Here is a 72,089-nt window from a genome sequence, read left to right as displayed (position 1 = left end):
CAGGTAAATCTCAGGACAATAACACTTTTTCTTTGATGTTGTTGTTAAATAATAATTAAATCCCTAGCGATGAGATTAGCTAACAACATGAAAACTTCCTAGAAGAAGCTTGCCTAAAACGGACTTGGAAACATTCAAGGTGCTTCCCTGGATGCTATTAAGAAGTCAAATTGAAATGTATTAAAAAAGAAAACAATCAGTTTGTCAGGTAGGTTATTAAATTACACTTACACTATGTAGTATGATTCTGCAATGACAAATTCAACAATCTCTAAGGTATTGATGCTGTAGGGGGAACTGGTGATTTCTAGATCAAGAAGATTTTTAGTTCTTTATGCCTGTTATTAAACTTTTTAATTTTGTATTGGAGTATAGCAGACTAACAAGTTGTGATAGTTTCAGGTGAGCAGCAAAGGGGTTCAGCCATGCACACACTGCTATGTTTAAACTTAATAACCAACAAGGGCATACTCTACAGCACAGGGAAGCTTGCTCAGTGATATGTGGCCGTCTGGGCGGGAGGGGAGCTTGGAGGAGAATGCGCACGTGTATATGTAGATCAATAAGATAGTTTAGACAAAGGAATTTGAATCATCATTAACCACCCCAAAGTATTAAAAAAACTGAAAGCTAAAAGGATCTCAGAAAAATAGATAAATGGTAAATAATTATAAGATTATAAAATCACCACATGTTTCTCTGATAAGTCAAATCAAGTCACGTCATTAGAATCAGGATAGATTTTTTGAAACTTTCTTGATTTATTCTTTACAATGATTCCTTTCAGCATGTGTTTACCATATAAATTGACTTTTCACCTTGGATTTTGGTTGGAAATTAATGAGTCAGAAACTAAGGGAAGAGAAAAAACCTAAGATTTAGTAGCTTGAGTGACATCTTTCACAGTATTCCCGGACTTTATTGACATGAAACAGTTGTATTTTTTGTCTTCCTGTTTGGCTAACTCTATGTGATCAGCATTTAGGAGATGCAATAAAATTTTTTTGGATCTACAAACTTATCATGCTAGAGAAATCAAATTTTAACATTAGGACCCAACAACCTTAGATTGAAGAATAATTTTTAAAGATCTGTTCACAGTGTATTTTTTTTGGATGCATATTACCTTAAGGTATAGATTATAGATTGCTAAAGTACTTAAACTATTGTACAGTCATTTAGTTTTATTGATATTGTTGTTACATAACAGAAGCTTGTCTTACAAGAATATCTATTAATAAAAAAAGCTAGCAACTGTACACATTAAGATATCTATATATATATGTGTGTATATAATGCAGGTACAAATTGGTACAGAGAGACAAATGGTTGGAAAGGTAATTTTTCTTTCTTTTTAGAGTGTTTATTTAAAATTCACTTAGTAGTCAAGCCACATAAGAGACTTTGATTTGAAGAGGTTTCCTTTTGAAGGTGACAAGCTAGCTTTCACTAAAACATTAATCCTCTGGCTATTTATCAGAAATGAGAGACTGTAAGGACTTTGGAGACTAGAAATATTATGCTCAGAGAATAAAGAAAATCCTAGCACTTCTTGACCTTAAGGGTTTTATCACAATATACAAAGTCACTTAGAAAGTATATATTTGGAATTAAAATGGAAGCATGAGCCTTCAACAGATTATAGAAAACTATCATTTAATGGATTTGCTCTTTAAATGTTTTTTAAAGTGCAAGAAACTGCACACACACGTATACATACACATACATACACATAAAATTAAGTGCAAAGAATGATTTTAATAGCCATGGCAAAAGAAAAGATGATTTCAAAGGTTTTAGTCATTATTTCTTTTTAATATCACTAAGTCCCTGAGACAAAATAAAGAGAATAAGCGTAGTACACACAAAAGAGATGCTCTTTTGGAAAGGCTGGTCAAAGACATTAAAAATAGATGAAAGTATGGAAGTCATCAGATACCTTTCACAAACCTTGATTCCTCGCTATGTACGTGCCCAGAATATGAGCGGTTTCAAGAGAACACACAAAATGTCATATCAGGAAGTTAACATATTTATGAGGAAATAAAAAAAAATCATCCCAATGAAACAGAATTTTCAAAATTGTTACTTTTAGACTTTTGAAAGTAAAGACCATCAAATTCAACTGTATTATCTACTATGTCTGCTGATGAGAATGCAGAAATCCAGAATAGTGCATTATGCAAGATAACATAGGATGCAAGTAGAAGTGACTGCTATGTTGTGGAAGAGGTATTGGCCCAACAATAAAGGGAACTGAATATTAATTCACTAAATTAACCTTATTAAATAAAATACTTTTCTCACCTTTTCCCACATATTTATTTGTAAAATTAGATTGGTTGGGCTAAAAGATAACAATTGAAAAGAATAAATGAAACATAGCAACCTATCAAGGTCAATTCTTGAGACAAAGATTTTTGAAACAGCACACACAGTTTGATAATATTTATATACATTTAAAATACTCAACACACTGTTGTATATTGTTTCTGGATATATATATATATGAATGTAAAAGTTAAAAAAATGAATATATGGACATACATCAAACTCATGCTAGTGGTTGCTTCTGAGATAAAGATAAGAGCAACATGGAGCATGTGGTCAAGAGAAACTTCACCAATATCTGGCACTTGGTTTTAACTATAAAATGTGTATAATGACAGTATGCACCTCGTAAGCTTTCTGTGAGTCTTAAATAAGCCAACACAGGAAGGTGTTGACTATATGTTTTCTCAATAGCCAAGTATTTTCCAATAAAGTATATATTATTATGCTACCTTGAAATGAAATTCTCCACTTAATTGATAACGAATACATGAATGACATTTATTTGAAATATGATTTTCAAATTCACAATTTTGCTCTTCCATATTCTCATATTTTAACTCTATTTGCTCAGTTTTATAACAGTTATATTGATGAAAAGTAGATGAAAATATATACTCCGAAGAAGCTTATTTCAATGTTGTAATAATTTAAAATCCTAGTCTTTCAGTAAATATGTGAAAATATTATTTGCATTTCCTCATTATAATGTAGATATGTGTTTAATCAAATCAAAGCCTTTTAAGGATAATTTTTAAGATTAAATTTAAGACTAATGAAGCAATGGTATCTTGATTTCTCAACAAATGATAATATGGACTCCAGAGCAATTATTTCAGTGTGGCTCATAAATTAGCAGCAGTTTAAATAATATATGCATAATTTCACATAGTGAAAAAGCAATAATATTATTTTATAACTCCAAGGCATTGAATTTAATGATCACTAAACTTTTAAACAACTCTTAAGTCTCATAATAAAAGATCAAGTATTTTTCCTACTATTGATTTTGAGCAATAGTAAAGGCTTTCTGGTTTTAGTGAAATTTTCTATCCTAGAATAGTGGTTATGAATCTCCTAGCTTTTTGTGCAAATTTAGGACCCTAACAAATACCTAAAATCTCCTATAATCTTCACAGCCACGAAACTTCCCTGTGAGTTGAAAACGTGTGGTCCCCGTAGGCAGAGGAAACTTATCCTTGTATCCTCAGTACAGCCGTGTGTCCTGGAACACTGGAAACACTAAACGAAGCCTGCTATATTTTAATTAGTGAAGAAGTTAATTGATTCATATCTGTGTGGATTTGATCTGTATCTCGGAATTGCTCTTGCTTTACATGGAGAATATAAAAGGAGAGAGAAAGCATCTCTCTAAAAAGGAGGCAAAAATAATGATGGAATTGGACATTCAGATCCATCTGTGATCCAATTGTGCTCTACAGTTCTCTGCATAAATTCTAAACTTTTCTTTATATCTGGTAGCATATGAAACATAATGGTGACAGAGAAGTGAAAGATGGTATTGTTTCAAGAGTTTGCTATCTTTAAAGTAAACAATTACTTTTTATTAAACTATCTCTCCATCTATTTCTCTATATATAGCTGTAATCTGAATGTCTCCAATTTGGACACTTAAACTTATCAGTTTGAAATTATTTACTTTGTGTTTTACTTGAGTTCTATTAGAAATATGTATGATGTCATTTTATAATGCAGTTTAATATGATCTGCTTTTATTTTAGATATTCATGTTTGTGGGAAGTTAATATTTTATTGCTTATAGAATAAAAACCAAGCTATTCAAATTATGCCAAAACTCACAGTAATTAACATCATGGACCTCCCTATCTTTTAAAAAAGAAAAACACATTCTTTGACTATTTTTAGCACCATGCTTGCTGTATATTCATGGTGGGCTTGGTCAGTGTTTTACCAGAGAGAATGTAGACTGCATTACTCCACAAATCAGCAGATTATATGGTTACTTTATGGCTTGATATATGTATACCTAGATACGTATAACTGAATCACTTTGTTGTACACTTGAAATTAACACATTTTAACTATATTTTAATTTAAGCATGTTTAAGAACAAAAAGAATATAGAAAAAGTACATACCATGTTTAGCACCAATAAAAACAGCTAAAGGGGGTATATTAAGAGACAAGGTAGAATTTAAAGTAAGAAATATTACTGGGATGAAGAAAATTTTGTAATGGTAAAGCAGTCAATTTGCTGTCACCATAATTATTCTATCAAGAGAGCTATTATAATAATAAAACTAACAAGATAACTTCAAAATATATGAAGCTAATGATGAATAAAGCTAAAAGGAAAAATAGACAAGATTATAGTTAGATTTCAACACCACTTCTCTCAAAAAATGTTAAAATAATTAACACAAAGAAACTTAAAAAGAACACTGTGAACTTATTGACATTTATAGAAAAGTCAACCTGAAAGTAAGTTCTCTTTAAGTACACATGGATATATACCAATGTTGCACATTATTCTCGGACAAAAACAAAACTCTACTATGACTCAATAGATTTAAATGAAACAAAATACTTATGAATTAAGAAGGAATAAATAAAACTCTCTTAGAGGTTTCATGATCAACTATACAGAGAACTCTGTGGAACCTATGCCAGCAAGAAAAATATTATAAGAACTAATAATTGAATATACTTTAACAATATATTAATACAAGAAAACTATTTTCCATATATTAGCATTGAACAATTAGAAGTAAAATAAGTGCAATATTAGTTAAACACCATCAAAATATAAAATAAGGGGTAAATTGAATAATAAATGTATAAAGTATACAGTGAAAAGCACAAAATTAAATAAAATGAAGAAAGAATACCAAATCAACATATCCAAGAATTAAAATATGAGTAAATGTAGAGAACGTAATGGCAACCCACTCCAGTACTCTCGCCTGGAAAATCCCATGGACGGAGGAGCCTGGTGGGCTGCAGTCCATGGGGTTGCTGAGAGTCAGACACGACTGAGTGACTTCATTTTCACTTTTCACTTTCCTGCATTGGAGAAGGAAATGGCAACCCACTCCAGTATTTTATTCCCTCCATAGCTAAAAAATATCCTATTATATGGGCATATTACAATTCTATTTATCCTCACTTACCAGCTAATGGATATTTGACTTGCTTTTACTTTATGATATTCTATGAATATTGCTTTGCATATTTGTATACAAATTTTGTTATGAACATATATTTTCAATTCTTGTAGGTATATGTCTAGGAAAGGGATTTCTGCATATGATAACTATGCTCAACATTCAGTCAATTTACTTGGTATAGGAATGCTCTGCTTGTTACTGTTCTGTTCTTCTTGTCTCTTCTTAGATTGGGTTTGGTAGTATGTATCTTTAAAGTAATTCTTCCATTTTATCTAGATATTTAATTCTTTGCCATGTGATTATTGCTAGTATTCTCTTATAATTTATTTTATTTTCGAAAGGTCTGCATTCCCTCTTGCATTTCTGAGTTTGGTAATTTAAGTCTTGTGTTATTTTCTTGTGCAATCCAGCTAACAAAGTGTCAGTTTTCAAAGAACAGAATTTTTGTTGATTTTCTCTATTGTTTTTATCATTTATTTCTGCTCCAATGTTTTAAAATTATTTAAGCTTGATTTTTGTTAAGCTTTCTCTTGTTTCCTAGTTTCTTTGGTTGAAGAGTTGGGTTGCTGATTTGATCTTTCTTCTAATTTTACTAAGGCATTTTCAGATACACAACTCCCTCTAAGTGCTACACTGCTTTAGTTTCATTCCATAAGTTTTGGTATGCTTTATTAATCTCAAAGCATTTTTAAATTCTGCTGTGATTTTTTTCTGTGTCATTTCTAAATTCATGTGCTTGCTGTTTAATTTCCACATATTTGTAAATTTCCCAAATTACCTTCTGTTAATTCCTGATTAACAGGCTTATGATTTGATTCCATTTTCATCAGAGGAGATATCTTGTATTACTTCATCATTTAAAATGCTTGAAATTTATTTTGCTAATGACTGCCCTGTGGATTACAATTAACATCTCAATTTATAACAATCAGGTTAATACCAACTTAATTCCAATAATATACAAAATATTTCCCCTATATAGCTCTGCTTGCAACCTTCTTTGTACTATTATTATAAAAATTGCATCATTATACTTTGTATGTCCTAAAATGTAGAATTAAATATACTCTTTAAGCAATTTTCTCTTAAATAACATAAGAGATAGAGTATTACAAACCAGAATGCATTTGTAACTTCTTTAGTCAGTGCATCTTTATGATCCTTTTTCTTTCTTCATGTAGATTCAAGTTCTGTGTTCACTAAACTGTAGTGAATTTAGGACTTGCTGCTTCGCGTTCTTTCATTTCAACCTGAAGGACAGTGCATGCTGAGGAAGCCCTTTTGCCATGATGGGGGCACGCCCTCCGCCTCTCCAAGTCCGTGGCCATCTGTGTCTCAGCCCTCGCCCCCTGCACGTGGGAGCCTCGGGGTTGGCCAGGGGGAGAGTTTCGGCGAGGACCTGCTCAGCCCGTTGTTGAGCATATACACCAGGCAGCCCCGCCTGCCGGTGGGTGGCCGTCCAGGCTCCCTGGGACACGTCCGGTTTCCCCAAAGCGTCCTGCCTCATTGTCTAGGTTTTCATTTGAAGATTTTCACTTGGCCCATGTTCTGTTCGTTTGTGTTGCTTCTTCTGCTATCCAGCCTCTCGAGGAACTACAAAACGAAACACTCCAGTTGTCTTAAACAGCTCCCAAAGCGAAAATGCTTTTTCCTCTCACACCTTCTTTTTCAGAACTCCTTTATTCCTCTGCGAAACCTTCTTGACTTTCAGGTATTCGCTGCTCAAGGGACCCCTGGTGTAAACAAAACTCCTATAGGTGCGGTCTGCCCTCCACACGAAGCACCAGGCTTATACCTGTCAATGTTGGCAACTTCACTCCTCTCCAGATCTAGGACCTCAAAGATTTAGTACCAGAAATGACTACTCTGCCAGAAATGGCAAGGCATTTGGGTGTTCCCCAAATTGCATCCTACTTCGTTTTCAGCAACCCCTCTTCATTTCTTATGTCCCAGTCAAGAATGGATTTTTCTCTGGAAAATTTTAAATGCCACTTGGATGCTCTCATTCCGGGTCACTTATTCATTAAAGGATTGACTTTAGAAAGAGGCAAACGAGAGTTCCAAAGAAATTCAAAGTAAACTTTTTATTTAGTGTTGCCAAAATTGATATATGTTCTATTTGAGAGGAAAACATTCTCGGAATTCCCAAACTGAAGTCAATTTTAGTGGCCAGTGTACTTACATTCTCTGCATTCAATTCTTTGCCGTTATTAAGTAATGTAAATTAAAGGGCAAAGTCTCCCTTTGTAACTAAAACATGGTTTTGGTTTTCCTGTGTCTTCATCTTTCAAATAATCTTTGGAAATAAGACACATTACTGAACAAACACTGTAGCATCTCTTTTTCAAGCAGGCATATCTTAAGCACCTACTACATATTAAACACCTATCTAGATACTAGATAAAAAAACAAACAGTAGTTTTTGAGAAGCAAATGCTACGGTTTGAATTTTAAAATACACGTTGAGACTTCAGAATTGGGGGAATTAAAAAGGCTGGAGCAGTATGGAAAAACAACAGAAGTGAGTAAAGAAGGAAGTGAACTGAGCATTAAAGAATGAGTTGTTGTTTAGCAGCCAAGTTATGTCAAGTCATGTCCAGCTGTTTTGTGACCCTATTGACTGTAGCCCACTAAGCTCCTCTGTCCATGGGATTTCTCAGGCAAGAATGCTGGAGCGGGTTGCCATTTACTTCTCCAGGGGAATCTTCCTGACTCAGGAATCGAACCCATGTCTCCTGCATTGGCAGGCTGATTCTTTACCACTGAGCCAGCAGGGAAGCCTCAAAGAATGAGTATGATTTAAGAAGACAGAGGGAATTCAGAAGCACAGCCAAGCCCCAGGATCAGATCATGAAATCTGTCAACTAAATCCCAAACTTTCAAGTTCTGACAGACCCAGCGTTTCTTTCTAAAGTAAACATTGAACATGTGTAATGGTCTCTCCAGCCTGGATTTGAGGCTTTGTCAATTGGTATTCTATCATCTCTCTGAAATGGATGGGAGGTTGCCCAACACAAAAGTCTTTTCTTGATCAAAAAGAAAAATAAAATCCTTCCCTCTTTCTCATAAACATATTCTTCTCTCCATAGCTGCCTAGATGAGCTTTTCTAGGTGCTTTATAGAAACTTATCCTCTTCCCTCCCTCTAAGTTTCCAAAGACTCCAGAAAATATTTCATTAACTGGAGCACTTTGAGTAAAAAGACTGCTACCAAACCCAAAAAGATTTTTAAAAAGGAAACCTCAGTCCTGCTCTGGCCCATGAGATAATAGTGGATGTGACTCAAGACGAAGCATGAGATGCTTGCAAAGAGGCTGGTTCTTATCTTGCTCCTCCCTTTTCCAGGAGAACCTGCTCCGTGGAACCTGTTGGAAGACAAGAGACATGAAACATCTGACTTGCCCCGATCAACCTAGCTGAGACCACCTTCAATGAGCAGATCACCCGTCACGCCCCAGCTATGTGGACCCTGTCTATATTAGCAGAACCAACTGGGAAGACTCCTCAAAGAGTAAGTGCGGCTTGAGCAATAACAGCTTAAGCCTGGTGGAGAGCAGTGAGAACTGTAAGACCTGCCAGACGCCAGCATTTATTGTCGTGTGCCTCTGGTGGTGGGTGCTATGTCAGGCAACGCTACTGCGTCAACAGATAACATATACTCAGCTCATGACCCAAAGTGCAACCTTTTTACATTCACAAAATGAAATGCCGCTAAATCACTTCCTCAGGGTAGCTTGCTTAAGTGAACACAAAATCTTTCTGCCTGTGTGAAGCTGCGGCTTCCCTGTGAGCCTCTAACAGAAGTGTTTCTCTCACCTGACCACAGGGATGTCTCCAGGGCTCTTGGAAATTAGCAGGCAGCCAGAAGATACAGCAAGTTTTCTTCAGCAGGAATGGATTACAACTGGATTGCTGAGGCTTTGATGATATGTTTGTATGTGTTATTGTGGTCATTTCCTCCTTTTCAAGTAGCAATAGAAGGGGAAAATAAAATTGCAGCCATCCCCCTGTCTAATTTGAAGTAATAGAGTCGCTGTACTAAATCCCGGCATAAAATGTGTCCTCTCCTTAAATCTGGCAAAATTTACTCTTTCATGGTATTTGGCTGGATCTTAATGTCACCTGAACTTATATTCCTGGAAACTGTCACCAAATGAACATCATGTGTAACCACATGTGACATCACTTACATTTGCATGATGGGTACAGTGGCAGAACAATTGTCTGGCTTTTTCCACGTCTACAAATTTGGAATCAGATGCCTTGTGTGTCTGCGCACAGGTACTAGTCACGATCAGTGTTACAAATTAGTAGAAAGTACACCTCTGCCAAGAGGAAGGAGGTAGAGAAAAGATTCCTTACACTTAGGTAAAGATATTCTAAGCAGTGTGTTCATCTGATGTCTTTCCTGTTACTCTTTTCCCTCTTCTAAATCTCCCTCCGTCCTTCTTCATGTTTTTGTCTTTTTCTCCACCAGAGGCCATCCCCCCCCCCAAACTCATCAGTGTATCTAATGCCGTCATGTGTTTAAACAATAGGGTAGGCCTGTCCCTGGAAGATTTCCTTGAACTCCCAAAGGTTACTTTTCTCTCAAGCGGGAAGACCCTATTCCCTTTTTTCTGATCACAGCCTCTGATAATACAAGTCATCCCTACATCCCCAAGGGCCTCAGGGTGGTGAATTCCTGGTCACTGAATTATTTCTCATTTCTTCTTCTTTTTTTTTTTTTTTTTTTATTAGTTGGAGGCCAATCACTTCACAACATTTCAGTGGGTTTTGTCATACATTGATATGAATCAGCCATGGATTTACACGTATTCCCCATCCCGATCCCCCCTCCCACCTCCCTCTCCACCCGATTCCCCCGGGTCCTCCCAGTGCACCAGGCCCGAGCACTTGTCTCATGCATCCCACCTGGGCTGGTGATCTGTTTCACCATAGATAGTATACATGCTGTTCTTTTGAAATATGCCACCCTCACCTTCTCCCACAGAGTTCAAAAGTCTGTTCTGTACTTCTGTGTCTCTTTTTCTGTTTTGCATATAGGGTTATCATTACCATCTTTCTAAATTCCATATACATGTGTTAGTATGCTGTAATGTTCTTTATCTTTCTGGCTTACTTCACTCTGTATAAGGGGCTCCAACTTCATCCATCTCATTCTCATTTCTTCTTATCTTTGCAAATGATAATAAATAAAGTTTTCTAGAATTATAATTATCATATATTGAGTTTGCTATTTGTTTCTTGTGAGGACACTAACTGGTAAACTCTTTAATCACATTCTTCAAAAGTTTCTTTTTTCATGAAACAGTTAACTTCTTGCAAGAGGTGTGAATGTGTGTCTGAGATCTTACAGATTAACAGTAACCTGGCTATTGGAAGGGCATTTGCAAGAGGAAAATAGAGAAATTACCTGTATCATCATTCTACCCACAGTAGAGAAAACAAACTTTATGATGTAATATAGCATGGTGTCAAATTTCCAGTGGCTAACATGCAGAGACGAACCATATTCTGACTGTACAATCTTGTTGGTCTTAAGGCTCCATTTCCTCATTCTTGAAATAAGCGCTTGACTACCTGCTCCATTCAACTTCAGCAGGATTCTTGAAAGAATCGAATGAGCAAATGAAGATTCATAGATTTATAAATTTTTAAAAACTGTTTTTGTTAAATATTTTGGAATACCCTATTTATCTGTTTTTGGCCCAATTAGACTAAAATGTATAAGATTTGAGAACTTATGTTTGTTTGAGTCCCCTTATATGTGTATAGATTTTTTGGGTTTTTTTTTTACTATTAAAAATAAGGATGAAGTTCCAGGGATGCTAGTATATCTCAGAAGAGAAATTCAATTAAGCAGAAATTTTTTGAGACTGATTTACTAAAGATACCAACTTTCTGCAACATTATATTTTGACAAATCCAGGTCATTTCCATGAATAGATATGGAGAAGTCATCTAAATACTGTTTAGGGCTGTTCACTGGTTGTTTCATGCTATGTAGTATCTGGAAGGCAGCTTGATGATCTGTCACTCACCTTTTTATCTATTTCTCTAGGTTATTTGTGTAAACACAGCACCCATCACGGAGCATTATGTGCGGTCTGTCATTATCCACTGCCAATGGGACCTTAATAAGTAAGCCGTCTGCTCCCTTTCCCCTTTCTAGGTATAGTGGTGGCGTCAGTGATTCTTATCATGTCTGAAGAAAACCACCCATCAGGGGTCACATTTACATGCTCTATTGAAAAAGAACTTTAGCTGAAAGTGTTCTAACAGTTCAGATCCTGCTGTGAAACATATGTGAAGAGACATTAACCACCTACATGTGTTAGAAATGCAAGAAATACAGAAAAACTGTGCAGTTTTTACAAACTGGCAAAATAATTGAAACTTAATGAGGAGGTTCTCTGGGCAGAAAATGACCTCTTGTTTCAGTGTCAGTGAGTCCCCGCTTTGTAACTGGTAGCTGGAAAAATGAGTGAACAAGAGCGTAAAGAGCAGCCTAAATCCCACTGAGCCCATTTTTTCTCAGAGCTCATTACCTTCTAGGTGTTCTTTTTGCCACTTAGGTATTCAAAACAGTTTTTTTGCTTGACTGATTCGGAGTTTTTTAGGTTTGTGAAAAGGCAAAAGAGAGAAACTTTCTTCAAGTGTTCAGACAAGCCTAGTGTTTAGAGATTCCCACAAATCCAGACTCAATTTTAGTGACATGCTTGCAAGGAAACCCCACAATTCTAAACCTGTTGAATTTGAACTGCGAGGCTCATTACTGCAACCTTCAAAAACGATCTGCCTTTTTCAATAGCATTTTCCTTCCATTGAGAAACTAAAGGATTTAGTTCTATATTTCTCCAGGGACAAAATCTGTTATTGGCTCTTTGAATCATGCTGTCTATTCATCCAGGGTATGTAGATTGTCTCCTGGTTCCCCAGGGTCCTCCACACTCCAGCCCTGAATTTTCTGGTCACCAAGTGCTAAGTCTTCTTTCTAAGAAAGTCTTTGTAAAATCTATTTACCCAACATTGTCTCCTATCTCTCGTTTAAATAAAATTCCTTTTTCCAGCTAAACATATCTTATCAGTTGCAACAGTAATGCAATTACTAATGGAAGAATCTCAAGTTTATGTTCATTTGGCTAGTATGCCTTTTAAGATTATTATTATTTTCCCACTTTCTGCTCTTATCTTTGAGATCTTCCTGATCTTGTTGATGTTAGAAGTATAGTGTATTTCTCTCTTTTAATGAGCTACCATGCCACCCCTAACCCCAAGTCTCCAGAACTGGGAAATTGGAGCTGTTGGGGAAAGTGATCAGGGTCATACTTTATTTCAAATTAGCTCAAGTGGAGCAATAGAAACTCTTAAACCACTACAAATGGATTGTAAAGTTGCACAGCCATTTTGGATATCAGTTTGACCACTTTATTAACGGTGTTAAATGTACACGTACTATATGAACCAGCCATTCAATGCTTAGGCATTTACTAAAGAGAAGTGAAAGCATAAAAAGTGTACCAAATTATATGTGCATGTTTTACAGAAGCTCTGTTTCAAATCAGCAAAACCTAGAATTGTTAACTGTTCAGAGATAGATGAATGGACACACAAATCACTTTATATCCATACAAAATAATGCTAGTCAGCTATAAAAAAGAATGAACCGTTGATACACAAAACAAAATAATCTCCACAAGATGATGCTGAATAATCAGAGAGAATGGTACCTATATGATCCCATATATTTATACTTTTTGAAAATGAAAACTAATATACATGACAGAAAATAGATCCTTGCTTGTCTGGGATTGTGGCTGGACGTGGTTGAAAGAAGTGATTATAAAGTGAACCAGGACTTCCCTGGTGGCTCAGACAATAAAGCCGTCTGCCAACAGCGTGGGAGACCTGGGTTCAATCCCTGGAGAAGGAAACGGCAACTCACTCCAGTATTCTTGCCTGGAAAACCCCATGGAGGGAGGAGCCTGGAAGACTACAGTCCATGGGCTTTTGCACAGAGTCGGACACGAGAGACTTCATTTTCACTTTCACTTTCAAAGCGAACCAAGAAAACTTTCATGAGACATGTTTGTACTTATTATCTTGATAAGAGTGATGGTTTCAGAGTTGAATACCTAAGTCAAAACTTTGAATTTTATATGTTTTACATTGTTATTAAACATCCTTCATATTTTAACAAATCTATTACACAAGGCAATACAATGAAAACAGAACATGGGCTTCATACTAGGAAATAAGAAGTTGTTGAAAGTGTTAGTCACTCAGCTGTGTCTCACTCTTTATGACTTCATGGACTGTAGCCTACCAGACTTCTCCATCCATGGGATTCTCCAGGCAAGAATACTGGAGTGGTTTGCCATTCCCTTCTCCAAGGGATCTTCCTGACCCAGGGATTGAACCCTGATCTCCCGCATTGTAGGTAGATTCTCTACTGTCTCAGCCACCAGGGAAGTCTAGAAGTTGTTGAAAGATAGTGTTTATTTCTTGAGAGCTTGACAAGTATTTTGTGGAAAGGTGGTAGAAGCCAGAGAAAAAGCAAAGAAACAAATATTTTCAAGTTAATGGTTATAAATAGTGTGTATTCCATATGTACTTCTGTTCATCGATAATGTAATGTCAATATGAATGTAATTAAGATAATAATTAGGTAATAATAAGTTGCTGTTGCCTCATACAAACAAAGCTTATCTCCTTAATCTTTTTAGGGAGAGGCTGTTCCTTCCTCGGGAGAGGAACTCAACATGTAATCTGATTTAGGATATCATTCAAGAAAGTTTAGTGGGATTGAGGCAGGCTGAGTGAGAGCTGTGATTAGATTTTCTTATTATATCATAACCCTACCATATCAAATCTCAGAAATATTATTTATCCAAAGCAGGAAAGCCCCCTTACTGGACTAGGTGAACAATGTGTCTGGAAATTGCAGACACTCATCTTATCAGGATCTTCCATGATGGCTCAGATGGTAAAGAGTCGGCCTGCAATGCAGGAGACCTGGGTTCAATCCCCGGGTTGGCAAGATTCCCTGGAGAAGGAAATGGCAACCCACTCCAGTATTCTTACCTGGAAAATTCCATGGACAAAAGAGCCTGGGGTCTTGAGACCATGGGGTCGCAAAGAGTCAGACATGACTGAGTGACTGACACACATCTTTTCGTAAGCCACCTCTAAGAATGAGCAACGCCAACTGGCATCCAGAGCCAATTGGACACTTAATGCTTGCAACCTTTAGGCCAATACTAGCTACGTATGTTGTGAGTATTTATTTTAGTAAAAGTTTAAAGTGGAAGTGAACCCCATGGTAGACTTCTTTAAAGAGTCTTGAAATTTCCTTTTAATTTCAATTAAAATAATACTTTAACCCAATGTAAAAAGAGCAACCTTCATCTAGGGCTGTTGTAAAATCAGCCAGGTAATAATATCTTTTGCTAAACAAACTGCCTGAGAGGAAATTAAGGGCAAAGAAATTTCTTCCAGGAAACCTTTGAGTATCAAGTAGAGCAGGTATTATTTACTCTGTATAAAATAGAGTTATTAAGCAAAAGATATAAGGCACTGTTCTTAAATTTCAAAATTGAAGAACAAGCAAACCCACAGCTGTAATGTAGCTTTCTGTATCTAACTAGGATTGTTTCTAGTGGTCTTTTATGATGTTATTGACTTGAACTGTGGACTGAACTGCTTAACTGCAATTTCTGAGAAGTTACTGGCTAAAAGTTAAAGGCATTACCACAACCTAATGCACTACCATATTTAGTTAGAAGATCCAGAGTACAAATCAGATCATCTAAAAATGACTATATTTAGAAAATAAGACAGAGCATATGAATTTTAAAAACTAATTACTACATATTTAAAATCTTCATAATAGTTATAAATAGTATTTAAAAGGGACTCATTCTCATGTTTTTATAGTTATTACTACAAACAATGGAATTCATCTTTATTATCAACTAATTCCAGAGATTTTACTTCCAAAATTACATAAATAAAAGACTACCAAACTAGCTGAAATCTCTAACTTTTCAAGGTGAAGAAAAAAGGTCCTAAGAGTTGATTTGGTCAGTCACAGGGATATCAGATGTTTAGACTATTCTTACCTCCTAGGTCACGCCTCTTTACAACACACTCTATGTATTTTCTTTTATTTGTTAGCACATGTGATCAAATGGTGGTTTGTGCCCTATCAAAAATTAAATTGAAGCTTGCTCCTTTCCTCTCAAGTTAGTCTTCAGCAATTCCTTGACCTGTGAGACAATAGCGCTTAGAAAAATAAAAGTTTCAGGATTTCTGTAAGCTCGAAATTTCAAACTCATGGTGTCTTAATGGATTGAACGCTGTTTCGTATACTTTCCTTCTTCCTCAGTCCTACTCTCCTTACTCTCAGCGATTGACCTTACTTCCCACCTTCCTGAGAAAATTAAAGCAATAGAGGAGAACCCCATCCATGGCTACCCCTTTGCTGGCACCTGAAACCACATCCTTCCACCCATGATGATATCCAGAGACAGCGCTTACAGCTGCATTGAGTCCTTACCATTTTTGACAACTCAAAGTCATCTCTACTCAATTGTATAGTCTCCTTCACATATCATTTTCTTTCCTATACTTAAACATTTTTACTTAGTGAATTATGCCAATATTTTTTTTTCTGTCTAAAAACAGAACATTTCATTGATTCCACTTCCTCTGCCAGTTGCTGCCCTATTTCTTTGCTATAGTTTGCAACATGTTTCTTCAGATTAAAAAAAAAATGATAGTGGAATATAGTTGCTTTATAATAATGTGTTAATTTCTACTGTATGGCAAAATGAATCAGCTATGTGTATACAAATATCCACTCTTTTTGAATTTCTTTCTCATTTAGGACAACAAAGAACATCAGACAGAGTTCCCTGTGCTATAGAGTAGGCTCTAGTTAGCTATGTATTTCATACATATAAATAATAGTGTATATATCAATCCCAACCTCCCAATTCATCCCACCCTCCTCCCCTCGTTGGTATCCATACACCTGTTCTCTACACCTGTGTCTCTATCTCTGCTTTGTAAATAAGTCCATCTGTACAGTTTTTCTGGATCCCACATATCTCCATTGACATACGATGTTTGTTTTTGTCTTCCTGAATCGCTTCATTCTGTATGACTGTCTCTAGGCCCATCCACATCTCCACAAATGACACAATTTAGTGTTTTGATCACTCTAACTCTGTAGTACAGTCTGAAGTCTGGGAGCCTCATTCCTCTAGCTTCATTTTTCCTCCTCATGTTTACTTCGGCTATTTGGGGTCTTTTGTGCTTCCATACTAATAGACCATGTTTTTAGATTGGTAGAGTCAGTATTGCAAAAATGACTATACTACCCAAAACAATCTACAGATTCAGGGCAATCCCTATTAAACTGCCAGTTATATTTTTCACAGAATTATACAAAAATGTTTACAGTTTGTATGGAAATTTGTATAAGTCCTCAGAGTTTTTTTATGCCAGTATTTTCAATTCTTTTCCATATTCTCTTAGCAACAAATTTATTTCCCTGCCAAAGAGTCTTCTATCTAAAATATGGCTCTCAATATGACCAGCCATTGCCTCATTGCCAAATCCTTTGGCTATTATATAACTTTAATCTTTCAGAAACCACCAGCAGCTTTTTATACAGTTGATTACTTACCTCTCCTTAATACATATATCAGTCAGAATTAGCTTGGCTATGAAATGGTAAAATACCAAACCCCAGCCTCACTGTGTAAAAATCATCCATGTCTGTGCTTTCTTTGAAACATTTATCCCAGGCATTTGGAGTCTCCTCTGCTTGGCCTTCACTTGGGAACCAACATGGATGAAACAACCACTATTTGAAACAGGGAGCCATTAAATTCTAGAGCTAAAAAATGACACACGCCACCACTCACTAACTAGATCTCCCTGACCCCAGCCCCCTTTTCTCACACCCATTATCCAACCTGTCAGCATCTCCTTTGTGTTTTGTTTTTTTTTTCTTTTTCTATAAAATATACCAATATCAGGTCACTTCTGTCTATCTTTACTGCTAACATTCAAGTCAACAACATCTTGTTCTCGAATTATTTTAATATATTCATAACAAAAAGTCTCCTTGCTTCTAAGTTGCATCCCAGCAGTTTACTTTCAACACAGAAGCCTGAAAGATCCTCTGTAAAATGTTAAAATATACCTGAAAAAGAAAGACAATTTTGGCACATGCTGTAACATGAATGAATCTTTAAGACATTATGCTAAGTGAAATTAGCCAGTCAGAAAAGTACAAATACTGTATGATTTCACTTGCATAAGGTACATAGAATAGTCAAATTCATAAAGACAGAAAATAGAATTGTGATTTCCAGGGACTGACAGTGGATAAAGAGAGTGGAGTGTTACTGCTTTAGGGGCATCATTTCAATTTGGGAAGATAAAAGAAGGATGATATTGCTGGTGGCACAACAATGTGATTTAAATATGCTTAAAATGGTAACATTTATAAGTAATATCATGTCACTCTACTGCATTCTTTTCTGAAGACTTCCAATTTTACTTAGTGAAATATACCAAAGTGTTTACCTTGGCCTGCAGGGGCATGCATTATCTATCTTCACCCAATAACCTCTGCAATTACCTTCCCATCTCTTGTTTACTTACTTTGTTTCAGCTGTACTGGCCTCTCTATAAAACTATCATCTTATGCTTTTGGCTGTTTGTGTGTGCGCGTGCGCATGTGTGTATGTGATCAGTTGCTCAGTCATCAAGGGCTGTAGCCCGCCAGGCTCCTCTGTCCATGAGATTTCTCAGGCAGAACACTGGAGTGGGTTGCCATTTCCTCCTGCAGGGGATTTTCTCAATCCATGGATCAAACCCAAGTTTCCTGTATTGGCAAGTGGATTCTTTACCACTGAGCTGCTTGGGAAGCCCACTCTTTGCTCTAGCCATGACTAATTTTCTCTCCAAATGTAATCTTGGGTAAATCTTATCTTCTCAAAGAGTTACCTTTATCACACTATGAAATGTTATAACATCCGGACTTCAACTCACCATTAACCTACTATACATTTTGTGTAGTACCTAACATTTTCTAAAATATTATGTAATTTGGTTAGTTAATATTTTTATTATTCAATGCTTCCACTTGTTAAAATGTAGTTTCCCCAGGGAAAATCCTTGCTGTTTAGCTTGTTGTTATATTACAAGTGAAATGGACATGTCAGACTCATAGAAGATGTTTGTTGAATGTTAAAAATATAAAAGCATTTTACTACCCCAAACCGATATTCATATTTGATCTATGGGGCTTTCTAACCTCAATAATTTTTAAAAAATATACTTTCTCTCTTTTTCTAAGCATTTTTTCTATTCCTAGGTAATTTTGTAGACCACAGCTGTTTCTAGTTTCTTCCAGGCACTCATATTCACCCCAAGTAGTTGACAATTATTTGAGTTAGACTTTGCTTTTATTGTTTAATTGGTGGCTTTTTGTAAGTGTATCTGTAAGAACAAGAGAAGTAATCAAAAAAGGAGTTAACTTTTGCAACGGTTTCTTTTTTCTTTTATGCTTTTATTAATTATTCTGGTAGTTATAAACTATTTTATAGACAACTATTCTTTACTTGTGGGGGTTTAACATTGCTAGCAAAAATGGCATATGGCTATCATTTGAAGTTTTATTCTTCAATTTATTCCAATTAGATGTGTCATCAATATTTGGTAATAACACCACACACAAGTTTTTATATGTTTGAAGTCTGAATGTGAATATCATGGACATTTAAAGTTAAAACAGAGCATTAATTATTGGAAACAGCAATAATGGTTTTCCATTTAAGACTCTCCAATTGTTTAGAAGTATACACATTATGATTCAAGAATAGCATATAAATTGTCCTTGATGATTTAACATTTAAGACATTCTATAAGAAAAGTCACTGCTCCACCAATTTAGGTAAATGTAACAATAAGTCTGCCTTGGATTCAGTGGCCAAATTATTGTTGTTATAAAGCAACAGAAACAAATATATGCCTGCATATCAAGCATCGGCATCAATTAAAAAGTATTTGTTGAATGTTTTCAGTGTTTCCATTTCTGCAGACAAAACTATGTACAGAATACTCATTTGATTCTGTTTTGTATTTTTTGAACTATTTCATCAAAGCAACTCCACAAATCCACTTGAATACCTTCTAAAATTTGTATATAGACAGACCTTTTACACAATAAAGTCTGAGTAAATGTTAAAGATTTGGCCTTGCAATTATGTTTGCACTTTCAAAAATGGGCCTTTGAGTAGTGGTTTACCCATTTAACTTCCCACTCCCTGCTCCATACGTGGGCAAGTGTGGGCTCCCCCGCCTGCTGTTGCAATCACTGCCTTTGAGTAACCCCAGGAGTAATTACTTGCAGCCCCTACATTTGTACCAGCAATCAGTTTAGATTCCACAAAAAAAAATCTTATCTGAATCACACCATTTAATGATATTGTGCTTTAGCTTGAAAAATAATGCATTCAGTTATATTTGAAAGTCCTGGATATTTTCAAGCATGCAAACATACACATGGTCCAATCTCCAAATTCCTTTCTTCCTATCATCCTTTTTCAAAAATAGGGCCCACAGTTTGAATGGGGGACAATGTTGGCAGTGGTTTTCTCTGCCATCCTAATGATTCCAAGGCAAAGTCTCATAGTTTTCAGTATCAAACTCAAGGTTTATATTTTGTGTTTGATTGATTGCTTATACAATGGTATGCTAACAAATATTTAACAATGACTTCTTCAAAAAATATATGCATATAATTGTGTAACCAAGTTTATTGGGGCTTTTATAATAGATGTGTAGCATATAAATAATTATAGTATGTATTCTTCTTGTAAATTCTGTATTGCCAATTAATTCTCACATAAGCTCTCACTGACTTTTTTTCAAATTTTGTAAATATAAGAAGCATAAGATTACATTAGCTGATAAGTGTAGTTCTAATATATAATGGTTGATGTTTTGTTTACATTAATATCTAAGAAAATGATACAGTTGTATGTTGGAACTTCACTTGTTCTTCAATGAGTGAAACATTTTTACTGAGCCAAAGAATCATTTTTGAGTACTGGAAGAATATTTCCTGAATTTATTATGCTTTTTACAGTGTAAATGCAAATTTGTATTTAACCTGCATTATTAACATTTTCTCTATCTCTTTCTATATAATCAAAAAACAACAAATGAAACCTTGATTTGTAGAATTTTTTTTCCCACTATAAAACACACTCTGTGTGGTCAATTTCAAGATACCAATCTGTTATCACTGAACAAATATTTTCATCTTACACATAGAATACATATACTAGGCTATCTACTAGATCATCAAAATTCCACCTTTAAAATTTACTTGACCATGTCAAACTTTTTTCATAGACCTAGAGACTTTTGAAATTTTTCCTTAGTCCACTGATGAAAATTTTAGTTAGCTTATTCTGCTAAATGTTTCAATCTTTAGCATACCACTTAGTGAGATTTGCTAAAAGGTGGTAATACTACCCAGCTGGTCTCTGTGGGTTTCGTAGAACTGGATAATAAGCATGCTTTGATATTCAGGATATGTAGGTTGCTTAGGCCCATAATTGTTTTTAATGGGCTCTTCTCTTCAAAAACACAGTTGGCTACTAAGCCCAATAAACCAAACAGAGTTAGGCCAATGAAAATTAGTGGATTTATGGGTTTACAATAAGTGGAATTGGTAAAATATAAATAATCACTAGAGTTTCTTTTTAAATTTTGCAATACGCTATGTAACATTTACTATTTTACATATCATCTTTCAGTAATGGTTTGGAATACTGTCTGACTAGTAAGCTGCCAGAATAATGCAACAATAAAATGCTCCTTTGTTTAATGATTTCATTTTGTAAAGGATTGTTTCCGCATAAAGTGACTTCTGTTTAAAGCAGTCAATAAGGAAGGCATTTCTATTTATGACAGGAATCTGGCTTGTGTCTGGCTGGTACTTGCCTTGTATTTCAAGCACTTTGAAAAGCATCAGCTTTAACAGGAAACCCAACCTGGTTAGGCAAACATAGGAAATAAACACATGGAAATGTTTTGAAGTAATTAGCCTCCAACTAATAAAAAAAAAAAAAAAAGAATCTTCAAGCAAATTAACTGGTGAAATGGAAAGTAAATCATTTCAGGGTAAAATTAAGAGTTTTGTCTTTTTAAATTTAATACATACTTATTAGCACAGGGTATGTTCATTTGCTTATATGGAAATAAAATGCAAACTTAGAACATTTGGAGTGAGGTAAATCAGGAGGGGAATCATTGAAAAACTCAAAATTTTAGATGCAGGATTAATATTTTAAAAGTTCACAACTTGGCATTTACTATGGTCATTGTACTCCTCCTTTCCTTTATAAATCTTTACCTTGGGTATGTAATGAGAAATACTGCCAGGTTTTGAGATGGCTCAATGCTTATCTAAAACTAAGTATAATGTGTTTGAATTCATTTAAAATGAATCTGCTTTTCTAAGGATGCTTTCCCTAAAAACTTAAGCCCATCTGTGTTTTATGATGAAAATCCTTGCATATGTTTCTAATTCTTTCATAAACATGCTATTAAAGTATACATTTGCAAAGACCAGTAGATAGCCAAAAAGTATATAAAATCTTTTTTCATTAGAAACAAAAAGGTTAGGGGGCTAAGTGTAAAGAAATGTGAATCCAAAATATTTGTGCACTTACTAAAAAAAAAAACAAACTTCTTTCAATCTGCTCAGACTTTTTATTATACATCTTACTTCATCCTTTCTAGCCATTGTTTTTTTACCTTCTCTGTATTTATTCTTTAAATATTTCTTCTTAAACTGAATTAAACAAACAACAACAACAACAAAAAACCTGCCTCTTCCAGTCTTTTATAAAACAAATGCCATGTAACCAGATTGGTCAGGAGAAGCAGAAAGCTATAGGAAAAATGCATGATTTCCCTAGTGGCTCAGTTGGTTAAGAATCCATTTGCAATGCAGGAGACCCAGGTTCAATCCCAGGAGACCCAGTTTTGATCTCTGGGTTGGGAAAATCCCCAGGAGAAGGAAATCTCAATGGACTTCGGTATTCTTGCCTGGAAAACCCTATGTACAGAGGAGCCTGGCGGTCTACAGTCCATGGGGTCTCCAAGAGTCAGACATGACTGAGCATCTGAGCATATAGAAAAAATAATACTACAATCACATGACCCATATAGCTCATTACACATTTAGGCCATAATTTTAAAAAGGAAATGCAGAGATAACCAAATGAGGGTATTTATCAAATATTTGAATTAAAGTGCTGAATGAATATTTGCATACGTCTGGTGACATTATATAAGTTTATCTTTTACTTCTTTTGTCATACTCTGAATAATACCCATTTGTGACCCAAAATGTTTCTGTTGGCGGCTTGTATGATACAAATCAATTAGTTACTCACCACACCTTTCCTGTGCTGTATGTTGGCAATTGAAGAACATGGGGACAATGGTAGATATGAAGCTTTTCAAGGACACAGAAGCCAGACCATATCTCTCTGTTCTGTGGACCTCCACCATGAAGAGATTGAAATAATGCAGTTTTCCAAGGCCATCACCTTGATTTACTCAGAAGCATCACAGGTGAATGAACCAGGTGGTGATTCCTCTCTGAATTGCACTGACCATTCAGATTTTCCATGGTCCCTTAAGCTAGATACAGACCTGTGTCTATGATGCAAAGTCAAACGGAGAGTTGAGGCAATTATCTGAACAATTCTGGTGAAAAGAAAGCTTGTTACTAAAGAAAAAGTGAGTTGGAGGGGGTCCCTTAATTATCCATATTGAATTTCTGTATTGATCCCATTCATGAGACAGTTGCTTGACTCACCACTTCATTTTGCTTGGGTAGACGCGGGGTAAGATAATTGAAAGCAATTAAACAGCAGTATCTGGGGAACCATAAGTGAAATCTTAGGTCAGATATTGTGGTATAGGATAGCTTCATCAACAAGTATGTATCATGCCCCTACTGTGCTGGACCCTGGGAAGATTACCAGTTAAACAGAAAAGAAAATTACTATCCACAAATGAATGGAAGCCAGAGATGCATCAGGGAAAAATGAGGTATAGTAGTACCAACTCAACAGTGAGTTTCATAATAAGAAGCTGTGTTTTAAGTAATATGTTGATTTATTTGCAGTGCCTAGTGGAACTCAAGAAGCTTGCAGTTAGACATCAGATTGCCTTTCTAAAAAGGCATGCCACTATTTGAGGAAGAGTCAGAGGATTTCTACTGAAATCTTTGAATGAATGAAACAAAAACACCCTGGCCATCTTTCTCTAGATAGCAGAGGCATCTGGGAAGAGTGATACATTTAAGTGCAATAAATCCATGGGCCTTTCCTTAAGGAAACTGAGTTGTCATTTTTCTACGAAGTGACAGGTGAGGACTGCAGCATAAGACCACTGGGTGTCTGTGGGAGATAAGTGAATGGCCAAGAAAAGATAAGTAAAGACTGAAAATAAATCTGTACTCACATGGCAATTTTGCCTTGAGCCAGCTAGCTAGACTAGTAGCCTTTTAGAGTCAAAAGATTATGTAGTAAAAGTGACAGCAAGGTTAACCAATCCTCACCTAGAATACTTAGGCAAGCCTTCTCCAGTGCATGTTTGTCTGAACATTTTCTCTTAAGAGGAACAATATCATTGGTAGGTCTATAGTAACTTTATTTGAAAATACATTTGTCTCTTGGAATATATACACACTCACATAGTAAATACATACAGACTCACATAGTACCTGAGCCCTATTAATCACAGAAAGGAGAGGAATTCTTTATTCACATACATTCATTTTTATCATATAGCAATTTTTAACATATTTATTTTTATCATACAGCATATTTAACTCTTTAGAATCCATTTAATATGCTTTTCTCTTTATGATTTTAATGAATCTATGCAGACATATAGTTCCAAATAGTTAAAGGAGTACGTCAAGGCTGTATATTGTCACCCTGCTTATTTAACTCATATTCAGAGTACATTATGAGAAACGCTGGGCTGGAGGAAGCACAAGCGGAATCAACATTTCTGGGAGAAATATCAATAACCCCAGATATGCAGATGACACCACCCTTATGGCAGAAAGTGAAGAACTAAAGAGGCTCTTGATGAAAGTGAAAGAGGAGAGTGAAAAAGTTGGCTTAAAGCTCAACATTCAGAAAACTAAGATCATGGCATACAGTCCTATCACTTCATGGGAAATAGATGGGAGAGAGTGGAAACCCTGACTGACTTTATTTTGGGGGGCTCTAAAATCACTGTAGATGGTGATTGCAGCCATGAAATTAAAAGACGCTTACTCCTTGGAAGGAAAGTTATGACCAACCTAGACAGCATTTTAAAAAACAGAGACATCACTTTGTCAACAAAGGTCCATCTAGTCAAGGCTATGGTTTTTTCCAATGGTCATGTATGGATGTGAGAGTTGGATTATAAAGAAAGCTAAGCACCAAAGAATTGATGCTTTTGAACTATGGTATTGGAGAAGACTCTTGAGAGTCCCTTGGACTGCAAGGAGATCCAACCAGTCAATCCTAAAGGAAATCAGTCCTAAACATTCTTTGGAAGGACTGATGCTGAAGCCAAAGCTCCAATACTTTGGCTACCTGATGCGAAGAACTGACTCATTTGAAAAGACCCTGATGCTGGGAAAGATTGAGGGGAGGAGGAGTAGGGGACGACAGAGGATAAGATGGTTGAATAGCATCACTGACTCAATGGACATGGATTTGAGTGGACTACGGGAGTTGTTGATGGACAGGGAGGCCTGGCATGCTGCGGTTCATGAGGTCGCAAAGAGTCGGACATGGCTGAACGACTGAACTGAACTGATGCAGACATATATAAGTAAATATGTAAGATAAAGCTATTAAATATATCAGCATACTGGGTTGGCCAAAAATTTGTTCGGATTTTTCTATAACATCTTCCCAAAAAACCCAAAAGGACTTTTTTTTTTTTGCCAACCCAATATATTATGATAGTAACAGATTGCTAAAATATAAATAGTTTCTGGCTGAAATTCCTTTGTCATCCCGTAACATTTCAGATTTTACTTAAAATATAAATATCATATTAGGAAATCAGAAATCAATGTTAAGACAAATGACATGTAAAATAAAGGTGGATGCTTTCTGGTAATCCTTCACGATTTTTATAGAGGAGTTTGATTTGTCATTAGAATCAAACCCTTCAATGACACCCATTTTTCACGTTCATCTTTGTCACTGAAGTTTAGAACTGGTGCTAGAAAAGTGTGACAGGAACTTATTCTGGTTTTCTTAGAATCTCTTGTGTGTTTTTACATACCCAACCCCTAGGATACAGGGACCCTTGCTTCAGCACTCATGGACTCACTCCCGCAGACAGATTCACTCCTATTTAGAGCTAATCACAAAAGTATGAGGATTCAGAGGCAACTTATGATAAACTAATTTCCTGCCTCAGACTTTCTTTATTAAAAAATTGATCTATTCCATTTGTCTCTCTGATTTAATCTATGGCATCAATCAAAGGAAAGATTTGTACAAATATACATATAAGTTGGTGGTTCTACTCAGCTGTAAAGATAAAACAATCCTTGCCCTTCCCCATCCTTAATTGTATTTCACCCTGAACCAACCGGAATTATAACTGAGAAACTGGAAAAGTTACAATTGGCTTTACTTGCTCATTCAGCTGTTGCTCTTCTCAAAATCTGAACCTTCCCACAAATCCTCAGAGGCAATACAATTCTTTATTTTAATGAATTCACTTGCACCCCGCTGAGAAGTAATTGCTTTGGAAGCAGCCCAATGGTCTGACATGCTGAGAGGCCCACTGGTAGTTTTTCTTTTTTTTTTTTCCTAATAAAGAACTCTAAGGAATTAACCAACCTCTGATCAGGTATAATATCTACTTCTATTACTCCTTTCTAGCTCTGTGTCTCTGCTCTACATTTATTCCTGGGTATTGGTGACAAAACTTAAATTCATTGTTATACAAATACCACTGGAGGAGTGTGTGCTATATAAATCTGCAGGTCAGCTCTCTACAGTCACCTTCTCTTTGTGAAGAAAACAAGCAAAAAATTGCTCTTTGTGAGGATTTCTTGGGTGTTAAAATCTACAACAAAATTGGAATTTGCCATGCTTACATATAATACAATGTGTCATTCTGTGATTCCGATATGAGGCTATAATCCCTACTTGACTTACTTCACTAATTCATTAATCCAAAAGATATTTATTCAACAGCTATTGTATTCACCCCAAATTTGAAGTTGTAATGGGAGATTTACTCCAGAAGGGTAGCATGTATTAGAGCATAGAGCTATTATAGACACAGGTAACTCACATGGCATATAGGAAGTGGTGTATAGACTGCAAGAAACAGCACTGTTAAAATGTTGGTTGAATTCTATGCAAGTACTACTTTTTAAAAAATTATTATTTATGCTGCCTAAATTCCTTAATTGTCTTGACAAAGAGGATAGATACAAGAGAGCTACTGAGGCAAAGTTAATGTTTGTAAGGGACAAATAATAAATAGGGAGCAGTTATAAAGAGAAATAACTCAAGTTATTTCTCTAACTAAGTTATAGCTTTTGCATTTCATTGTAAAATTCATATCACCAATTCTTTGCAACCCAGCCAGAAAAGGGAGAAAAGAAATGACTTGCCAATGTATTGCTATGAAATTAAGAAGAAAACATTATTTACCATAAATAAGGTTTTTCTTTTATGGAATTCTAAAAGATATTTATCACATAGCATTTTAGAAAAAAAAAAACTTTGAAAAATAAAAAGATGCAGTACATTCCTATTGAGAGGAATGCATTCTTAAATTCTTAATGCAGCCTTAAAATGAGAGGAAATATTCTTCTGAGGCTTCTACTTCTAGTCAAGATGGAGTAAGAGAAAGAGATTTGATCTCCTTCTCCTAAAATTTTTTAAAAAGGGGAAAAATCCTCAAAAATAATAGATTCATTGGGCAACAAGAAACAAAATATAGTGCTTCCTAAGAGAGGTGAAACAGATGAAGAGAGCTGTATGTTTGTCACATCTTACTCTCTGAGGTATAGGAAGATGACATTCAGGCAGGATATGCCTTAATTCTGGGGATAGACCTGGAAATCTAGAGAGGTGCTTCAACAGTACGTGAACTGAGAACTTCCAGATGTCCCAGATGTTCAAGCTGGATTTAAAAAAGGCAGATGAACACCAGAGATCAAATTGCCAACATCCACTGAATCATCAAAAAGCAAGAAAATTCCAGAAAAACATCTACTTCTGCTTTATTGACTATGCCAAAGCCTTTGACTGTGTAAACCACAAGAAACAGTGGAAAATTCTGAAACAGACGGGAATAACAGGCCACCTGACCTGCCTCCTGAGAAATCTGTATGCAAGTCAAGAAGCAGCAGTTAGAACCAGACATGTAACAATGGACTAGTTCAAAATTGGGAAAGGACTATATCAAGACAGTATATTGTCACCCTGCTTATTTAACTTTATGCAGAGTACATCATGCAAAAACTGGGCTGGATGAAGCGCAAGCTGGAATCAAGATTGCCGGGAGAAATACCACCAACTTTAGTTATGCAGATGAAAGTACTCTAATGGCAGAAACTGAAGAGGAACTAAAAAGGATGAGGGTGAGAGAGGACAGTGAGAAAGCTGGCTTAAAGCTCAACATTCAGAAAACTAGGATCAGAGCATCCGGTCCCATCACTCCATGGCCAGTAGATGGGGAAACAGTGGAAGCACTGACAGATTTTACTTTCTTGGGTTCCAAAATCACTGCAGACAGTAAATGCTGAAATAAAATTAAAAGACGGTTGCTCCTTGGAAGAAAAACTATGACAAACCTAAATAGAGTATTCAAAAGCAGTGACATCAGTTTGCCGACAAAGGTCCGTATAGTCTAAGCTATGGTTTTTTCATTAATCATGTGCAGATGTGAGAGTTGGACCATAAAGAAGGCAGAGAGCTGAAGAATTGATGCTTTTAAGTTACGGTGCTGGAGAAGACTCTTGAGAGTCCCTTGGACTGCTAGGAGATCAGACCAGTCCATCCTAAAGGAAATCAGTCCTGGGGTTCATTGGAAGGACTGATGCTGAAGCTGGAGCTTCAGTACTTTGGCCACCTGATGCGGAGAGACAACTCATTTGTAAAGACCCCGATGCTGGGAAAAATTTAGGGCAGGAGAAGAAGGGGATGACTGAGGAAGAGATAGCTGGATAGCATCATCAACTCAAAGGACATAAATCTGAGCAGGCTCCAGGAGATGGTGAAGGATAGGGAACCCTGGAGTGCTGCAGTCCATGGGGTGGCAGACATGACTTTGTGAATGAAAAATGATAACAAATATTTCTGGTTCTGACTTAAAATTCTTGCATCAAGAACCAAAAGGATCAAATTTTGGTGCTGATCAGGATCGAATAACTGCTCTCCTGATAAAAGCTCATGAATATTTATAGGAACACAAAAAATTTCCCACACCCTGCAAATGTGTGTTTTAATGTCTGATATCTGATAAAAAATTACCAGGTGTGTGAATTGTGGTGGTAAATCATACTTCAGTTGTAGAAAAGCATGCATAGGAGCCAAAATAACAATGTTTGAGCATTTCAAGTTTATTTCAAGAAAAGTATAGAATACAGTAGGAACATTAAATGAGTACATGTCACAACTAAAAGCTGGTCCCCAGCAGTTTAGCAGAAGCAAGATCCAGTGGTCCTCCCCCTACAGAGTATATAGAATATGTTTTCTCTCCTACAGGAAAACACTGCCTTCTTCACAGGACACCTAGGATCCAAGGTTAACGGACCTCGGATAAAATGTTAACTTGGATTTCACACAACCTCCTGGCCAAGATCTTGCTATGTGACCAGTTTTGACCCTTGAGAATCTTGTCAAAACAATATACAAGCTATCAACCATGATTTTATCATCAAATAATACTGCTGTGCTAGTTGAGACAAGCTAAACCACTCAGAATCTTGAGTCAGACCCAGAGTTATAAAACAGTATTGTTTAATCATACATTTCATGCTCTGTCCAGGAGTTACTATTAGACCAAAATACACCTCTTCAGGCAGTTTCCGGGTCCTCTAGAATAAACTAATTTTATACTCCAGCCATTCAAAGAAAGGAAATCACCATTGATGAGGAGGAGAAAAATCAATCTATCTAAAAAGTCTAGAATTTGATAGAGATTATGTCATTTTTAGATAAGCGCGTTAAAACAGTTATTCTAACTATCCATATGTTCCCTACATATCTATTAGAACAGCTTGAAATAAAAAATAGTGACAATTCCAAATGCTGGTGAGAATGTGGAGAAACTAGATGACTCATATACGGCTGTTGGGGATGCAAAATGTTACCCTGGAAAGTTATTTGGTGATTTCTTAAAAGATAAATAAATACAAACTTATCAAGTGCCCCTGATAGTTCAGTTGGTGAAGAATCCACCTGCAATGCAGGCAACCCAGGCTTGAGTCCTGGATTGGGAAGATCCCTTGGAGAAGGGAAAGGCTACCCACTCCAGCATTCTGGCCTGGAGAATCCCATGGATTATATAGTCCATGGGGTCACAAAACATTGGACACGACTGAGTGACTTTCATTTTCACTACCACGTGCCCCGGGAATTGCACTCCTGGGCATTTATCCTCTAGTAATGAAGGTTCATGTCCACTCAAAAACGTATCCCAAATTGTGCAGCATAGCAGATTTATTTATAGTAACACTAAACTAGAAATGAATGAAGCAATATCCTATAGCAAGTGATTAGTGAACCAATCTGACACATACATTAAGGTCTCATCTCTTCTAGTCTAAAGAACTTTCTATCATATCCTGCAATACCAGTATTATTAGGAGAAAGACTGCTTATTTGAAAAAAAAAATGAAGTTTTCTTTAAAAGTGCCAGCTACTTGATTTGTCTCTATTTGGGGAGAAATAATCATGTTATATTAGAACAGATGACAAGAAGCACAGATGTTGAAAAATATACAGACCTGCGCCTGGAAGACATGTGTTCATTACATGGTTATGCTATGAGTTTAGCTGTGCAAATTGGTTAATCTCTCCAGATTCATATTCCTCACCTAGAAGAAGATAAAAATGACAGCTCCCAGAAAAGGTGTTGTGCAACGAAAGCCATTTAAATGAAAACCTTAATTGAAGGCCGACTATATAAACATTCAGTTAAGATATTTTCCCTACCCAAATGTGTATTCTTTTTATGGATGTTATGTAAGGAATAGTTCAGAGCACTGAGTCAGATTTAAAAGAAACTTGGGCTAGAATTCAAATGGCTTCTCCTACCAGTTGTGTGAACTTGGGATATCTACGTTGAGCTTCAGTGTTTTCAACTCTAGAAAAAGCTCATAAATTGCACCACAGATTTTAGTATTCAGTTAATGATAAGATGATATATTATATGCATACTCTAAACACTGAATCTTCAATGACTTTACCAAGTCTATTTACTTAGACACATGGCAGTTTGGATTAAAAGTTAATCTATCTTTGCTGTTTTTTTTTTTTTTTTTCTTTCTTTTTTTTTTTTTTTTTTTCTTTCTTTTTTTTTTTTTTAATTTTTTTTTTATTATTATTATTATTATTTTTTTCCAGTGGATTTTGTCATACATTGATATGAATCAGCCATGGATTTACATGTATTCCCAATCCCGATCCCCCCTCCCACCTCCCTCTCCACCCGATTCCTCCGGGTCTTCCCAGTGCACCAGGCCGGAGCACTTGTCTCGTGCATCCCTCCTGGGCTGGTGATCTGTTTCACCATAGATAGTATACATGCTGTTCTTTTCAAATATCCCACCCTCACATTCTCCCACAAAGTTCAAAAGTCTGTTCTGTATTTCTGTGTCTCTTTTTCTGTTCTGCATATAGGGTTATCGTTATCACCTTTCTAAATTCCATATACATGTGTCAGTATGCTGTAATGTTCTTTATCTTTCTGGCTTACTTCACTCTGTATAATGGGCTCCAGCTTCATCCATCTCATTAGGACTGGTTCAAATGAATTCTTTTTAATGGCTGAGTAATATTCCATGGTGTATATGTACCACAGCTTCCTTATCCATTCATCTGCTGATGGGCATCTAGGTTGCTTCCATGTCCTGGCTATTATAAACAGTGCTGCGATGAACATTGGGGTGCACGTGTCTCTTTCAGATCTGGTTTCCTCAGTGTGTATGCCCAGAAGTGGGATTGCCGGGTCATATGGCAGTTCTATTTCCAGTTTTTTAAGAAATCTCCACACTGTTTTCCATAGCGGCTGTACTAGTTTGCATTCCCACCAACAGTGTAAGAGGGTTCCCTTTTCTCCACACCCTCTCCAGCATTTATTGCTTGTAGACTTTTGGATAGCAGCCATCCTGGCTGGCGTGTAATGGTACCTCATTGTGGTTTTGATTTGCATTTCTCTAATAATGAGTGATGTTGAGCATCTTTTCATGTGTTTGTTAGCCATCTGTACCATACACAAAAATAAACTCAAAATGGATTAAAGATCTAAATGTAAGACCAGAAACTATAAAACTCCTAGAGGAGAACATAGGCAAAACACTCTCCGACATAAATCAAAGCAAGATCCTCTATGACCCACCTCCCAGAATATTGGAAATAAAAGCAAAACTAAACAAATGGGACCTAATGAAACTTAAAAGCTTTTGCACTACAAAGGAAACTATAAGTAAGGTGAAAAGACAGCCCTCAGATTGGGAGAAAATAATAGCAAATGAAGAAACAGACAAAGGATTAATCTCAAAAATATACAAGCAACTCCTGCAGCTCAATTCCAGAAAAATAAATGACCCAATCAAAAAATGGGCCAAAGAACTATCTTTGCTGTTTTTGAATTAGAAATAATTCCTCTATAACATTCTAAGCAAAGTAAAATAATTGGAATCACTTGAAGTTGGAAATAATTTCTCCCTAATTTAAGATTTTCATTTTTGAGTGGATATAGGAAAGAATTTTAGTTAGAGCTGGATTTCACCTAGACTGTCTCCCAGATTTACATGCTCAATTTGTATTTGACATATGTATATATAACTCTTGTGTGAAGATTCTGAAGACACCTGTCCTGAAGTTGTAAATCATAGTGAAAAGCTTTGTGACCCAGGCCTTCTAAAATGCAGAGAAGTACTGGAAGCCTTAGCACAGTATTTATATTTTCTAAAACTGCTATCAAGTTTTCTCTTAGTAATTGAAGTAAAAAATTAGAGTAAAATATAAAAACCACCCAAGTATCCACATGAACATTGACAGAGGCAAAAAATAAATTAAATAGATTAATATAAATATAAAATAATATATAACACATGTACATATTTATGCTCTTTAGTTCAAAGACTCATCATCTTTACTTCCAATAGCATTATGTTACTGAGTTGTTGCATAAAAGACAAAACTAATAAAGGGTTAAACACAAAGAGATTTGTTTTTCAAATATACTTTCTTCAGTATACAAATAACATTAAATAGAAGAGAAGAATTTTTAAATTGTTTAATATGATTAGATTTGCATACTGACAAATTCCATGTGCAAAGTTTTAAGGCCTGTTGGATATTAAAGTCCTCAGATGAAATAAATCACAATAATTTTCTCTTTATTTATTTATTTATTTATTTTTTTTTAATAATCTTTCCAGGTGGCCCAGTTGGTAAAGAACACTGCCTGCCAATGCAAGAGGCATAAGAGAAGTGGGTTTGACCCCTGGGTCAGGAAGATCCCTTGGATAAGGAAATGGCAATCCACTCCATAATTCTTGCCCAGAGAATCCCATGGACACGGGAGCCTGGTGGGCTACAGTTCACAGGGTCACAACGTGTCAGACACGACTGAAATAACTCAAAGCAAACCGGATAGGGTTAGTTTGTTTCCCCATTTAACTTCCATTTTTGGAATTGGGGAAATCTTTGCACTACTTCAGTTGGTCCACATGAATAAAGGAAGATAATATGACAGAGAAGCAAAAATTATCAGAAAGATACAGTTCTATGCTGAATTTAAGCTAAAAGTAATACCACATTTTTAACCTCTGGCAAAGACAGAGTGAGTTTTGAAAAATAAAATTAACCATATTTAAAATTTTGAGTTTTGTTTGTTTATTTTCAGCTCTTTATAAAGAGCAATTCAGTGTAAGTGTATTATTCATGTTACTTGTAAAGAATGCTGATGTTACAACATTTAACTAAAGTGCTTATTTCAATAGTTTTATTACTGAAATTATGTTTGGAGATCAAGACCCTCAAGGGGACTTTCTATTTTATCACCTTTGTTTCACCATAGCTTGGTGTAACAAGAGTAACAAGAATGCTTTACACACAGGAAAGTCTCTGTAAATTTGCTTCACGTTATGGGAGACAATGAGAGGGAGATATACACACAGGTACACACACATGTATTTATACACATCCATACACATAATACTGTTGTCATGTTTAAGAGCTTAAAATGAAATAAAAGCATAAATTGTCTATTCAGAATCTAAAACAGAGATGCAGCTGATAAACACACTAAAGATGCATTCTCATCTCAAAATTCATAGTAGAAATCTTGGGAAGCCAATTAGGAAATTAGCAAAGCTTATGACAAAGGATGACAAGAAATATTTTTTATTGGGGGAACAAGGAAAGGCAAGTTATTAAAGAGTTGTTAAAGAGGTTCACCAGAAACATACTTATTAAAATCTTCCCAGTACTTAGAAGTGGTTTTTGACTAATATCATGAGCATACAGCTATATGGAAATAAGACAAATTTTTCAAGTCAGTCAACATAAATATTTAATGACTTCAGATTGTATATATTATGTTTCTATTAATTTTATCAGGCATAACCATCATCTAGTTATAAATCCTATTTTGTATTAAATCCCAAATATTCTCATGGAATATCAACTAAAAGACAAATTTCTGTGATTTCCCAGTAATGCAAAAATAGAAATCCAATGTACCATTTATTACCTGAGCACTGAAGTAACTCCAGTTTCCTCAAGCAGATGAGAGAAATAAAAACTCCAGAGGCATGGAAAGAAGATGTGGTAGATTCATCATTGATCTCCACTCTTTAATCCTCTTGGAATCCACAACTTTTGTCATGCTTTAGTTTGCACTCAAGGGGAGGATTTAATTTCTCATTCTTTAACTTCCGTCTGGCCATATGACTTGCATCAGCAGATAATTCTGATAATAGAATTTAAAACATCACACATATTTCTACCTGCTCCTTTGCAGCTCCACCATTATAAAAATAACATATCCCAGTCACACAGCCTACTAGTCCAAAGGAGGAAAAATGTGGGAAGTAGAGCTGCTGTAGCCTATCCACCAAACTTGGAGAGCTTTGGATCAAGTCCAGCCCAAAAAAGATAAAACACAGTGGGCTTGAACATATGCAAAAATAAACAGTTGTCTTATCCACAAAGGTTTTGTGGTTGTTTTCAAGTGACTTATTCTGGCAAAGTTAATTGGCACAGCAAGTTAACGTAAAAAATGAGTTCACAGGCATATATTTAAAGAGGGGAGGGAACCAAAATAGAACCAAAGTTAAATTCAAGAGCTTGAGTCTTGATAGAGATGTGGAATAGCATTCCTCCCCTGATGTAATTTGCGACCCCAAGGCTGGTAGCCTGCCACGCTTCTCTGTGCATGGAATACTGGAGTGGGTTGCCATTTCTCAAAGGCATGAGAAATAAGTAACATCAGTGATTATATTAGCAGATATATAAAGGGAAAATTCTCCAAGAGTGATGTTTCTGTATGAACTTGTCCCAGGAAGAGGACACTACTCCCAACCTCAAAATATCTCAGATTCGTATCTCTTGTTTTTAAAACCTGGCTATGCCTTCACAGCCAAAATGGAGAAACTCTATACAGTCAGGAGAAACAAGACTGGGAGCTGACTGTGGCTCAGATCATGAACTCCTTATTGCCAAATTCAGACTTCAATTGAAGAAAGTAGGGAAAACCACTAAACCATTCAGGTATGACCTAAATCAAATCCCTTATGATTATACAGTGGAAGTAAGAAATAAATTCAATGGATTAGATCTGACAGAGTGCCTGAAGAACTATGGATGGAGGTTTATAACATTGTGCGGGAGGCTGTGATCAAAATCATCTCCAAGAAAGTGGTGTTAGCCACACAGTTGTATCCAGTTCTTCATGATCCCATGGACTGTAGCTTGCCAGGCTCTTCTGTCCATGGAATTTTCCAGGCAAGAATATTGGAATGGGTTGCCATTTCCTTCTCCAGGGGATCTTTCCAAGCTGGGGATTGAACCCATGTCTCTTGTATCTCCTGCATTGGCAGGCAGGTTATTTACCATTAGTGTCACCTAGAAAGCCCCAATCTCCAAGAAAAAGAAAGCAAAAAAAAAGCAAAATGGTTGTTTGAGGAGACCTTACAAATAGCTGAGAAAAGAAAAGAAGTGAAAGGAAAAGGAGAAAAGGAAACATATATCCATCTCAATGCAGAGTTCCAGTGAATAGCAAGGAGAGATCAGAAAGCCTTCCTAAGTGATCAGTGCAAAGAAATAGAGGAAAACAATAGAACGGGGAAAAACTCTTCAAGAAAGTTAGAGATACCAAAGGAACATTTCATGCACAGATGGGCACAGTAAAGGAAAGAAACAGCATAGAATAACAGAATCAGAAGATACTAACAAGAGGTGGCAAGAATACACAGAAGAACTGTGCAAAATAGAGCTTAATGACCCAGGTAACCAAGACAGTGTGATCACTCAAGAGCCAGACATCCTGGAATGTGAAATCAAGTGGGCTTTAGGAAGCATCACTACAAACAAAGCTAACGGAGGTGATGGAATTCCAATTGAGCAATTTCAAATCCTAAAAGATGATGCTGTGAAAGTGGTACACTCGATATGTCAGCAAATTTGGAAAACTCAGCAGTGGCCACAGGACTGGAAAAAGTCAGTTTTCATTTCAATCCCAAAGAAAGACAATGCTAAACAATGCTCAAACTACCGCACAATTACACTCATCTCACACACTAACAAAGCAATGCTCAAAATTCTCCAAGCTAGGCTTCAACAGTACATGAACTGTGAAGTTCCAGATGTTCATCTGAATTTAGAAAAGGCAGAGGAACCAGAGATCAAATTGCTGGCATCTGTTGGATCATAGATAAAGCAAGAGGATTCCAGAAAATCATCTACTTCTGCTTTATTGACTATGCCAAAACCTTTGACTGTGTGGATCACAACAAACTGCAAAATTCTTCAGAGAAGAATTTCTTCAACAGAAGAATACCAGACCACCTGACCTGCCACCTGAGAAATCTGTATTCAGGTCAAGAAGCAATAGTTAGAACTGGACATGAAACAACAGACTGGTTCCAAATTGGGAAAGGATTATGTCAGGCTGTATATTGACACCCTGCTCTATTAACTTCTATGCAGAGTACATCATGCAAAATGTCAGGCTGGATGAAGCAGAAGCTGGAATCAAGATTGCTGGTAGAAATATCAATAATCTGATATGCAGATGACACTACACTTATGGCAGAAAGCGAAGAGTAACTAAAGATCCTCTTGATGAAAGTGAAAGAGGAGAGTGAAAAATCTGGCTCCAAAGTCAAGATTCAAAAAAACTAAGATCATGGCATCTGGTCCCATCACTTCATGGCAAATGATGGGGAAACAATGACAGACTATTTTGGGGGGCTCTAAAATCACTGTAGATAGTGACTTTAGCCATGAAATTAAAAGACACTTGCTCCTTGGAAGAAAAGCTATGACCAACCTAGACAGATTATTAAAAAGCAGAGACATTACTTTACCAACAAAGGTCTGTCTAGTCAAAGCTATGGTTTTTCCAGGAGTCATATATGGATATGAGAGTTAGACTACAAAGAAAGCTGGGCACTGAAGAATTGATGCTTTTGAACTGTGGTGTTGGAGAAGACTCTTGCGAGTCCCTTGGACTGCAAGGAGATCAAACAGTCCATTCTAAAGGAAATCAGTCCTGAATATTCATTGGAAGGACCAATGGTAAAGCTGAAACTCCAATACTTTGGCCACCTGATGTGAAAAGCTGACGAATTTGAAAAGACCCTGATGCTAGGAAAGACTGAAGGTGGGAAGAGAAGGGATGGCAGAGGATGAGATGGTTGGATGGGATCATTGATTCAATGGATATGAGCTTAAGCAAGCCCTGGGAGTTGGTGATGGACAGGGAGGCCTGGTGTGCTGCAGTTCATGGGGTTTCGAAGGTTCAGACATGACTGAGTGATTGGACTGAACTGATACCTTTGTGTTGAGATGAAGATTTATAAGAATCACTCAGTAAATTAATCCAAAGCACTGTTTTTAGTGTAAAGAAAGCTGATATAAAAATAGTCTTGTTAGAGAAGATAAATTTTAAAGAAATTAATAAAGGCTATGCATAAAATAAATGATTAATCATCTAAAAGTACTTAACATGTATATGTTTGTGCTTAATAATATGTCTTTAATATATAAAAAGCAATAACTGACAGAGAGGTTAGAAAGACAGTGTATACTCATGAAAGGAGATATGAGTACCTACTCTCTTGTGCTCAGGGAATCTGGATTTATTTACCAGCAGAAGCATAGATATGAATATGTGAAGAGTTTGGCAGAGGATTCTACCTGTATCCCTGCCTTAAAAAAAAAACAAAACAAAAATCTTCACATAGAATTACCACCATGGAGGAATCACTGGAATAAAAATGCTTATATATTATTAAGTGACAACATGATGCTTAAGTCTTGTATCGCTCTTCAACACAGATGAAAACCATAAGTTCCACCTCCAGTTTCATTTACCCCCAGTCTGTTCTGTCAATATCTTTTCATTGATGAAAACAAATAACAGCATTGGAGAACAACCACAGGGTAACTGCTTACATCCCAGACAACATGGTCGCTGGCATAGTTTTGATTATAGATATATGATTATATTATTGGATTTTTTTTGTTTGTTTTTGAGCATTTACTGAGTGAGTATTGTCATATATTGGGATTTAGATGTGGGATAGCAGACTTTCTTTGTGGAAAATTTAAAGTGGCAAAAAAGGAGAACAAGAAGTATTTTCTAATAACATCAATATCACAGAATTAAAGACATCGAAAACTGGGTGCTTTGGTTTGTTTAGGATCAAAAATCTTGCATCATGTAGAAATGGGTTACACCATGTGATATATTTCTTTTACAGCTGTAGAGAAAATGTAGCTTAATATTACTTTGATTTTCAAAGTTGCAAACTAATTTGATTTCTCACATTAATTGACCAGAATGTAAGTATCTCAGGCTCTGTCCAAACAAGCTACCTCTCCCCATCTGCCAGCCCTATGTTCATGGACATTTAAAAATGGCACCTTCTGTAAATAACAATTTCATCAGTATGCTCATAGCTAAATTGTCTTATATTTAAACAAGTTAACTTGCATCTCTTCTTTTAATTTAAAAACAGTTATTCTACTCAAGAGAAAGTTACACAGAAAGTTAGGTACTAGCATTGCACAGTGAGGTTATATAAGAAAATATGGCAATATAGTAGTATAAATTATGAGTAAACATTTTCCTAAAGTATAAAATCTTATAACTCATTTTTTGCTTCTCTAATTTGCAAGTGCATACCCATCATATTTTCTATAGGAGAAAAATAATTACCTAAAGAGATAAGTTCATATTTTGGAGAAATTTCACAGGAATTGAGAGGCAATAAAATTATGTCTATATTCTTCTTCATAGCAATAAGAACCATATATACGATATGGGGGCTGTATATTTGACTATACAAGCATTCTACAGGAGGGGTCATCTTCAGGAGGGAGGGGAGAAACCACTGCAGATGACTTTACTCTGGGGCTTGGCAAAACCAATCATTTTTATGAATGCCAAGTATTAACAACTGTTTATCTTATAAACTCCTTTACCCCCCTACACAGCCACAGTGGAGCATCAGTGTGTGGGCACGCACGGGCTGTGTAAATGGAGTCATTATCCAAGCATAAGATGCTATATCATTGTGGATTTAGCTTTTCAATTGAATCTCTTTAAGCAATGTTTAAAAAAAAAAAAGATATTATTCTCTAACAAAGGAGTAATTTGCATTAGCGGTACGTTTGGTTTTTGGTGTTGCTCTGATTTTTAGAGGTTTATTTCATTTAATAGAGATTCATGCAATTATGAAAATGTTATTTTTCAAGGACTTATCAGTACCAGACAGTATGGCTAGTTTCGGCTTAGGGCAATTATCAGTTAATTTGGCATCTATCTAGTAGATTGGCTCCCAAATCACAAGGCTTTTCAGACTAAATAGCATTTATTTTGTGAGTTGCTCACAAGTGCTCATCTGCCTGTATGAAATTTCCCCTCTGATTCTGGCTTCTGAATGTGCATGTTAAACAAAATTGTAGGGCTGAATCTGCTTAATGTTTCAGGTTCTGACTAACTTATTGTCTTCTGAACTCATTGTTATAGTTTTTAACTCCCCCAATTAAGATTTAATTATTTTAGTGAGGATTTGTATAGCTGACTCACTGTGCTGTGTACCTCAATTGGGAAGCCTGCATCATGAATGGAAATGTGGGGAGATTTTACTAAAAATCCGAGTTCATTTGCACACCAACCCACACTTGCATAAAGGCAAAACAACATTAAACAGAAAACCACCAGCAAGCAGACAGTTGGTTTCCACAAGTTAGGAAAACATGTATAATTTAAATGTAATTTTATATGATACTGCAAAGCCCAGAAAACAGAGGTCTAAAAACAGAAGTGGTACATGTGCAATTTTTTTTTGTATACACTATACTTTTCAAAGTATAACAACTGAATTCACTCTAAGATGGTATACAATAGCTTTAGCCACGCCTTGGCAAAGCACATTAATAATTCATGGTAATCTAAAAAATATGAGGCACATTGCTTGTAATGGCAATAAAGATATTTGATATGTGTATGTATTTGTATATTTCATGGTTCTTGATATTTAATGAAAACTCAACTTGAGGTGTTTTTATTGGCTAACTATTGTTTGTTCATCATAAACTTCATAACTTATGACATTGCTATGTGTATATCAGTTTCACTCAGAGTAGTGAAAAATTTTCTTAGGTAATGGTGCCACCTTCATCATCCTTCATTTGCGCTACATATACAAGTATAGTTTTTATACAACATAGTTCTCACACCAGTATTTTCTGAACAGTCTTAATGATTATGCAACATATTTTTAATCAAAACACAATAAAGCAACATAAATATTCTTCCACTTTATCAGTAGCCGAAAAAAAAATTACTTTGAATCTTATCATTTTATTCAGGTCATTAAAAGATTGAAGGTGATTTATCCATTTATTCTGCTTATTGACTACTCTGGTTAAGCATGAGTACTTTTAGAGAATTGAACAAGGGAGTACAGAGGTGGTTAGTCTGTTATAGTGGAGCTTAAGAGAACTAATTTAACTACCTTGGAATCTAACTGCTTGCTTTGGCATAGCCAAGGCACAAAGTATCCTAAACTGGGTAACTAACAATTAGGTGAGGAGGTCACTGAATTTGGCACACAGTGGGAGTGCAAGCATGTCCTAGCTGGATCCAACTGAACTGGTAATCTACTTATACACACAGTATTGTCATGACTGATGCTTACAATCAGCATCACTTCAGATGAGTGAGGCCCCGTGCTATAGTCACTGTAGATCCACTGTGCATGCACTCTAATATTCTCATTAAAAATTGCTTTTAAGTGTTTCCATTGACTTTGTTTCAAAGTTAATATTCAGCTTGTGTGCTGTGTTGAAGAATATAGTGCATCCCATAGAATTTCCCAAGTGTTTGATTCATTGATGTACTGATCGATGTTGTTACTGTTCAGTTGTTCAGTCATCTCCAACTCTGCAAGCTCACAGACTGAGGCACACTAGGCCTCCCTGTCCTTCACTATCTCCCAGAGCTTGCTCAAACTCATGTCCACTGAGTTAACAATGCCATCCAACCATCTCATCCTCTGTCATCCCCTTCTCCTCCTGCCTTCAATCTTTCACAGCATCAGGGTCTTTTCCAATGAGTCAGTTCTTTGCATCATGTGGCCAAAGTATTGGAGATTCAGTTGCAGCATCAGTCCTTCCAATGAACACTCAGGACTGATTTCCTTTAGGATGGACTGGTTTGATCTCCTTGCAGCCCAAGTGACTGTCAAGAGTTTTCTCCAACACCACAGTTCAAAAGCACCTATTCTTTGGTGCTCAGCCTTCTTTATGGTCTAATTCTCACAACAGTTTATGACCGCTGAAAGAATCATAGCTATGATTATACAGACCTTTGTTGGCAAAGTGATATCTCTGCTTTTTAATACACTGTCTAGGTTTCTCATAGTTTTTCTTTCAAGGAGCATGTGTCTTTTAATTTCATGCTGCAGTCAAAATCTGCAGTGATTTTGGAGGTCAAGAAAACAAAGTCTCTCACTATTTCCATTGCTTCCCCATCAATTTGCCATGAAGTGGTGGGAAGGGATGCCATGATCTTCATTTTTTGAATGTTGAGTTTTAAGCCAGTTTTTCACTCTCCTCTTTCACCTTTATCTCGAGGCTCTTTAGTTCCTCTTCACTTTCTGCCGTAAGGGTAGTGTCATCTGCATATGTGAGGTTATTGATATTTCTACCAGCAATCTTGAACCCAGATTATGCTTCATACAGCCTGGCATTTCTCATGATATACTCTGTATGGAAGATAAAATGCAGGATGACAATATACAGACTTGATGTACTCCTTTCCTGATTTGGAACCAGTCTGTTGCTCCATGTCCAGTTCTAACTGTTGCTTCTTGACGGTCATACAGATTTCGCAGGAGGCAGGTAAAGTAGTCTGGTATTTCCATCTCTTAAAGAATTTTCCAGTTTGTTGTGATCCACACAGCTTATTTAACTTATATGCAGAGTACATCATGCAAAATGCCAGGCTGGAGGAAGCACAAGCTGGAATCAAAATTACCAGTAGAAATACCTATAACTTCAGATATGCAGATGACACCACCCTTATGGTAGAAAGTGAAGAAGAACTAAAGAGTCTCTTGATGAAAGTGAAAGAGGAGAGTGAAAAAGCTGGCTTAAAACTCAATACGCAGAAAACTAAGGTCATGGCATCTGGTCCCATCACTTCATGGCAAATAGATGGAGAAACAGTGGAAACAGTGGCTGACTTTACTTTTGGGGGATCTCCAAAATCACTGCAGATGGTGACTGCAGTCATGAAATTAAAAGACACTTGCTTCTTGGAAGAAAGCTATGACCAACCTAGACAAGCTTATTAAAAAGCAGAGACATAACTTTGCCAACAAACGTCCATCTAGTCAAAGCTGTGTTTTTTCCAGTAGTCATGTATGGATGTGAGAGTTGGACCGTAAAGAAAGCTGAACGTGGAAGAATTGATGCTTTTTTGAAACATATATATTACCGTATGTGAAACAGATCGCCAGTCCAGGTTCGATGCATAAGACAGGGCACTCAGGGCTGGTGCACTGGGATGACCCTGAGGGATGGGATGGGGCGGGAAGTGGGATGGGGGTTCAGGATGGGGACACATGTACACCCATGGCTCATTCATGTCAGTGTAATGGCGAAAACCACTGCAATATTGTAAATAATTAGCCTCCTATTAAAATAAATTAATTAATAAAAAAAAGGATTGATGCTTTTGGTGTTGGAGAAGACTCTTGAGAGTCCCTTGGAATGCATGGAGATCCAACCAGTCCATCCTAAAGGAAATCAGTCCTGAATATTCATTGGAAAGACTGATGCTGAAGCTGAAACTCCAATGCTTTGGCCACCTGATGCGAAGAGCTGACTCATTTGAAAAGACCCTGATGCTGGGGAAGATTGAGAGCAGGAGGAGAAGGGGACAACAGAGGATGAGATGGTGGGATGGCATCTCCAACTCAAAGGACGTGAGTTTAAGTAAACTCCGGCAGTTGGTGATGGACAGGGAGGTCTGGCTTGCTGCAGTCAGTGGGGTTTCAAAGAGTCGGACATAACTGAGTGACTGAACTGAATTGACCACAGTAAAAGGCTTTATCATAGGGAAGCAGAAGTAGTTTTTTTTTTTTTTTCCCCCCTGAAATTTCCTTGCTTCTTCTATTATCCAATGTATGTTGACAGTTTGATCTCTGGTGTCTCTGGATTTTCTAAGTCCAAGTTTGTACATCTGGAATTTCTTGGTTCACATATTTTTGAAGCCTAGTTTGAAGGATTTGGAGCACTACACTTCACTAGCATGTGAAATTAGTGCAATTGTATGGTAGTTTGACTATTCTGTGGCATTGCCTTTCTTTGGGATTGGAATGAAAACTGATCAAGCTTTTACTGAGCATCTATTACACTGTACACTAGACACTCTCATTTGGACACTGGACAAGTACAGACTAGTGTAAGAGAGAAGCAGAAGCAAATTTATTAAATTCAAATTTATGTGACAATAAAGTATACTGCTATATTGGTGTATTTGCACTAGCATCACTATAAATTTCGGGTGAACGGTTGCATTTTTAGGATTGCATAATCCCTTCACAGTTAATGATTTTCAACATTTGCTGCCTGTTTGTGAAGTATATCTTCCTTTTATTTGCATTATATTTACTATTCCTTATTTTAAACAGGTTCACACAGTTCATTGTTTAAATAATTTATTGTATTTATTAGTGAATACCAATCAATTTCAAATTATAGTGATAGTTGTAATTTCATTAATGCATTATTGTTAGCCACTTTTTTTGACGTTGATTTGCTTCATTGCCTTATATTTATGCATTATCTCAAATTTTCTTATCATTTATTTTTATTCATCCTGTGTTGCATTGACCCAATAACCTGAGACTCATCAGCCAATTCTGTATCTCATTTGTACGCACCTTGGTTAGTGTCATGTGAATATAGTTTTGTGCACGTGTATAATTGCACTATAATCTTTTCCAGAGCACTCCACCGTTATATGCTTAGGAAGTTTGCTTCCTATGTGTAAGAAGACCCTTTGTTCCTTTTTGTTGCTGCTATATCTAAGCCACTCTTCTTTTATAATAGTTCTCTCTCCATTTCCCCACCTTGCCCGTTGATTTAACTGTACTGTACTAATTAACACTGCTTAAGTTTTTCCCCATGTATCTTGCCCTCCCGAGTATGAGAGATTAGTTCCTCATATTTTCCTTTACAGAAGCCAGATTTCCTCTTATAGGTGTGCAGTTCACAACTATGACCTATAGGTGGTATATATAAAATAATCTCTGTGCCATTTAAAATATATAAATCAATGAACAGCTTATACTTAAAGACCTGATACATATAAAGAGTTATTAAAGTCGGTGATGCATCATGAAAGGGGTACCAATGCTCTGTTATTGAGTTTTAAGAGAATAAAAAATTCACAGCTTTCCCCTAGAAGGAACAGATAAGAAAAGTTAAATTATAAAAGCACTATTAACAACGTATTTTGAGAACTGACTATTTGACATTCAGAGAGCCTCAAGGACCGGGTGAAAGGGACTAGCACAAAGACACTGGCGTTATACAGAGTGGCATTCTAAATTTGGGGGAAATCAGTTCCAAATTTTCATTTTGAATTTTGGCCAGTGTGTAAAGTAAGACAAAAATTTTCATTGGAAACTAGTTAGAAGGCTAATTTGGGGGCATATTGTAGAAAGTCATTTATGTAAGAGCGGCAGGATTTTAATTTTTTATCTGGCCAATTGGAAGCCAGTGAAAAATTAGAATCATATTCTACTAACATATGTGTTTTATAATTTTATATTAAAATATGATTTTATGAAATGAAATGAAACACCAACTATTTCTTACATAATTACATGTATGAAGTCATACCTAAATAAGTCATATCTGAGACAAAACAAAAATTAGGAAAATGAATATACATACACATGGCCCAGAATTAATAGAAGAAAAAATGCATTGACATAAATTATTATGCACAAAACCAAGAAAATATGTTGTCTGACCATTTTATACAATGTGGTAGATAAATACAGAGCCCAGTGGAAAAAATAGACAATTCTAAATATGTAAGATAAAAAGAAAGATAGATGTCAGAGACGTCACAAAGAATTTCTGATGTGTTAAACAATGGTTAGAGTTTGAGCGCAACAGGAGACTGAACTTTATTTCACATTTTGGCTTGCTCATCACATGAATTTAAGTAGTTCTGACTTTGAATGAAAACTGCAAGTTGAAAACCTTCCAAGCTGTCTGTAGCTTCCCTGCTCTGGATTCACTCAGAGGTAATAATAGGGGTTATCCCATTGTATGAGAAAATGGAAGGAGATAGAGAGATGGTGCCAAGATAACAAGAAAGTCTTCATTATTCGCTGAAGTTTGCAGTGATTATGCTTGAAGGGAGAGGCTTTTATGCTACACAATCACCTTTCTTGGCACGACCCTGTCCTTTCCCTTGGATCTAAGGCACTCGAAACTACCAGAGATGAATGTGCTCCCGTTTTGAAACTTCACTGATGTTCATTCTGCTTAGAAATTTTATAGAGTCTGACGAATCTTACTTCTTACAATCTGATTTACTTTAACATGTATCATTTTATTTTATCTCCATTTGACAGATATTTTTTAATGTTCGTCTTTTAATTGGCATATGGCCCAAATAAGTTTTATGAAAAAAACGATAGAGATGATAGAGAGTCTCTCAGAGTTTTTAATTAGGTCAAGTCAATTTTCTCTTCTTCTTAAGCCAAGGGCATCATTATTAGAAAGTGCTAAATGTGATACAGGATTTCAAAAGCAGCACAATCAATGGTTTTCCCATTGTCAGGGAATAATAGAGCTGAAGCTTAATTACATTTCAAAAATGAATAGAAAAAAATCTTGAGGTACAGTAGCATTTTATCATAGGTTTTCTGAGGCCAAAATTTATAAAAGTAGAGATAAAAATTTGTCAGTTTTCTCTGACTATTTAATATGTATTTAGACTCATCAGTCTTTTGCTGAGAAGGGCTATAATGTTGTGATAGTTCAATGCTGTGCAGTCATTATGACTTCAAATTGGTAGATGTTATTTGATTTTAAATAACATTTTTGTCTCTTTCTTTATACACAAAGAAAGATTAATTGACCTAAAATATTTCCATGGTACTTTCAGCATTGTACTTTGCACATTTCTTTTACTGCAGAGAAGTTAAAACAATGTACTACAAAATCTCCTATGTATGCTAAGCTGGATTGAGCCTCTGGTTAAAAACAAAACCAAGCTTATACTTGGCTAAAATTCAGTTCACTTGAGATCATTTTCTGAATTAAGATAATTTTCTGAATTAATATAATTTAAAAACCTCATGATAAACTGTTGCCTTTTAATATTTGTAGTATCACTACTAGTAAAATCCTATATACAAAACCTCTCTGTTTAAATGCACATAGCAAATATTCGCACATAGCAAATATCTCACTTGCTATGTATATAACAGGTTTTAGAGCCAGTGTAATTATACTTAAAATGTGTGTAGGTAAGAGAATTGCAACTAACAGTATTAAATGCCTTGCTCATGATTATACAACATGATTTGTAAGCCAGGGTCTTTGTGTACGTGTGTGTTTAATAGAGATGAGAAAGATGTCCTAAGACTTGGGCTCAGTACCTTAGACACTTGCCTATGAACATTTCAGTCCAGATATAATTCAATGGCACCTGGGGGGGGTGGGATGGGAATGAAAAAAGAGAGGAGAACCTGTTTCTGATCTAAAGGGATAGCCCTGCTTAGAACTTCGTGTGAAGAGAGGCAACTAAATGGCACTGCAGCTGGAGCTGCTTCTTCCGAATGGGGGTGTTTCTCAAGGCACAGGATAAGCCAGCAGTTTGTACCTCTGTTTTATTCACAGATTAAGTGTGACTCCTTAAAAAAAAAAAAAAAAGGATTTGCATGAGGATCAGGCTCCCTGCTTTGCCATCTAACTTACTTCTTCCCCAATTGCTTTTTTCTGACCTTTTTCAATTTCTCTAGCCTTTCTAAAAATAGATAAGTAAACAGCTCCTTCCTTCCATTACTAAAATTGTAATGTCTCAAAGTGGATTATAGTTTTCCAAAGGAAGGCTGTTAAAATCATTTTCCTCCAGTTTTTGATAAAATATCATAAAAGAGCCTATAAATATACACAAGAATTTTATTTTTATATTACTTTTTAAGTTTACCCATTGTTTAATATAATTATAAAATGTTATTTAATTTTCTTTAAATTTTATAGTGGAGTATAGTTGATTAACAATTGTATTAGTTTCAGGTATAAAGCAAATTGAATCACTTGTACATATACATGTATCTATTTTTTTTCAAAATTTTTTTCCCATTTAGTTATTACAAAATATTAAGCAGAATTCCCTGTGCTGTATAGTAGGTCTTTGTTGGTTATTACAAGTGAATCCCAAACTCCCAATCATCCCCTCCCCCACCTTCCCCCCTGGTAACTGTAAATTCATTCTCTAGGTCTGTGAGTGCACTTCTGTGTTGTAAATAAGTTTATTTGTGTCATTTTTTTCAGATTCAGCATATATGCAATATCATATGATATTTGTCTTCCTCTGACTTATGATAATCTTCAGGATTGTCCATAATGATTTCAAATGTTAATGATTCAAACTCAGGACAATAAGCTTATAAACACATTTACTTTGAAGAATCCAAAATAAAATTTAAATTTAAAATTGCTTATTTGTTTGTAAAATATGTTTTACACAATGGTCCTATGTATGCAATTATTTGAAAATTACGTACACTAAATCCAGGGAAATAAGCGAAAATATCTGCATGAAAATTGCAACCCTTTTCATCTATATTTATGGAAAAGTCTTGTCGAACAAACCAATAATCATAAGATACAACAAGAAATATCTTGGTCTCACATTGCCCCTTAAAATTCTAAATGTATCTTTCATCATAAATCATAATATGTGTATGCCTCTTGAGTCTTCTTCTTTCTCTAAGGTAACACAAATTTTTATGGTCACTTTAAGAGCAAAATATGCCCCAATTCAATCAATAAAAATGCTAGCAATGTGTAATAACTAATTTAATGTTAAATCATCTTGTCTTCCCAGATGAAGCTGAATATTGGCTGACATCTCTTTTTCAGAAGCTTTAATCAGGAGCACTTCACTTTTAAATGACCTCAGGCCACAAGTCCTTGTGTGGGTTCCATATCTTTTCCCACAAGTTCTACACACGTGTCACGTCATCAGAGGGGTGTGCAGTCGCTTCCCAAATGACTTCTCCGCTTCTGTTACTAGGGTGCTGTAGCCAGCCTCTCTTCTTTTAGTGTGCTTAAGTGTGTCCACACCTCAGAATGCTGTGTCCACACCTCAGAATTCTGTGTCCACTAACCTCAGGGGACAAGGGCCAAGTTCCCATAGAAAGCCCACTCAGCGGACTTGTGAAGTGCAGACAACTCCCTTCCCCTGGAGAGCAATCCACAAAACTTTCCAAACCAATTCAACTCAAAACCCAAAAGCTCTCCAGTCTCTCAAAAACCTTACCCTTATTTTCTCTCCATGTTAGTCAGTAACTTTTAAGAGGTTTATGAGCGCTTGCTACAAGATCTGTCATTGTGGACGGTTTCACCCTTCACTTTGCACTGGAGTAGCATCCATTGCCTCCATGACTCAATTGAACTGGGGTTGGGAAGAGTTCCTGTTAACTTGACACGTGTATACATACAAATACAATTACAGGAGAAGTGTGTTTAAAATAGATTGCAGCGTCTATTGAATTCTAAACAAAACATACAAAAAAGCATTAGCTAAACGTTAAAAAAAGAACTATTATGGACTGATCCTATATAGCTCCTATATTTTCAAGAACCCTTTCTTGTAGATTTATTTTGTGAAATTTCTTCAAATTTTATTTCCACCACTTTTCTTTCTCAGAAATAATGCTTTATTATTTCTTCGACTTTGCCTTATGAAAGTGTTTAAGCATAGAAAATCTGAATGTTGGTGTTTGCATGTGTGTGTATCTTATAGAATCAACAGCAGGTACTGTCTGGCCATATTTGCTTTGCCCCTCTATTGTTTTAGTCCTGAATCATTTGAATGTAAGCTGCAGATCTCTACCAGACACAGGTTAGGGAACTTCCCAGAACTTCTCATCCTCTGTTTCTCAGGCCTCAGCTTTTGGCTGTGTTGCCCAACCAGAACAGCTTTCGCAAAGCACCATGCCATTTCAGCGGTTGTCAAATTGTGGACACTGGCACTCCCGTAGACGGAAGAGCTCCGTAAGCAGTGTCTGTGGAGGAACCCCTGGGCATACCCCCTGGCCAGACTGGGCTGCAAAGACTCTGGTTTCACCAGATGCTGCCCGTTGATCAGGCCTTACGACCTGGAAATTAGGCAGAGTTCAAACTGGTGGATTTGACTTTAACAAGGAGACATGGGAATGGGAGGGAAAGAACCACTGATAAATAGCATTTCCTCACCCTCTTTCGTGGCCTATTTCAAGATTCAGCTGGTCTGCAGAGGCTGTCTGGAGATGGCCAGTGAGGCCGAACCCCCGTTTGTGAGGCTGTGGCCGGTTCAGTAATGCAGCCCTGAGGAATCAGCCTCCTTCTCTTGTCTCACTTCCCCGTTTCTCTGAGACCTGCTTCTTTGAAATTGTACTCTTATCCTCATGAAGTGTTAACATATATTCTTTTTTTTTTTTTCTCACTAGGTCTTGTTTTTGAGGGAATTAAGAATTCGTACACTTGGCACCAAGAACAGTGCTAGAAAGTGGACTCTTGAGGTCTGGGATTTAAACTTGTATTGCTTTCCAATCTGAAAGCAACAGAAACCACATTGCTATTGGTGGAGAAATGGTGATTATCCCTCATATGTAATGACATCATGGAGGCTTAGATGCCGAAAATATAGTAGGAGATCAGGTGACTGCTACACATGACTGATGGGTCTGACACAATTATGACTACAAAGATACTAGCGTGGCTTGACTGTTTCTAATGGCAATGAAAGTCTGGGAAAGACTGACAGGTGAATGGCAGTGTATTGTCATCTTAAGCAGACAGTGAAAACTGGTCAATCAGTCGTATCTGACTCTCTGTGACCCCATGAACTGCAGCCTGCCAGGCTCCTCTGTCCATGGAATTCTCCAGGCAAGCATACTAGAGTGTTAGTCAGTCATTCCCTCCTCTAGGGGATCTTCCCAACCCAGGGATTGAACCTGGGTCTTCCACATTGCAGGTGGATTCTTTACAATCTGAGCCACCAAGGAAGCCGAAACAAACAAACAAACAAACAAACAAAAAACAGACAGCTTCTATGATTGCTTTAGCAGAGACACATCTTCCTCTAATCTTAGAGTGGATTCTGCCCTTGGAATGCCCTAGGCTCTAACAGACCCTGAGCAACTAAACTTGAAACATCAAAGAAATGAGAGGAAGAACAGCCAATGCTGAGCTGGCTGATATCAGATCAACTGAGTCACATGTTTTGCAAGAGCAGAAGAAGCAACTGCCTGTTAAAAATAGAAGTGGTAGATGAAGGATCAGGCATAAGCCTTTCCAGATGGCACGAAAAAATTAGATGAGTCAGTGGTCTGGTTTCCCTTGTCACTTACTTATCTTGCTCCCAGAACACGCAGTGGTCTCCTAGGACAGTCTCTATGATCAATTGCAGAGGAGGAAAGGACTTAGGTCTACAAGTAAAAAGATGTGATATGTCAACTCTAGCCAGAAATAGACTGCTCTGGATTGTAGCTGTTTTCATGGATCACCGTGAAGGGAAGCAGAGAGAGATTCAGGGTGTAGACTGTGAGTGGTACCCTTGATTGACCATTTAAGGAGAGACAGAGATGACCTGAGACGGAAATCAGAACTGACTTCTCAGCTGTAATAAATGCTTGGGACATTGGTCAGAAGCTTGGGAAAACAACTCCGAGTGGTCAGGAAATGCTCTATGAGACATATTTATGTGAATGGACTTGGGCATGGGGAATACTTGTCAGATATTTCTCTCTCACTCTAGTGACTACCAGGGAGCATTTACTCAAGGAGGATGTTATAAGTGGGTGAAAAGGACAGCCCATCCTATGGAGGCCAAACGATTTGACTCCCCAAAGCATTCACTGACACAGACAGAACCCTCTGTTAGCAAGATGGAGATAAGTTGCTTCTACTATGGTATATCCAAATGACTCGCATCAGAGGCTTATCTTACATCCTCAATGATTGCTCAGGAAAGCAGCTACCTAAATCGGATCTTGACAGGTATTTTGAATTCCTTCTGGTCTGGTCGGAGCAGTGATGTGTCCTCACTGAAGTGAACTTATACTCTAGATTCACTCCTTCCTTCCCTGACTTTGAAATTTTTAAGTGTCACCACCATTTGAGGACTTATTGAATGACAGACAACATTCTATTGTATCCTTCAGAGCATTGATTCAGAGCAAAGAATTTGTTCATGGCAAAGAAAAAATTGACTTATAATCACAGAATATACTGGTTTTTTTTTTTTTTCCCATTTTATTCCAAACCCCAGAAATTGCTGACTTGAAAAAAAAATCACAAAATAGCCTGTCAGGGATAAAACTAAGGTACTAATTTCAAGCAACACTTTGTACATTTGGTGTATAGTCTTATAGGCTGTGATATAGGCACTTAATAAACAGGAAATGCTGAAATATGTTAGTTCAAGAATCCAGAGATAGAAATAGCATTGTTCCTTTTTATTACTAATCCTTTTAATTGCTCTCTTCCTTGAAAAGTAGGCTCTCCTGGGTAAGAAGTCATGATTTACAGATAAGAAAGTGTGTTTCTGCCAAGAGACACAGAGAGAATTCCACTAATTGGAAAGTTTCATTAACTGACCATTTATGAATTTTTCATCCTATTGAATTATTAGGCAATGACAAAAATACTGACATTACCATGGTAAATCAACTTGGTTTATCTTGAAAAGTTAGTTGTCACAGAAAAGTTGATTAAGGAAGAGTATGGTTTTGAATCCAAAGGATCTACCTGGATTACAGCTAATGACAGATCTAAATGGAAATTTACAAAAAAAAAAAAAAAAAAAATGTGGATCCACTGAGAGCATGCAATTACTGTTTTAGAATATTTGGAGAAGAAACTCTGGAACAACTTACCAGGCACGCAACCTAGACTATCTTAAGAGCTAGCCAGTATGAAGAAATCTAGAATGAGAGGTACAGATAGGAAGTAGAAAATATCAATTTTGACCCAGAACCAGATGAACATGGGGACAGTAACTTACTTTGTTAATCTTAGCAAATCTCCTACTTAGCCTTAGCCAATCTCATATTCAGAGACTGCAACTATCCCTCAGCTTGAGAAATGGGGCATCACAAATTATACACCGCTCCAGACTGGCTTGATTTCCCCCACTACCCGCATGGCTGTTTGTCTTGCTGTCTGGCCAGAGTGGAGTTCACAAGTTTCATGAATATTTCAGCGATATTAAAGCACCAGCCTACGTTGCTGACATTGCTTGTATCACAGACCAAAGAACTTCATGTGTATGTCATCTGCTGACCGGAGAAATCCATGGCCAGGCCCTTACTGGACTGCACCCACTGAGAATTTTACCTCATCATGGGTTCTCTGGTGGGACCAGAGATGCCACCTTATTGGTGTGAGTGGCTCTCAGTGGCACAAACAGGGAGCCATGCTATTTTACCATATTACCTTATCCATCATATGAGATCAGATCCTCTGAGTCTTGTAAGAATGAAAGCTATGTTATATCCAGTGACCTTTTAAATCGCATGCTCAAAAATAAAATAAAATAAAATAAATCGCATGCTCTACTTATTGCTTGGCATTTTTCTCTTTCTCCTGGATCGCAGAAAGTCATTGAAAACTCTTATGTTGGTAGATCAATTTCTTTTCTCTGCATATTCTAGTTTTAATTGTTTTGTTATCATCTAATGAGTTCTCAAAAAAAGAGAGATTAAAAATATCACTTATAGAAATGTGACCTGAAAGTTGTGTATCTCACATCTGGTGGCACAAACTTGGCCAGGGTTCACACATAACTCAGCAGAGCCTGGGAAGGGCATCCTCCAGCTAGAGAACACTGTGTCAGAAAGGGCAGATGGCTCCATTGCAAGATGGAAGATTGAATCATGGAATAATTAGCACTCTCAGTGACATAGTCCCTCCTAAATTTCAGAGAACTTTATGGTGTGTTTAGGGATTCTAAAAGAGGTTCTCTCCTCTGTTTTGTGGGTCACAGTCCTAAACTGTGATCACTTGTTTGTTCTATGACATTCTTTCTCATTATTTAAATCAAGTCATCTCTTATTTCTTACTTCACAATGAATATTTCAAATTTTTTTGGTGTCAGCTAGTAAACTGAATGTTTGTGTTCCCCACAAATTCTTGTATTGAAAGCCTAACTTCTCAAATGATGGATTTAGGTATTGGGGGCTTTGGGAGGTGGTTAGGTCATGAGAGTTGAGCCCTTGCAAATGGATGTGAGAGCTGGACCATAAAGAAGGCTGAGTGCCAAAGAATTGATGCTTTTGAACTGTGGTGCTGGAGAAAACTCTTAATTCTCTAATGTGTTGTTATGAAATTTTATTATTTTTTTCTTAACCCCAATTCACCCTTTTATCTCATTCTATTATTACCTTATTTTGGACCTCTAGTTTTAGTGAATTTTCTTATTAAGTTTCTCTTCTGTATTTATTTTGTGGAAATTTACATTTTTTTCTTCTCTGTCCTTGCATATTTTCTTTTCAACTTGGTCTGTTTTATACTTTTTAAAAGAGAAATTTCTTAATTTTTAAAATTCTATATTTTCCTTTAGAAAAGTAGCTCATGCTTGCATTGTACCACATGTTTTTTCTTTTTAATCTTCTCAACATTAATAAGGCAACCTTTGTTCAGATTTTCAAATTGTTCTGACTTAATGTGTGTGTCCTACATGATATTCTTCCCACTATAAATGAGAACGGTTTACTCTCTGAATAGCAGTTTAAAGATCGAGTGTTGTGTTATGTGTCCTCCGCCTTTGTGAAGAAGCAAAACTAAATGAGGACAATAATCAATAGGTGTTAAATGTCGTCCTTTCTTGCAGCAGTGGGTAGTGCTATTATGTGCTGGATTATGTTCCTCTGCCCAGATTTCTCATGTTGAATCTCTAACTCCCATTAGTCAGAATGTGACTATATTTGGAAGTAGGGTCTGTGTAGTCAAAGCTATGGTTTCTTCAGTATTCATGTAGGATTGTGAGAGCTGGACAATAAAAAAGGCTGAGTACTGAAGAACTGATGCCTTCAAACTCTGGTGCTGGAGAAGATTCTTGAGTGTCCCTTAGACTGCAAGGAGATCAAACCAGTCCGTCCTAAAGGAAATCAACCTCGAATATTCATTGGAAGGACTGATGCTGAAACTGAGACTCCAATACTTTGGCCAGCTGATGCAAACAGCTGAGTCATTGGTAAAGACTCTGATGCTGGGAAAGATTGAAGGCGGGAGGAGAAGGGGATGACAGAGGATGAGATGGCTGGATGGCAGACGGCATCACTAACTCAATGGACCTGAGTTTGAGCAAACTCCACAAGATGATGAAGGACAGGGAAGCCTGGTGCGCTGCACTCCATGGGGTTGCAGAATCGGACACGACTGAGTGATTGAACAACAAAGGGCCCTTAAAGAGGAAATTAAGTTAAAATGAAGGCATACTCACATAGGCCATAATCCACAATGACTGCTGTCCTTATAGGAAGAGGAGATGAGGCCATAGGCATGCAGATAGGAAGATCATGTAAAGATACAGGGAGAAGACACACATCTACAAACCGAGGAGAGACGCCTTAGAGGCAAACCAAGTCTGAAACACCACGATCGCAGACTTGTAGCAACCAGAACTGTGTGAAAAGCATTGCAGTTGTTTAAGCCCACACTGTGATACTTGATTTGTCGGCCCTGGAGAACTGATAGAAATGCTTTCTGCTTTCTCTTCTACAATTGTCTCAAATATCCTATGAACTTTTCAACAAATAATATTGGCTGTATTATTTTCCGATGAATGTGTATAGTCTTGTGGTTTAGAAATTCAGCTCAGTTCACCATGCAGAAATGAAGCAGCGACTTCTCTCGCCTCTGCTATAATGCTCACATTATATCATAGGAATGTCTAATATAAAAGATATTTTGAGTCCCTCCTGAGCCGCCAGCTCTTCCATTCTGCATTCTTGTGTTTATAGCCCGAAGAATTTGTTTTAATTTTCAGAATTTTGACAATTAAATTTTGTTTTCTGTTGGAGCTTTTCTTAGAATTAAATGGGTAGCCAGGCTGGAAATATCTTCTTTCTCTCTTCTTAAATTTCAAATTGAAATCACATTTCATTACCTTATTCATTGCTGCTTTTACAGCTTTCTTAATTATTGTCTTAGTCTGTTTAAACGGGTATAACAAAATGCCACAGACTAGGTAGCTTATAAGCAATTGGAATTTACTTCTCACAATTCTAGATTTCCTAGAATCTGGGAAACCTAGGCTCAAGGAGCCAGAATGGCTGCATTTTGGTGACGGGTCCTTTTCCCGTTCACAGCTGGCTCCGTCTCAGTGTCTACTTACACGGTGGAAGGGCTTAGGGAGCTCTGTGGAACCTCTTCTTTAAGGACACTGATCTCATTCATGAGGGCTCCACCCTCGTGACCTAAGCACATTTCCAAATACCCCACCTCCTAAGACCATCATTTTGGGAGTTAGGATCTTAACATGTAAATTTAAGGGGGGCCCAAACATTCAGACTACAGCGATTATTTTTATTTTATTACTTAGTTTGGCTGCGCTGGGTCTTCTGGTGGCAGTGAGGAGGGCTGCTCTCTAGCTGCAGGGCACAGGCTTCTCAGAGCGGCGGCTTCTCCTGAAGCAGAGCACCGACTCTAGGGTGTGCAGGTGTCAGTAGTTGCAACACGTGGACTAAGATGTTGCATCTCCTGGGCTCTAGAGCAAAGGCTCAATAGTTGGGGTACACAGGCTTAGTTGCTGCATGCCATGTGAGATCCTCCTGGATCAGGGATCAAACCCATGTCTCCTGCATTGGCAGGCAGATTCTTTACCTCTGGGCCACCAGGGAAGCTCACCTTATTCGTACATTTTAAATGATAGAAGCAGGGGCATATTGGTGAATTCAGCCATAAATAAACTACATATAGCATTTCAAATACAACTTTACAGTGTCATTATCTTTACACAAAATTATTATATATCATAATTAATATCAAATATTAGTTGACTGTAATCTTGCCTTCCTAGAAATTTGATATGATTGGGACATGATGGAGTAGGTACTTTCTGTCTCAGATTTGTCCAAAGAGAATAAATTAATATGTTTTTCCCTCCAGGAAACAGAAATGTTCAGAATCATTTTCCTGACCTTAGAATTACACTTACACAGCTGTATTTAATAAATTGTTTTCTGTTGTCAATACTAATGACAATGTTTCTCCCGGTGAAAGTCATTTTTTGCAGTAAGGCCTGACCCAACGTCTTTTCTATTTATCACTTTCTACCTTCACAGTTTATTCAAAGTTACAGGCACTGACTCTCAGTTTTTCAGGTGGAAGCAGCTCCAACAGGACACAGTGCATCCACTTAAGTCACTCTTTCTCAGACATTGCTTCTGCAGACTTCCTGCTCCCCAAGTGTTTGCGATTCCACTAAAATGACGTGGAAAACCCTGTCATATGATCATCATGGAATCTTTATAAAGGGAGCTTCAAACACCCCTCACAGGCTCATCTTAACTAATAAAGGTCAACATCCTCTGCACAACTTGCCTCAGGTGATACTCAGATGTCCGTGAAGCATCTTTTGAAAGAGAATTCTTGAGTTGTGATGAAACCCTGAGATTTTTATCCTGTTTGTGTGAGCAGGTGATTTTCTCTTTGTTCTTACTTAAAGGCAGAGTATTTGGAAGCATTTTGGTCCATAGAGCAAGTCTAGAATATCTGAGAGGTTTTTCACACATTTTTTCAGAGATTAGATAGGAAATAAACACAAGCACTCATGTTTTTACCCAACTCAGTGATTTTATACTGTTACTTAAAGCATAAAAATAATTGTCCAAATTGCACAGAAAAAGGTCACATTTTGTTGGTAACTTTAAAAACTGCACATTTCAATTGGGAATATTGGTAGAAATAGCAAACATGATTCTTGGCAGTAATTCTAATTACTGAAATTTAAAATGAGCAATTATCTAAACAGTGAAAAACTATTCATTGTAAAACTTATAACAAAAATAATTCTTATTAACTTAAAAATAGTAATATAAAAGGAAGCTAGAAAAGAGGAAATGTGCTTCCTGTGTTGTTTATAAGTATATATAAATTAAAGAGATTTAATTTGATCTGAAAAATGTTTTCTAAATAAACTGAAAATTCTAATAAAAATATTTGTACTATGAAAGACAGACAAAATGGCCTTAAATCCAAACTGGAAAGATCAAAATGTTCATCACATAAAAGGGAAAGCTGAAATTATCTTGCATCTCCAGCTCCAATGTGTAATAAAGTTGGAGGATAATTGCTTAAAGTAGGATGTGTACAGGTTAGGTTTTCCATGGTAAAAGACAGAAACTGGAACTCCTGGCTCTTCTATGTGATTAACTTTCAATTAACTGTGTTGTTTGTGGCAAACTTCACTACCTTGGTCACAGGTTACTAGTCTTTTCAATGAGAATGTTACTAAATCTTTCAGTTAGCTTTATTTCAATTCTGTCATAATTTCCTTTGTCCTTCACTTTGGTTTACTTGCCCCTCTATTTGGCTGCATCATTCATGTACTCTGTACAGTTGAAGGAACTGATGTGACCCAATAGCATGAGGGAGGAGACTGTTTGAGATAAGGTGAAGAAGAGGATGAAACCTCACACCGAGGAGGAACGGAGTCTTGAGGAGGCTCTTATGACTTAAATCTCTTTTAGAAGGTGCCAAGGTAGGTAAAAGTGTTTTACTGTAAAATAAAAAAGCCTTTAAAACCAGCATTTTTATGTTCTTACTGATACTTGTTCATCATTAGTTATAAGAATATATATATATATATATATATATATATATACACACCCATATATATATATTGCTGATAATAGGATATATTCAATGAAGTTTTTAAAAATTTCAGTTGTGGTGAAATACAAATAGCATACAATTTGCTGTCTAACTCATGCTAAGTATATAGTTCAGCAGTGTTAGGTAAATTCACATTGTTGTTCAACCAATCTCCAAAACCTTCATCTTGCAAAACTGAAACTCTATACCCATTAAGCAACTCTTTATTCACCTTTCCTCCTGGTAACTGTTGATCACCATTCTCCTTTCTGTGCATATGTACTTGACTATTCTAAGTACCTAAACCTAGGTATCAAGAGCATCTATACTTAGATATCAAGGGGAATCTTATTGTATGTGTGTGTGACTGACTGGCTTATTTCACTTAGCACAGTGCCCTCAAGTTTCATCCATGTTGTAGAACATATCAGAAAGGCTACATCAACATATTCTTCCTTTCTGAGGTTGAATAACTTTCTAATATATTTATATACCACATTTTATTTATACATTAATCTACCGATAGGCACTTAGGGGGTTTCTACCTTTTGGATATTTATACAAAAAAAATTACTGCTATTAATATGAGTACACAAATATCTATTTAAAATCCTGCTTTCAATTCTGAAAGTGGAATTGCTGGATCTTATGATAATTCGTTTCTAAATATTTTGAGGAACCACCATATTGTTTTCTGTATTGGCAACATCTTTCAACATTCCTACCAACAGTTCATAAGAGTTCTAATTTCCCCAAATCCATACTAACCCTTGCTGTTTTCTGAAGTTTGTTGTTAATTTATGCTTATTTTTGGTTTTTGGATAGTAACTGTGCTAATGGGGGAAGGATGGCATCTCACTGTGGTTTTGATTTGCAGTCAATGATTCATGATGCCGAACATCTTTCCATGTACTTGTTAGCTATTTTTATATCTTCTTTGAAAAATATCTATTCAAATTTATTGCCCGTTTTTAGTTAGCTTGTTTTGTTGTCATTGTTGAATTGTAGGGATTCTTTATATAGTCTTTTCAGATATACAACTTGGAAGTATTTTCTCCCTTTCCCTAGATTGCTTTTCACTCTGTTGACTGTATCCTTGAAGCATTGAAATTTTAAATTTTCATATGGTTCAATTTCATCTATTTTACTAAGTCATAAGAATTTTGAATTATTAGAGTTGTTATAGAAGTACTAGACTTGTTACCAATGTGAGAACAAAAACTAATTCCATGATAGTAATTGTGTTATAAATATAGCAGATAATTTGAAGATATATGTGTTTAGAATATGAGGTTGAATAAATCTAGACCATTCTAAAATATAGATCATTAGCTAATCAAGTAAATTGTTGAATAGCAGGAAGTTGAGACTATTTTAATCAATATTGGGTATTTGCTTCTCCTACAAATTTGCTTATTGATCTTACAAGATTGCCATGCCTGTTTATTTAGTTTGCTATTATAGTATTTATTTGGTATCTTTTGATTTGTAAATTGGATTTGATTTCCCCATGCGCCCAGGCAACATGACTTATTCAAATTTTCTTTAGTCTAGACTAAACCTAAATTTACACATTTATTCATTCACGTTAATCATCTGACTATTAGGGAATTTGGCTAACTTTGACTAAAAATGTACTTGTTAAAAACTGGCTTACTTAATGCTACATGATAGGGTGGCCTTTAAAATATTTTGTTCACTAAACAGTTAAATGAATTATAATTGCTTAAAGAACACTGGTACCTTGTCTTTGTCAGAGTTAATAGTCAACAGAGAGATTCTTGGGTTAAATGAAGACTAGTGTTCAAATAAATGAAGTGTAATTGCAACAATTTTTCATTCTGCTAATTCTTTCCGTAGCAATTTCAGATTCTGAAATGTGACAATTTAGACTTAGAGTGAACAACATTTTCTGTTAATACCTGTGGCAATCACTAGTCTGACTTGTAATGACATCCCACAGACCTTTTAGTATGAGCTGTAAATCATTGAATACGGCTCATTTACTCAAATAACCCTTTTTTTATATGATACTTTCATTTTGTTCTTTTAACCATAATACAATGAAATTCTGTACTAAACTGCCTAAACAATATTTTACTAGTCCAATAACATTTTAATTATTTTATAAATTCACACAAGAAAAATGTTAAAATGTTTGAGATTCAAAGCAAAATATCACAAAGTATTGTGATTTGCAATTAAGGAGAGAGAAAAAGATTGAAATGAAGACAGGACAATTAGTTTGATTTAGTATTTTCTCCCATTAGACTGGTACTAACACTAAATAAACTATTGATGAAGTGTTATTGTTTAGGATATAATTAATAACAAATAGTCTTGCTCTCTATATCAATAAATCATGTTAAGTGGCATAGCTTTGGGAGATGTAAAACAAACAACTCTTAAAAACAAACATAGTTTTAATGAACTGTACTGAAAAGGGCAATCAAATCTTTCTATCTTATGTAACTCAACCCTACCTAGGTGTGAAAGATCTGAGCATAATAGATGAAAACAAGTGTAAATCTTAAGATTAAAATTTCTTAAGATGACAAAATAGAATATTTTTAAAGAAATTAAACACACACACATATATCATATATATCACATATATATGTATAAATATACATCACATATATATATATCATATATGTATATGTATATATATATATATCACCAAAAAGCTGAGAAGAATTAAATGTATTGTGTTGATCTGGGCCCTCTGAAGAGTACACCTGAGATGAGAATAAATGTTCAAGAAATTTATTAGAAATGCTAATAAGGGAAAATGGAAGTAGCCAGTTGAGGCTGGGAGAGCTGTCAGAAGCAAGTATGAGCTAGAGTGAAGGAGAGAGAAGAGGGAAAGGAAGGTCATGGGGAAGCATTGCCGACTGGTGCAAATCTGAGAAATGTACAGCAAAATTATTAGGAAGAACTCAAACCACAGTTACACAGCAGTGGATCCACGTGTCCCCCAGGAATGGGCCTGCCACACTCAGTCACTAGCTGGGTGCAGTCCATAGGAAGCATGGTCGTGGTGGACATATAGCAACAAGTTTCAGAGTGCAGCAGGGGGATCCGCAATCAACTATATTTACTTGTTGTAGGAAATCTGAAACACATCTTCATAGAACACATTTAAAAAAGTGTATTGATTAAATAATTCACCTGTAACCCATGTAATTTTTTAATTTGGTAAATCTGTATGTAATACATAAATCTGCATGTAATACATACATAAATCTGTATGTATTATGGGTTAAATCAATATATTTTTTGTGAGAGAAACAGATTTCAAGTAAGAGTTTAGAATGATATCCTATTTGTACAAAAATGACTTATCTTCAAATATATATCCACGTATACTCATATGTGCAGGAATGGTTTCTGAAAGGTCAAATATAAAGTTAATGACATTGGTATTGCTAGGCGAATGGGAGATGAGGGACTGGAGCTTCTACATACTTGTGGGAACGCACGTTTTTAATCTGACTGCTCTCAACTTTAAAGAATGCTTACTAGGGAATGGCAAACCATTTCATTGTTCTTACCTTGAGAACCCCATGAACAGTGTGAAAAGGCAAAAAGATAGGACACTGAAAGATGAACTCCCCAGGTCGGTAGGTGCCCAATATGCTACTGGAGATCAGTGGAGAAATAACTCCAGAAAGAATAAAGGGAAGCAGCCAAAGCAAAAACAACACCCAGTTGTGACTGTGACGGGTGATGAAAGTGAAATCCGATGCTGTAAAGAACAATACTGCATAGGAACCTGGAATGTTAGGTCCACGAATCAAGGCAAATTGGAAGTGGTCAAACAGGAGATGCAAAGCTATGGTTTTTCCAGGAGTCATGTATGGATGTGAGAGTTGGACTATAAAGAAAGCTGAGCGCAGAAGAATTGATGCTTTTGAACTGTGGTGTTGGAGAAGACTCTTGAGAGTCCCTTAGACTGCAAGGAGATCCAACCAGTCCATTTGAAAGGAGACCAGTCCTGGGTGTTCATTGGAGGGACTGATGCTGAAGCCGAAACTCCAATACTTTGGCCACCTGATGCGAAGAGCTGACTCATTAGAAAAGACCCTGATGTTGGGAAAGATTGAGGGCAGGAGGAGAAGGGGACGACAGAGGATGAGATGGTTGGATGGCATCAGAAACTCAATGGACATGGGTTTGGGTGAACTCCGGGAGTTGGTTATGGACAGGGAGGCCTGGCGTGCTGCGGTTCATGGGGTCGCAAAGAGTCGGACACGACTGAGCAGCTGAACTGAACTGAACTACTATACTTAATATAGCAACTAATATAATTGACTTTATTCCTTTGATATTTCTTACTAATTATTATGTGTTTAAATTTGTTATTTTATAATTTCTGCTTTTTTCCCCTAGTTTGAACAAAATATCATTTTAATATCTTAATTTTAAGCTTACCTTGGGTAACATTTTATTTGTGCTTTCACTAATTATCGTCTCCCTTTCTTCAGGACTCATGAGGAAACCTTTTCAAAATTATACGATAGAAAATCTTTTTTCTCAGTCAAGTTGCTCTCATCTATGTCTGGTTTTTTTTTTCGCTCAATATTTTAAATATGAGATATGTGAACACTTAATGTCCCAGTGGTATTCTTTTCCCCTACTAGAAATGAAACTCTGGGAATTCTATTCCTTTTCTCTCCCTCCATATGTGCAATTTCTTGTTTCCTCTAATTAAATAAGTGTTTTACTTCAAAAATATTTTTAAACATTTCCTTATATCAGTACTCTTGTATTTCATTACTCTTCTATTTCAAGAATTGTTATGAAACACTCATGCAATACATTCCCATGCCATCTCATTATCTAAAAGTATATAGCATTTCATGGTATTATCAATTTTAAGACACAACATTATTTTAACTACATTATTTTTTTATCTATAAAGGAATGAAATCCTTCTCATAAAATTACAGCAGAGTGCTCCCATCCCCTAGATTTGTTTTAATTTTGCAAAGGCTAAAATAACATTTTAGAGCTATTTAATTAAGAATATTTTAATACATCACTCAATATATCAAAAAAGTTATAAGCATGATTTAAGATGTTACTGAAAATTCTTCATTTTCTAAGCCACTTGCTATTATTGCCTTCAACTCAGAGTCATGAATTGTTTAAGTTTTCCCACAAGATGTCATCATCCTCTGTGGGATTAAGAGTGTTGGTAATGCAGAGATCTCAAAAGAGGTGTCTATGCTTGTAGTCCGTGGGATGGAAGTTTCCTGTCAGATCAAAAGTCTTCTGCTCTTCAGTCTCTTCACATTTCTCTAGCTGCAGATTTGGAAAGGATTCAGACAGACTCTTTGATTCCACACCAACTAAAAGTGTTCAGAAACCTTCAGGCACAATTATTTCCCTCTTCTCCGGGGGAGTCTACAAATCTCAGTGGGCCGGATCTGACCCCGGATCCACTTTGTTGTGGTTCTCAACACAGGACTGTCAGCCCTGGGATCACGTGCTCACATCTAACAGAGGAAGATAATACCGCACCAGCTTTCCAGCAGAGTCTGAGTTCTCCCCTGCCCATTGGACCCAGATGCTAATTGGCTAAGGAACTACATCTCAGGACTTGGAAGTAAAAATGAACAGGTTGTCAAGGTTGTCATTTTCCTGGAGCCCTCTGTATATTTACATATCTATATTTTACATATTCTTTAGCTTATATATCCTTTCATTTGTTTTTATTATGTCCTTTTTTGTGTGTTGGTTTTAATCTCTTATTCTCTTCTCAAGCAGTTCTTCTTCATGAAATTAACAATATTTTTACATTTTTATGAAATATAAAGATCCTGTTAAATCCCACTCATTTATTGAACTTCAGTATGTCCTATAAATACTACTGAGATTCTCTTGATAGGTATCATTGTCAAAGAGCTATTGTGTGCTCTGACTGTGATGGGGCCGTCTTCTCCCCCAGATACCATTGAAGGGAGGAAGCAGAGCTCTGAACAGAACCCACCCAAATCCCACCACCAACACTGCCATCCTTGCTCTTGCCAGCATGGATTCAAAAATCCTTTAGAGTAAACATGTTTCAATAATACTTCATGTTTTATGTCTTTATCACCTAAATATCCCCTGAGAAAACATAGGCTCCTCTCCCTCTCTTCCCTCCTTCTTTTTCCCAGTCAAGAGACTTCAAGTCATTCAACCATGATTGTCAGGCACACAATTGAAATTAAATTTAGAATAAACACTTTAACTTTTGCAAATAATGGCAACGCTTTCAGCTTATTTGGCAAGACAACAATTGAGCCTATTATCTAAAGCATACCTGCTATATGACTCACTTCTTTGAAATAAACTTCCCAGTTTCAACTCGCTGATATTTTTCCCTGAAGAACATGTTTCTACATAATTCGTTCTCTCCTTGCAAACTGTGCTATGCTTGTTCCTGTTTACAAAAGCCAGAGTGACTTTAAAGTTTTGTTAGTTTGTTTGTTTTGTTTTATTTAAATCCCTAACATTGGTCTCCAGGGTTTTGTTCTTTTTTTTTCTTTAGATTTCCTGATTTCCTCATTTACCAAGAAGATAGTTTTAATTACTTTGTAGATGAATATTTATATTTTCTCCATTATCACTTCTGAATTTTAAGCTGTAAAGATCTTGAGGTTTTAATCTATTAACTGTATATACCTGTGAAGAAAATCACCTTCACTTTTCTTTTTACAATGTGCTGTTTCTTTCTTCTTTTCTCTTTGTTCTGTTATATAGTTCAAGTAAAGCCAAGCCCTCTGAAATATCACCAGAAAGTAAGATCTTGAAATACAAAGTTGAATAAATTATAACTTATTCCCCTAGAATAATCCTATCCGTAAGGACAGTAACTAAGTAGACACATTATAAAACTATGTGATGTCCTTTAAATGATACACTTACCGAAATTACAGAGATGACCAAGAAAGATATGATGAGTCCCTGGAGTGAATGGGGGAACTGTCGTAGGGAAGGAGGTACTCAGAGTTTGGGAATGACGTGTGCATGCTGCTGTGTTTAAGATAAATAAACAACAAGGACTACTGTCTAACACAGGGAACTCTGCTCAATATTCTATAATAACCTAGATGGGAAAAGAATTTGAAAAAGAAGAAATAAATGTATATGTATAACTGAATCACTTTGCTCTTACTTGAAAGTAACACAGCACTGTTAATCTACTATTCTCCAGTAAAAAATAAAAACAAAGTGAAAGCAATATTAATATATAAAAAAGGAATAAATAGCATAGAGTCTGATATGGATATAGCCAAAAAATGGAACTAACTTTGAAAGTCTAGCGACTATTAACTAAAACAGAAGAGGAAGAACTTTCATTCACTAGTCTCTGAAGAAAGAAACATTAGAATGTTGTAAAGAAAAACATAATAATTGCTAAGTGGGAAGACATTTACCTTTCCCACTGATGTTATTATTTTTTTTTAATTTTTCTAAAAATTTTGCAAAATTATTTTCAGAATCAATTGATGAATGTAACAAGGGAACTGCTCTCAGAACTCGGTTCACTTGCCTTCTCACCTCTAAAAGTATTACATAGGTCAATATATTTATTCACTAAACATTGTTCTAAATAAGATGTCTATTTAAAGAATTTACATCTAAAAGCTAAAAATGTTTCACCGTGTAAAATGAGCCAAAATTTCAGCAAGTTCTAAAGAAAATCTCCAATGAGGAGTTTTAAAATGGGTAGGACAAGACTATCAAGATTGGAATCTCGTCAGATTGGCAAGATCTTCCATGTGTTTGGAAAAATTTGCTGTTTTCCAAAATTATACACTCCATAACCTAGCATCTCAGTTCATTATTTTAGAGCTCCTCTGTCATCACAATAGGAACAGAGTTTGATTAAAGAATTATTGATACATGCGAATGTTCCCCAAAGATCTCGGGAGCTTAAATTCCAGTGGGTCAGGAAATCTTTAGTAGATTTTTACAAATGTCAGTTTCCTAAATTTTCTCGGTTTACTCTTCTTTGAATTGTAGCCATTGCATATTCTTTAATGCTATCCTAGAATTATTTTTATTTACTGAGTGATGATAATTGTGAATGTCTTAAATTATAAGAGCACACTACAGTTGAAATCTTTGCATCTCACAGAGATCAATTGCTTGAGTTCTTGATACAGACAAACCATCATCCTGTTGGTAGCTCACTACCTTAAGTCTTTTGCTTAGAGTAACAACCATACTCTAAATCACACTCTGTAAAAAAGTACATGTTTTATCAATGATCTAGATTACTTACAACTACACAGATTCTTATTTGATGCCTCTAATAAAATTAACATATTTATTGTAGTATCATCTACAGTATTGTACCATTTATTGACTACGTAGCAAAGATGTTGCTATTTCATTTAAAATTGGAGCAGTTTGAATCCTATATGTGCTATAATGCTCCGCTGGGTATATGGTGATAGAGAGATTTTAAAAAGCAAGGAGAATCCATCCTGACGCCTCTGCATTTGAAATCTTCAGTGATGCCAGCACTCACGTCTGTCTGTGATCAGGTCTAGTTTCCCTCTTCAGGTTCCTGCAACTACCATTTTCTGCAAATGAAGGGCAGGGATGTCTGAAAAACTGTTATTTATGTAGTTTTTCATAACTGTATGGAGACTGTATTGAAGAATAAAAGTTGAAATAAAGACCCATAGCCCCATTTTATATGCATTCTCACATGAAGGTTCACTCAGGCTTTATTTTCCCCAATTTAGCTAACATAGGACATTGATGTCCTATGAAGGTTTGACAACTCTCTGGCTATATTACTTAAAGTTCCCATATGTTCTTTATATAAAATTGATTTCCACCAAGACTACCCCATCTGGACTTGAATTTTTTACCCTTATTACTCTGAATGAGAATCTCAATTCTTCTCTATTTTGAATTATTAGAAAAAAAAATAAAGTCCCTTTCAACTCATTTGATGTCTACAACCTTAGTGCTAACCACTCCTTTACTTTCCTAACCCCATCCTCCCCCGGGTGAGTAGGAAGAGGGTGGGGCGTGAGCAATGGCAGGGCTATAGTCCTTCCCCAGATCTTCTAGGAGGTTCTCTCTTTTCAGAATCCTAGTATGCCCTGTACTCTAGTGTAGTATAACAGGAAAGAATGAAATCATTCTGCAATGTAGTTTTATTACTGTTTTATTTTTTAATTCCACTTATCAGGAAAAATGGGATATCTGAAGAACTAGAAAGATTTTGTTTTGTTTGCTTTTTCACTTCATTATCATAGTTGGTATAATTTTGAAGGTTATTTTCCATTTATGGTGATTACAAAACGTTAGCTGTATTCCCCATGTTGTACATACGTCCTTGAGCCTGAGTTACACTGCCCTTCTCCCACCTCTGGAATGCCCCACAGCTGGTAACCACTAGCTTGTTCTCTATACCTATGAGTTTCTTTCTTGCTGTTGATGTTATATTCACCAGTTTGTTATATATTTTAGATTCCACATCATGTACGAGTTATCATACAATGTTATTCTTGGTCTGGCTTATTTCAATTAGCACAATGCCTTCCAAGTCCATTTGTGTTGTTGCAAATGACAAAAGTTCATTCTTTCTATGGCTGAATAGTACTGCATTGTATATATACCACCTCTCCTTTATTCATTTATCTATTGATGAATACTTAGGTTGCTTCCATATTTTGGCAATTGTAAATAATGCTGCTTTTAAACATTGGGGTATATTTTTTTAAGTCCCTGTTTTTGTTCTTTTTTTTTTTTAAACACCCAGAAATGGGAATTGCTGGGTTATATGGTAGTTCTACTGATATTTTTAGTTTTTTGAGAAGTCTTCATACAATTTTTCACAATGGCTGCATCAATTTATATTCCCACCAGTATGTATAAGAGTTCCCTTTTCTGCACATCCTCACCAATGTTTTTATTTGTGTTTTTTTTGATTATAGCCATTCTGACAGTTGTGAGGTGAAATATCATTGTGGTTTTGATTTGCATTTCCCTGATAATTAGCAATGTTGACCTAATTTTCATATGCCTGGTGGTCATCTATCTGCATTTCCTCTTTGAAAAACTGTCTGTCTTCGGTCTTGGAGTGTATGAGATTTTGTGTGTGCTCCTTAAGAGAGGTGTCTCCGTTTCCTGCATCACTGTGGCTCTCAGAAGTCAAGTAGTGTTGGGGTTCTTCCTGGGGCCAGATCCCTGGACTAGGGAGCCCAGTGTGGGATTTGCCTCCCCCCTCACTCCTTGGGAAGAACCTCTGAAATTGCAATTATCTTCCCATTTGTGGGTCACCTACCTAGGGTGTGGGTATTTTTTAAATAAAATGCCAGTTTTTAACATTTTATTTTATATTGAAGTAATATAGTTGATTAACAATAATGCATTCATTTCACATGTACAGCAAAGGGATTCAGATTTAAATACACTTGTATCTATCCTTTTTCAAATCTTTTCCCATGTAGATCATTACATAATATTGAGCAGAGTTCCCAGTGCTAGACAGTAGGTCTCTGTTGAAAGTTTTGTTTTGTCTTTGGTTTCTGTTTTAGCAGTAACCTCAGTCAGTCAGTCAGTCAGTCAGTTCAGTCACTCAGCCATGTCCAGCTCTTTGCGACCCCATGAATCGCAGCACACCAGGCCTCCCTGTCCATCAACAAGTCCCGGAGTTTACTCAAACTCATGCCCATTGAGTTGGTGATGTCATCCAGCCATCTCATCTTCTGTCGTCCCCTTCTCCTCCTTGCCCCAATCCTTTCCTGCATCAGGGTCTTTTCCAATGAGTCAGTTCTTCGCATCAGATGGCCAAAGTAGTGGAGTTTCAGCTTCAGCATCAGTCCTTCCAGTGAACACCCAGGACTGATCTCCTTTAGGATGGACTGGTTGGATCTCCTTGCAGTCCAAGGGACTCTCAAGAGTCTCCTCCAACACCACAGTTCAAAAGCATCAATTCTTCGGGGCTCAGCTTTCTTTGTAGTCCAACTCTCACATCCACACATGATCACTGGGAAAACCACAGCCTTGACTAGATGGACCTTTGTTGGCAAAGTAATGTCTCACCTGTTTAATATGCTGTCTAGGTTGGTCATTACTTTCCTTCCAAGGGGTAAGCATCTTTTAATTTCATGGCTGCAGTCACCATCTGCAGTGATTTTGGAGCCAAAAAAATAAAGTCTGACACTGTTTCCACTGTCTCCCCATCTATTTCCCATGAAGTGATGGGACCAGATGCCATGATCTTAGTTTTCTGAATGTTGAGCTTTAAGCCAACTTTTTCACTCTCCTCTTTCACTTTCATCAAGAGGCTTTTTTAGTTCCTCTTCACTTTCTGCCATAAGGGTGGTGTCATCTGCATATCTGAGGTTATTGATATTTCTCCAGCAATCTTGATTCCAGCTGGTGCCTCCTCCAGCCCAGGGTTTCTGTTAATGTACTCTGCATATAAGTTAAATAAGCAGGGTGACAATATACAGCCTTGATGTACTCCTTTTCCTATTTGGAACCAGTCTCAATAGCTACACTTAAACATGTTGCTTGGTATTAAGTTCAGTGTTTCCTCTGATCTCCAGTTGGTATTTGCTATCTCTGAGAGTTGCTTTACAGTCTTTTCTCTCAGACCTCACTATCAGCTGGGTTTCGACTCTTCAAAGAACCTGTCCTCAATTCTACTACAGCAGGGTTTTCATTTGTTTTTATGCTACATATGAAGTTATTAATAGACACTTGGAGGACCTAGCATTAACAGTATGGTCAATTGGTTTGCAGTTCGCACGCTTTTGTGTGGGTTAGTTAATTTTCTTTGTTATACAAAAGTTGCTTTAAAACAGAATAGTACTTATGGAGTTATTGTCGCTTTTGTCTGATTCAGTCTAATCTGTATATGGAACTCATTTGAAGGTATTTTTGTACTTTCTATGATCAATTTTAAAGGCCTCCAAATTTCTGTTAGATTCCTTAAACTTTGCCCTTTTAAACATGTTTTTGCAGCTACAAAAATTAAATTTAGACCTTCATTTTTCTTTCAGTATATACCAAATTAGTGATAGCCACACTTTTACTTTATTGAAAAGTGTTTGCAAATCTATAATTTAGGGAAACTGTGTATCTCTCTGTCTCTCCTTTTCTCAAGGAGCAGAAAAGTCCTGAGTAGCATAAATATTTACTCAATTGAATAAGTGTTCATTTTTATCAGGACTTTCTCTAGTAATCAATATAACCATTAGTGTTCTATGCCCTTATTTTAAAACCCCATATTAACTTAAAAAAAGGGAAAAGTACTGTACATTTTCCTTATAAAGATGCATATTAATTGTGAGGTGAAAGAAAGACATTGCTGAGCATATTCTTAAGATAAATAGCACCATAACTTCGATTTAATATGAGAAAGCAACACATACAGCAGGCAAGATTTTGTAACTTAAAAAGAAATAAAACAATATTTTTTTCTTATTTTAAAATCATTTTTAAAGGAACTAACAAAAATATCAAACATTGAAATGATAATTAGGATAAATTAGATACACATACATTATTTGTAGAATTCAAGAAGAAAACAAAATGGATTTGAGTAAAATATTAATTGTTTTTTCTTGTGACAACAATTAAATTTGAAAAGTCACCATTAAAAAAAAATTGTCTTTGAAAAGCAGATTTGTACAAAAGAATAAAATTACTCAGAATATATAAAACAGAAAATAATTTCATTTCTAAAGTTTGAGATAGAATGACTAAAGGAGAATTTAATTTTAAAATTATATAGTTGTATAACACAAGCAGCTCAGTTCACTACTCCGTGACATCTAGATGGGTTGGATGGGGTAAGTGGTAAGGAGGAGGTTCAAGAGGGAGGTGACATATGTATACGTATTGCTGATTCACATTGTACGGCAGAAGCCAACACAATATTGTAAAGCAATTGCTCTTTAATTAAAAATAAATTTAAAAAAGAGCAAAAAAAGACAATCAGCATTATTTGCATGTTTTTTTAAATTGTATACTTGTTGAAAGCTGAAATAAATACACTAATCAGTTTCTAGAATTTGAATTATTTTTCATTGTTATTTAACTCTTGACATTTTCTGCATTCTTAAATAACAAAAATAATGCAACATTGGCATAAATATTATATTTAAAATCCAAGATCCTTTTTATAATTGAAGTATAACTGGTTCACAATGTTGTGTCAATCTCTGCTACACAACAAATTTTCATTTAAATTAAATATGCCATTAAGATAAACATTAAATGCAAAAGTACAGATATATAAAGTTGAAATCTGAGAATGTAAACAATGTCTGTTGACATGAATTGGGTTCTAAACTGAAGAACATAGGTTCATAGTGCAAGGACGTTACATGATAAAGGTTGGCTAAAGGAAGCAAGATCCTTAAGGTAGTTTTTTAGAAACAAATTAATTCAGAAGA

The sequence above is a fragment of the Dama dama genome, chromosome 9 (genome assembly GCF_033118175.1).
Source record: "Dama dama isolate Ldn47 chromosome 9, ASM3311817v1, whole genome shotgun sequence".
NCBI classification, from domain to species: domain Eukaryota; kingdom Metazoa; phylum Chordata; class Mammalia; order Artiodactyla; family Cervidae; genus Dama; species Dama dama.
Note: the sequence above shows the minus strand (reverse complement) of the source record.